At 38.4% G+C, this 57,322-nt stretch overlaps 6 protein-coding genes, 1 non-coding gene and 2 pseudogenes across 9 annotated transcripts; 4 read left to right on the forward strand and 5 right to left on the reverse strand.

Annotated features, from left to right (window-relative positions):
- Positions 1 to 3,221: 3,221 nt before the first annotated feature.
- Positions 3,222 to 7,039, reverse strand: LOC148293345 (UPF0481 protein At3g47200-like; annotated as a pseudogene).
- A 4,490-nt stretch (positions 7,040 to 11,529) lies between these two features.
- Positions 11,530 to 13,499, reverse strand: LOC110765352 (UPF0481 protein At3g47200-like; annotated as a pseudogene). The gene is made up of 2 exons (XR_015837019.1): positions 11,917 to 13,499; positions 11,530 to 11,806 (listed from the first exon to the last, which is right to left on the reverse strand). The product of XR_015837019.1 is annotated as a UPF0481 protein At3g47200-like (transcript).
- A 1,589-nt stretch (positions 13,500 to 15,088) lies between these two features.
- LOC110765359 (uncharacterized) lies at positions 15,089 to 17,670 on the forward strand. Its single transcript, XR_015825847.1, has 2 exons — positions 15,089 to 15,450; positions 15,555 to 17,670. It is a non-coding gene; the product is annotated as an uncharacterized LOC110765359 (transcript).
- Positions 17,671 to 21,041: 3,371 nt separating this feature from the next.
- LOC110765357 (serine/threonine-protein kinase STY17-like) lies at positions 21,042 to 26,922 on the forward strand. The gene is made up of 6 exons (XM_021968467.2): positions 21,042 to 21,322; positions 23,684 to 23,807; positions 24,693 to 24,888; positions 25,213 to 25,334; positions 25,424 to 25,579; positions 25,939 to 26,922. The coding sequence occupies exons 1-6, from the start codon at positions 21,105 to 21,107 to the stop codon at positions 26,272 to 26,274; spliced, it is 1,152 nt and encodes a 383-aa protein (XP_021824159.1). The 5' UTR covers positions 21,042 to 21,104; the 3' UTR covers positions 26,275 to 26,922.
- A 640-nt stretch (positions 26,923 to 27,562) lies between these two features.
- GBF1 (G-box binding factor 1) lies at positions 27,563 to 31,495 on the forward strand. The gene is made up of 12 exons (XM_088244127.1): positions 27,563 to 27,829; positions 28,325 to 28,464; positions 28,542 to 28,589; positions 28,702 to 28,791; positions 28,885 to 28,974; positions 29,152 to 29,327; positions 29,466 to 29,523; positions 29,759 to 29,807; positions 29,880 to 30,070; positions 30,412 to 30,489; positions 30,829 to 30,954; positions 31,171 to 31,495. The coding sequence occupies exons 2-12, from the start codon at positions 28,405 to 28,407 to the stop codon at positions 31,249 to 31,251; spliced, it is 1,047 nt and encodes a 348-aa protein (XP_088100253.1). The 5' UTR covers positions 27,563 to 27,829; positions 28,325 to 28,404; the 3' UTR covers positions 31,252 to 31,495.
- A 414-nt stretch (positions 31,496 to 31,909) lies between these two features.
- On the reverse strand, positions 31,910 to 35,578 carry HVA22K (HVA22-like protein K). Of its 2 annotated transcripts, none has more exons than XR_015825648.1 (8): positions 35,441 to 35,578; positions 34,787 to 34,845; positions 34,602 to 34,699; positions 34,395 to 34,446; positions 33,711 to 33,774; positions 32,683 to 32,778; positions 32,429 to 32,550; positions 31,910 to 32,237 (listed from the first exon to the last, which is right to left on the reverse strand). XR_015825648.1 is itself a non-coding variant. In XM_021968433.2 (8 exons), the coding sequence occupies exons 1-8, from the start codon at positions 35,471 to 35,473 to the stop codon at positions 32,146 to 32,148; spliced, it is 567 nt and encodes a 188-aa protein (XP_021824125.1). In that variant the 5' UTR covers positions 35,474 to 35,578; the 3' UTR covers positions 31,910 to 32,145. The 2 variants fall into 2 exon arrangements, 1 of the variants encoding a protein (XP_021824125.1); XM_021968433.2 differs by having other exon boundaries at positions 32,429 to 32,501.
- Positions 35,579 to 36,298: 720 nt separating this feature from the next.
- Positions 36,299 to 38,625, reverse strand: HAM4 (GRAS family transcription factor). Its single transcript, XM_021968468.2, has one exon. It carries the CDS (start codon positions 38,302 to 38,304, stop codon positions 36,625 to 36,627), a length of 1,680 nt encoding a protein of 559 aa, XP_021824160.1. The 5' UTR covers positions 38,305 to 38,625; the 3' UTR covers positions 36,299 to 36,624.
- Positions 38,626 to 42,903: 4,278 nt separating this feature from the next.
- LOC110748527 (vicilin-like seed storage protein At4g36700) lies at positions 42,904 to 45,453 on the forward strand. Its single transcript, XM_021948499.2, has 5 exons — positions 42,904 to 43,256; positions 43,332 to 43,510; positions 43,616 to 43,696; positions 43,816 to 44,115; positions 44,206 to 45,453. The coding sequence occupies exons 1-5, from the start codon at positions 42,932 to 42,934 to the stop codon at positions 45,343 to 45,345; spliced, it is 2,025 nt and encodes a 674-aa protein (XP_021804191.2). The 5' UTR covers positions 42,904 to 42,931; the 3' UTR covers positions 45,346 to 45,453.
- A 379-nt stretch (positions 45,454 to 45,832) lies between these two features.
- On the reverse strand, positions 45,833 to 49,285 carry LOC110765350 (putative protein phosphatase 2C 80). The gene is made up of 5 exons (XM_021968456.2): positions 49,038 to 49,285; positions 47,994 to 48,718; positions 47,362 to 47,686; positions 46,639 to 46,788; positions 45,833 to 46,303 (listed from the first exon to the last, which is right to left on the reverse strand). Exons 2-5 carry the CDS (start codon positions 48,536 to 48,538, stop codon positions 46,007 to 46,009), a joined length of 1,317 nt encoding a protein of 438 aa, XP_021824148.1. The 5' UTR covers positions 48,539 to 48,718; positions 49,038 to 49,285; the 3' UTR covers positions 45,833 to 46,006.
- Positions 49,286 to 57,322: the final 8,037 nt, after the last annotated feature.

Here is a 57,322-nt window from a genome sequence, read left to right on the forward strand (position 1 = left end):
CTCTTGAGCGTGAAAGTACCAGATATTATTTCACTTTTATACATGCACACCGGTTATTCATTCGTGTCCAAAGTATGTTTTAATGAAAAAAAAAGTTGATATGTAAATAAAGAAAATGGTTCCTTGTAATTTCAAAGAAGGTTGAAGGCCAAGTTTTCTTTTTATCCTTAGGGTTCTGAATTTTTGCGAGCTTGCAGTCCTTAAACTCTTTATAAATACAATACAAAGTAGTTTATAATTAGGAAAATAGAAGAAAGAAATGAGAAGAGTTAGAATTACCAAGTCAAACTAAATCATCAGGATTAGGTTAAGTGACACAAGACCTAATACCAATATCATCAGGATTAAGTCAAGTCACGCAGGTATGGCTGAATGAATCCATGATATAAGCTTTTCACCTACATTCAGAATGACTTAAAATTATAAAATTAAGCAATGCCTATTGAATCTTAGAGCACTTCCACCCCAAAGGGCAAGGGTAAGGGTAAGGGTAAGGCAAAGGTAAGGCAAGGTTTGTCACTATTCATATGAATAGTGGAAGCCCTTGCCTTCTTTGTTTCCACCCCTAAGAGCAGTTCCAGCAGTTGCCCCTTGCCATGGCAGAGGGGGGGTAAGGCAGCCACTATTCACATGAATAGTGGCTGCCCTTGCAAAAACCAATGTTGGTTTCCAGCAGTTGCCATGGCAAAGGGCAAATACTATTCATTTTTTTGTTTTTTGTTTTTTTTTCACAAATTTGTTTACCTAAATAATTAATTTGGACAATATTTTCGGATAAAATTTTTGGGTTTCTACGTGTCAATACTATTCATATCTAATAATCGGATAAAATTTTTGGTTTCAAATTTCAGATAATTAGTAGGTATTTATAGAAAAAATTTCTAGTGTTTTTTGGTATTTATTTTATTTTTAATTCGGATTTTTTTTTCTTCATATTTTAATTGCAAAAATATTGGCTGCTGTTGGATTGGAGCAAAAAATCACGATTGGAGTGCCCAGACGACGCCACGTGTCCTAGAGTCGTTGGCGCAGCCAGGGCTAACGTTGTGATGCAGTGGAACAAATACAAAAGATAATTGTGAGCACACTTAACTCTGTTGATTCTAAGCGAAAAATCTCAATCTTCATTCAATAACAAAACATCAATTCCCCTTTCTTACAATTTCATGCATTATTTATAGGTGCCTCTCAATCAAGATGAGATAACTCCTCATAACTCCTCATAACTCTCCTAAACCTTTCATATCCCAACTTCCCTCCTAGTGATAACTTCACATTAAATCTCCCTATAACTCACAAAGATGAAAAGACTCTCTATAACTTCATTCATGAACCTAGATAACTCCTACATACGAAGAGACACTTATTTAATATAGGTTATTAAGACTTTCCTCATGCTTGAATGTGATCCCAATGGTCCATGTATGTGTTTACTAAACTCGCTGCATCATCCTCCCCGGGTTGGCAAAAATTCGCCCTCGAATTTATGCCTTCTCGGATTAAAATCATGATCATTGATTGTTGGTCTTCAAACTGAAATCTCCCACTCCAAAGAAATAAATATTTTGAATATTTGAATATTCTCCAATTGTGTGAATTCTCCATGGCCAATCTCTTAACCCAGATATTCTGAATTATGGTATCAACCAAAGTGGCTGCACTACGATGACTGAAATTTTCAACCCTCATGAAATCAATATATTCAACAACTTCGAAAGTATCATGAGAGTTGAATAAAGCAATGGAATCATCGACATTTGCAATATGAAGGTTGACATAATTTTTCACAACTTCTTCAATGCATTCCATTTGTTTCGGTTTCGTGTCAAAAACCTTCTCAACTGTAAAATAATAATCACAACAAATTTCGCAAGAACCATCTGAACATCGATCAAATACTGGAGGGAGATCCAAATCGAATAAATGATCAAATGTATGATCGCCACTAACCATTTCTGATAACAGTTGATGTAGATTTGACTAACTACACAACTGGCGTGTAGTTCCTTCCCAGGATTTCAGTTTTGCAATTGAATCCTGCTCTGATACCAACTGATGCAGCGGAACAAATACAAAAGATAATTGTGAGCACACTTAACTCCGTTGATTCTAAGAATACCCGGAATTAAAACTCTAATATGTTAATTCTGAGAATAACCAGGAAAAGAGTAAAGAGATGAGAGAAAAATCTCAATCTTCATTCAATAACAAAACATCAATTCCCCTTTCTTACAATTTCATTCATTATTTATAGGTGCCTCTCAATCAAGATGAGATAACTCCTCATAACTCTCCTAAACCTTTCATATCCCAACTTCCCTCCTAGTGATAACTTCACATTAAATCTCCCTATAACTCACAAAGATGAAAAGACTCTCTATAACTTCATTCATGAACCTAGATAACTCCTACGTACGAAGAGACACTTATTTAATATAGGTTATTAAGACTTTCCTCATGCTTGAATGTGATTCCAATGGTCCATGTATGTGTTTGCTAAACTCGCTGCATCACGTTGGCGATGATGTCAGCGCGCCCTCGTTTTGGAACTGGGGCTCAACTTGCCCTCGGGCCAGCCCAGGTCGCTGGGTCCCGCCTCCTGCCCGGGCTTCATTTTGTTGCTGGGAAATGAATTTGTATAAAGATTTGGTGTGGAAAGTGAATAATATTTGTATGTATTTATAGAAAAAAAAATTTAGAATTTTTTGATTTTTTTTTCCACATTTTTTCAATTTTTTTAAACCAAAAAATGGACAGTTGTTGGATTGGATAAGATTTTTGGATCGGAGGCTCCAGGAGAAGCCACATGGCTTGTAGCCATTGGTTTCTGGCAGTTGTGTGTTAGCACAAGAAATTCAAATTTTTTTTACCTTTGGCGTGTGCATTCCACGTGCCAATAGTAACATAAAAATTGAATTTCTTGCGCTGATGTCAGCAGCCCGAAGGCAAGAGAACAGGCCATATCTCCCCATGGGATTGCCTGGGCTCCTGGGACCCACCCCTTACCCAGGCTGGACTTGGTGCACTGGAGCTGCTTCCCAGGCCTAGGGCCCCCTCCTGCCTGGGCTGGCCTCTTGCGCTGGAGATGCTCTTATTACAGAGAAACTCCCGCTTTCTAAGGACCTAAAAAAAAAAGAAGTAAATGAAAGATATGCATCCATGATCATCATTAGCTCTAATGAGTGTTTCTAATACATTTTGGTGATCCTAACATCACATTATTGCTAGTACGTACTCTAGTGCTTCTTCCCAGGTTTCGGCCCATAAACAGCAAAGAAGGCCTGAATTGCAGTGAGTAGTAGGAGTATAACAGCAGCTAAAACAGACAGGAAAGACCATGGAGTACCAAAATACTTGAATCTTAAACCTTCCCATCGCACATGCCACATATTTCTATGGTACTCATTCACGTCCTTGAACAACTTCGATAGATTACCCTCACCAATATTTAAAGGCACATCTTTGCCAAGGTTTTTGAAGAAATGAACAACCTCCTCATCAGTTCCAAGATAATTCTCGACAATTTCTTGTCGCAGAGAAATGATACGTCTTCAGGCGTGCGGATCAGACAACTCATGAATGCAGCGTAACTTGTTACATCCTTTGAGCAATGAGAGTAGCATTGTTCAAATGCTACAAAATTCATCAATAAATCAGTCCGTAGATTGTCGATTACTATGTGTGGAATTTCCAGCATTCCATTGCAAAATCTTATCTCTAAGAAGCTCACTGCCTCCCTGGTCTTGAACTTAATTCCAGCTTGACGAAGCTTTTTGGCTGACTGGATAAATTCAATGGAAGGAGAAGTATTTCCCTTCCTTCCTGCTAAACTTTTGCAAAGGTACTCTTCTTGTTTGTTATGAGACGAGGAAAGCAAAAGTTCGCCCTCCCTTTTGGTATTCTCATATCATAATCTCTGATTTATGAATAAATGTCTATTATGTGTGTTTCCTAATTTCCAAAGGGATATGATGTCCTCTATCTTTTTGTCTGCAATCAAAGCTTATAGCTTAGTCACCATGAGTGGCAGTCTAAGGTCGAAATTGGATAGGCTAGCTATTGAAGAAACTTCTGTCCACCAGAACAATTACCTGCAGATTTCATTTGATGATTTTATAAGTGCTTCTAAATGTAGGTGTAGACATACTCTTGTTCCATATATAATGCTATTCCAATACAATCTATTTTAAAGATAATTTTTCATGCTAAATAAAGTCCAATACAATCTTATGTTACTACTTGAAGCTTTCACTTTCTAAAATATGTAATTAGTTTGATGCTGCCACCAGATATATATCCCTTGAACCGTTGATGGAAGCAAGGAGATAACAATAATTTGCATTTTGATTGAGCTCCTGCAGTACATTGAATGACCAACCAGTCCCCACATCCTAAGTTTCTGCCTCAAATCATCAACTTTCTTTGCCTTACTAGCTAGGATGATAGGATCGGGCATCGCTTGATTTTAAAACCCAATTTTAAATCCTTCTGAATATGGCTAGAAGACTTGTTTTCTGAATATGTCTTCTTGTGTCTCTTCTGAATCTTTTTAAAACTTATACTATCTTTTGTAATCACTCGCAACCATCCCACACTCGACTATTGCTATTGGTGAAAACTGTTGTTACCGTTGACTTAATTATCACAGTGGCGTTGGCCCTTGTACGACTGAAATTAACTTAATTTATGCAGCAGTTTCCCCAAGAACAAATAAGAAAAATTAACTGATGTGGAAGCCAAGGATAAGGGCATAAGAAATAAACTAGACTGAGAGCCGCAAAACAAGAGGTCTGCTGAATCAGCCTACCAGCATTAGCAAATCAAATTAAACCATCAACATATGTAAACAGAGAAAATGGTTCCTTGTAATTTCAAAGAAGGTTGAAGGTCAAAATTTATTTTTACCCTTTGTAGGGTTCTGAATTTTTGTGACTCTTATATAGATGAACTACTTAATTGAAAATTTGCATATAGTTTGTTATTGTTGATTAATATTGTACTTCCTCTAGGAACAAGTTACGGCCAGAGCTTTCTTCGATCGAAACCCGAGTTTGTAAGCCATTCTTGATCACATGGATTATTCGTCAAAGCTCGAACTTCCCAAATCAGCACTTGATCAGCCCATCAACAGTTCTAGTACCGATCATGTTGATGATGGTGGTGAATTATTCCTATACCCTTCAATCTTCGAATTCAGCCAACTCTCTGTCACTGATCAAGATGAGAGGACGAAAGAAATCCACAATAGTAGGTGAAGATGTTACAGTGGAGCAACTCCCAGAGGAAACTGAAGACGGTTTCAGACTCAGAACATTTACAGAGCTCTTCAACAAACTCCCCTTCCCTGACCAGGCGCTTTTCCTTTCCACAGTTATATAGAAATTCATGAGCGAAAGGGGATTAGAAGAGCTAATTTTTGTGTTCAAAACTCAACAAGATGTCAATGATCATCAACAACAGATTGGACAAGTACTGGATCATTTTACAGTGGACAATATCCAGCATGCCCCTGGGGAAACAGAGGAGAATTTCATAATCAGAACATTCACAGAGCTGGCTAAGGACCATGATGACCATATTTATACTCATCCAGCCTGGGAAGATATTAAAAGACGCAAAAATACACACAAGGTGCAAACAAAAAAGTGCAAACATCCTAACATTATTGCTACTCTAGTTCGTTCCATAAACAGTAAAGAAAGTCTGAATTGCAGTGAGTAGTAGGAGTATAACAGCAGCTAAAGCAGACAAGAAAGACCATGGAGTACCAAAATACTTGAATCTAAAACCTTCCCATCGCACATGCCACATACTTCTATGGTACTCATTCACGTCCTTGAACAACTTCCATAGATAACCCTCGCCAATATCTAAAGGCACATCTTTGCCAAGGTTTTGGAAGAAATGAACAACCTCTCCATCAGTTCCAAGATAATTCTCGATAATGTTTTTTTCGCAGAGAAACGATACGTCTGCTGGAGTGCGGATCAGGCAACTCATGAATGCAGCATAAGTTGTCACATGCTTTGAGCAATAAGAGTAGCATTGTTCAAATGCTACAAAATTCATCAACAGATCAGTACGAAGATCGTCGATTACTATGTGTGGAATTTCCAGCACTCCATTGCAAAATCTTACGTCTAAGAAGCTCACTGCCTCCCTTGTCTTGAACTTAATTCCAGCTAGACGAAGCTTTTTGGCTGATTGGATACATTCAATCGGTGGAACAGGCTTCTCTTGAGGTGAATGATTAGGGATAAAACTCCAGCGGAGTAAATGGAGTAAATGTTTTGCTTCACCAGCAGCACTGAAATCCTGATCTAACACTTGACCAGGTCTTTGTAATGCATGGTTAAAGAATGTCAAGGCAAGTTCGGCAAGGGATTTGTCACTATCTTCTCTTGAAGCTTTTGATTCATCAAATAAGTCTTGAAGAACGAAGAAAGGAATTTGGTTCTCAAAACGAAAAAGATCTCGTATGATATTAGCGAATATGAATTTCAATTTAAAGATGGGGTCGTACTCGTATTCATGACCTAGTGACAATCCTCCAAGTCTGCAAAAGAGCTCAATAGTGAAGAGACCATCCAACACCATCATCTGAACTAGATCATAACTGCTTAAGCTGAGGGTCTCCGAATAGCACCCTCTTATATCTGCTTCCTTTGCTGCCACCACTTGCCGATAGTAATCAAATGTTGGGCCGTTTGGAGGTGTTCGAGCAAGCAGTTCTTCAACGATTCGCCATTTGTGTTGCTGTATCATCTCCAAATGTTGATCACCGCAGTGATAAGGACCACTGGAGACAATATGGGGCTGGTAAGTCTTGTTGTTTATTTCCGCAAGGCATTGACGTACCTTGAAGATGCAACAAGATTCTTTTCCTGCTGATGGATGCAGAAGCCATTGTGTCGCTGCTGCAATTGTGAGAACAGGATCTCTTCCTCCATTAGCTGTTGGTGAGGTTGATTGTGAGTTCATTTTTGTAGCTCTAAAGAAGAGAGGATTATTTTAGCTAATGAAGTTGAATGAAAAATAGATGAAGTTAAATGAAATCTGCCACTAAAGAATTTACTTTCGAGACGAAGAGACAGGACAAACCCTGGTGGACCATTCCATCTTCTTTTCCATCATACACGTACTCCGTCCGTACATTGACGTGACCTGAGCCATCCAATAACAGTTTCCGTCACTACTACAATATCTGGCTATGGGTACTAATATTATTTTTTATAGAGAAGCGATTTCAATTGAAGAGAAAAAACAAGCCACAAAAGGTCCTCGATTAACACATCCTGAATGAGTCCAGGAGCATCCCAAACCCAAGAGGAAGTATTAGCTTCTCTAGTGACAAAACAAATAGAAACGACAGACAACTCCTTAATCAACGACAATCATCAATCAGCATACCCACATGGGCGTGATCATCCCTGCGTACTAATATTATTTGTACTCTTTAGTGCAGAGAGCACAATTATATTAACAGTCACATGGCAATCATAATAAATTGACCGCTTTTCTCTACAGGAATTTCCGTTGTTTACTTCCGCAAGGCATTGACGTACCTTGAAGATGCAACAAGATTCTTTTCCTGCTGATGGACGCAGAAGCCATTGTGTCGCCGCTGCTGTAGGTGAGCTTGATTGTGAGTTCATAGATCAGCTTCACGTGACTCTGCCTGAGCCATCCAATAACAGTTCCCGTCACTACTACAATATCTAGCTATGGGTACTAATATGATTTGTGCTCTTTAGTGCCAAGGGCGCAATTATTTGTGCTCTTTCTTTAGAGCAAGCCCACCCTTGAAGGCTAAGGTAAGGCAAGGGCTGCCACTATTCACGTGAATAGTGGCAGCCTTGCCTTTTTTGGTTCCATTCCAAAAGGCTAGGGCTAGGGCAAGGGCAAGAAAGAAAAAAAAAGATTATGCAACAAAATATAAACAATTTATAAAGTGAATAAAATTGTTATGTATTTATAGGAAAAACATCTATAATTTTTTGGTATTTTTTATAAAAAAAAATTGAATTTTTTCGATCTTTTTTTTTTTTTTTGTGCTCACTGACGTTAGCGCCTTCGGGCTTGAGCCCAGGCAGGATTTGCCCGTGGGCTTTCCCAGGTTAGTGGGTCCCATGCCTTGCCCAGGCTTGAGGCTGCGCGCTGGAGGGCCTAACCTTGGCTTGGGAGGCCTGTTGCCCGAGTTTGTGTAGAGCGCTGGACTTGCTCTTAGTGCAAAAGACGCAATTATTTGTGCTTTATATTAATAGTCACATGGAATCACAATAAATTGGTCGGTTTCCTCTTATAGGAATTTCAATTGCTCATCAAGCACAATTTTACTTTTTCGTGTCCTTTGCTTAATACTCTTGAGCATGAAAGTATCAGATATGATTTCACTTTTATACATGCACACGGATTATTCATTTGTGTCCAAAGTATGTTTTAATGAAAAAAAAAAAATTGATATGTAAATAAAGAAAATGGTTCCTTGTAATTTCAAAGAAGGTTGAAGGCCAAGTTTTCTTTTTATCCTTAGGGTTCTGAATTTTTGCGAGCTTGCAGTCCTTAAACTCTTTATAAATACAATACAAAGTAGTTTATAATTAGGAAAACAGAAGAAAGAAACGAGAAGAGTTAGAATTACCCAGTCAAACTAAATAATCAGGATTAAGTTAAGTGACACGAGACCTAATACCAATATCATCAGGATTAAGTCAAGTCACGCAGGCATGGTTGAATGAATCCATGATATAAGCTTTTCACCTACATTCAGAACGACTTAAAATTATAAAATTAAGCAATGCCTATTGAATTTAGAGCACTTCCACCCCAAAGGGCAAGGGTAAGGCAAAGGTAAGGTTTGTCACTATTCACACGAGTATGAAAGCCCTTGCCTTTTTTGTTTCCACCCCTAAGGGCAAGGGCAAGAGCAATTACTATTCAATTTAATTTATTTTCTATTTTTTATAATTACCATTAATTTTGAAAAGATTTTTGGTTGCCACATGTCACTATTTATTATAAAATTCTCATCTCAAATTACAAATAAAATTTTGGGACAAAATTTTCGGATAAGATTTTCGGTTGCCACGTGTCCATATTTATCATAAAATTCACATCTCAAATTTCAGATAAAATTTTTAGGTAAGATTTTCAGTTGCCATGTGTCCATATTTATTATAAAATTCACATCTCACTCATCATACAACTGAAATACCTACTCACTCATCATACAACTGAAATACTCCCGGTCCTCATAGTCCGACACAATCGAGTACAAGGACGACTCAATCATTGGCGGAGGCAGTTCCACCGGATCACGACTTGGGGGAGTATTTTCCTTCCGAGGATGTAATAGTGCCATTATTTCCAACACAGAACGCACCACTGGAACTGACTACGGGCATTGTTCACTTGACGAGCCATGTGTAATGGTTTTCCTTTTTTTTTGTTTTGCCTTGAATAATCTATTAAATAAATGAAATTGGAAATGCAAGAAATATAAATAAATAAAAATATATTAAATCGAATACAATGGCTTTTTTTTTTTACCTCATCGCCAAGATTTTGAGCGCTTTGAATGTTTGTCCACGACCCTCCGGCTTCGATGGAAGAGGAATAGAATTTTGTAGTAGAAAATTTGGTGTGGAAAGTGAAAAATATTGGAAGAAGATTTGGTGTGGAAAGTGAATAATATTGGTAGGTATTTATAGAAAAAAAAATTTAGAATTTCTTGATCTTTTTTACAAATTTTTTCGAATTTTTTAAACCAAAAAATGGATAGTTGTTGGTGTTGCGTCCATTCAGCTGCACCAAAATGGATTCAGCTGCATCCTTAACTTGTGATACTCGCAAGTGCACGAGCCGTTCGGTAGTATAGCATATGTAAGTGCGAGGTCGATTCCACAGGGATTGGTGATTGAATAATTCAATTCAGTTTTCCTACACAAAACATAAAAACAAGAAAGAAAATAAATAAAACAAGAAAGAAAGAAAATAAAATAACTCAAGCAGATAAGTTCCCAAGTTCAATTAGATTAACGGATTGATTCTAGCTAAAGTATGATTAAGCCATGGTGTATGGTCCTAACCTTGTATTCCTAATTCCCTAATTTGATCATCTGTTGTCTAACCTAAACTAAGCATTAGGAATCCATTAAGCATAGAAGAACATTTTAAACAACCAAGTATGTATCTAATCCCTGTTGTCGAATGTCCATACATACCCTTCCTATTCATTGTTCAATTCGAATTAAAGCATGGTGTCTACTCTTAATTCAAACCAAGATAGCTAACATGCAAGCCTAAATGGTGATCAATCATTCAAACTAGCATATTAACTTATAAGCATAATGAATAAGAACAAAAACCATAATTGAAACTTGGAAACTAATTAAACTTGAACACTTAAGAAAGAATGTACATTACAAATAAAATTAAAGTAGAACTTGAAAACTTGAAGGAAAATTTAGTAAAATCATTTTGTTACAACAATTGACAACTTGAAAGGAAACTAAGAGAATTTGAGGGAGAGAAAGGAAGGGAGCTCTAGAGAAGTGTTTGAGAGCTCCCCCCCTTGGGGTGTGTTTTGAAGCTTGAAGACTTCTCTATTTATAGGGCTAAGAGGGAGAAACATCATGATGAATTCCCACACCATCCTTCATCTTTTGCTGCTGCACCTCAAGCTTTCTTCACATGGGTTCAAAGGTGATCAGTTGTGGCTGCCTTTTGCTGCCAACCCATGTGGTCTTCTTTTGGTTGCTAAACAAAAACGAGTTTTCTGAACCAGGCTTGGTGTAGGAAGGCCAGAGGTTTCAACACGTATCCAATGGGGCTCAAATTTGGATATGTTATACTAGACACCCATTGGAACAACTTCTATGAAGAAAGTATTCCCATCTGAGTAGCAAAAGTGTACGTTTCGGGTCTTGCAAGTTGACTGTTCGCAGTAGACTGGAACTGACTTCATTTCATTTCTTTCCTTTCTTTTTGCTTCACATGCATGCACATGCTTTTGCCAAAGCCTTTTGCCTTGTCAAGCTCTCTCTCCAACTCAAAACCTGATCTCCAGCTCCAAAGTGATCTGCCAATTCAATTCCCATGTTCAAAGGCTGAAGCAAAATGCCTCTCATCATTCCTCATTCTTCTCTCTCCTTTCCACCATGGCACTTTAACCTTTGTCTCTTCCTTGTCCCCTTTGCCATGATGTATTTTTGTCTTCACAAATATGCTCTTTGTCTCAGAAAATCCCACTTAACTAAAGTAATTTATTGTTACCAAATGGCATGGTAACAAGTAGAAATAAGATGGCATCAAGTGGAGGTGAAAGCTGGCCCAAGACAGATTTCAGAGCTGTGGTAACATGATGGATCAGATGGATAGGCTATACTTGTCCAATGGAGCTCATATTTGGATATGTTGTAGTCAACATCCATTGGAACAAGTTTCATGAAGATCTTCACCTCATCCGAGCACCAGAGTATGCTGATTTAAGGCCAAGAAGTTGACCTACGAAAATGAACAAAAACAGAATTTATAACCAATAAAACACTTTTATTTCATTTTCATTCTAACCAAGGTAAAATCTATGAAAACAATTGAATTTCTTGCGCTGACGTCAGCAGCCCGAAGGCAAGAGAACGGGCCATATCTGCCCATGGGATTGCCTGAGCTTGTGGGACCCACCCCTTAGACGGGCTGGACTTGGCGCGCTGGAGCTGCTTCCCGGGCCTAGGGCCCCCTCCTGCTTGGGCTGGCCTCTTGTGTTGGAGATGCTCTTATTACAAAGAAACTCCCGCTTTCTAAGGACCTAAAAAAAAAAAGTAAATGAAAGATATGCATCCATGATCATCATTAGCTCTAATGAGTGTTTCTAATACATTTTGGTGATCCTAATATCACATTATTGCTAGTACGTACTCTAGTGATTCTTCCCAGGTTTCGGCCCATAAACAACAAAGAAGGCCTGAATTGCAGAGAGTAGTAGGAGTATAACAGCAGCTAAAACAGACAAGAAAGACCATGGAGTACCAAAATACTTGAATCTTAAACCTTCCCATCGCACATGCCACATATTTCTATGGCACTCATTCACGTCCTTGAACAACTTCGATAGATTACCCTCACCAATATTTAAAGGCACATCTTTGCCAAGGTTTTTGAAGAAATGAACAACCTCCTCATCAGTTCCAAGATAATTCTCGACAATTTTTTTGTCGCAGAGAAATGATACGTCTTCAGGCGTGCAGATCAGACAGCTCATGAATGCAGCTTGTTACATCCTTTGAGCAATGAGAGTAGCATTGTTCAAATGCTACAAAATTCATCAATAAATCAGTCCGTAGATTGTCGATTACTATGTGTGGAATATCCAGCACTCCATTGCAAAATCTTATCTCTAAGAAGCTCACTGCCTCCCTTGTCTTGAACTTAATTCCAGCTTAACGAAGCTTTTTGGCTGACTGGATAAATTCAATGGACGGAGAAGTATTTCCCTTCCTTCCTGCTACGAACTTTTGCATTGCCTTCCTTGTTCCTTCTAGAGGCTTTTTGGCATACTTAATCAACTGAACTAATGGACGAACATTTCGAGACTCTTCTTGAGGTGAATGATCATAGGGTTTAGCGATAAAACTCCAGCGGAGTAAATCCAGTAAATGTTTTCGTTCAACAGTAGTAAAGTCCTGATTTAACACTTGCTCTGGGGTTTCTACTGCATAACGAAAGAAGTCTAAAGCAAGTTTGGCTAAGGATGAGTCACTATCTTTTCTTGAAGGTTTTGATTCATCAAATAGTTTTTGAAGAAGGAAGAAAGGAATTTGATTCTCGAAACGAAAAAGATCTCGTAAGATATTAGCGAATACCCATGCCATGTTAAAGATGGGATCGTCTGGATCACTTGGCGACAATTTTCCTACTTTGCAAAAGAGTTCAATAGCGAAGAGACCATCCAACACCATCACCTCAACTAGATCATGACTGCTTAAGCTGATGGTCTCCGAATAGCACCCTCTTATTTCTTCTTCCATTGCTGCAACCACCTGCTGATAGTGATCAAGTGTTGGGCCGTTTGAAGGTGTTCGAGCAAGTAGATCGCGAAGAAATTTCCATTTGTGTTGCTGCATCATCTCCAAACGTTGATCTCCATAGTGATATGGACCACTGGAGACAATATGGGGCTGGTAAGTCTTGTTGTTTATTTCCACAAGGCATTGACGTACCTTGAAAATGCAACAAGACTCGTTTCCTGCTGATGGATGCAGAAGCCATCTTGTTTCCTGGATTCTTTGGTCCAATGGTGTCGTCTGGATATTGGTTGTCGCTGCAATTGTGATGACAGCATGATCTCTTCCTCCAATAGCTGTTGGCGAGTTTGATTGTGAGTTCATTATTGTAGCTCTAAAGAAGCGAGGGTTATTTTAGCTAATGAAGTTGAATGAAAAATAGATGAAGTTAAATGAAATCTGCCACTGAAGAATTAACTTTCGAGACGAAGAGACAGGACAAACCTTGGTGGACAATGCCAGCTTCTTTTCCATCATAAATAACAGCTTCATGTTTCTTTTTTTTTAAAAGATAAACAATTTCAATTGAAGAGAAAAAACGAGTTACAAAAGGTCCTCGATTAACACATCCTGAATGAGTCCGGGAGCATCCCAAACCCAAGAGGAAGTATTAGCTTCTCTTCTAGGAACAAAACAAATAGAAACGACGGACAACCCCTTAATCAAGAAACGACAATCATCAATCAGCATACCCACATGGGAGTGATCATCCCTCGTACTAATATTATTTGTACTCTTTTGTGCAAAGGTTGCACAATTATTGGTGCTTTATATTAACTGTCACAGGGCAATCATAATAAATTGGTGGGTTTTCCACCACTCATGAAGCATAATTTTACTTTTTTTCGTGTCCTTTGCTTAATACTTTTTAGCACGAAAGTATTAGATCTGATTTGACTTCTATACATGTACACCGATTATTCATTCCTGTCCAAGGTATGTTTTAATGAAGAAAAAAAAATTATTTAAAAAAGAAAACCTAAACCAACTTTTTTTTTTCTCTCTCTCACCACCGCCAGCTTTTCTTTTTAAAATTAATTTTAAATGATTTTCTTTATATTTAACAGAATTTGGATGGAATGAATCATATTGCCTAACAAATACAAACACAATGATCAAATTGACCAAATTGATAACACATGGATTAAATTTACCGATTGAATTAAACACAATGAACATTTTAACATTTAAGCCATAATTATATATATGAAAATCCATCATCATGAGTCTTTTTCAAAGACTTTAACAGAGGATGTAAGACGCACAATTTGGGAACAGCAAATCTTAACCTGTGCAAGATATTGCAAAGATTTTGATGGGAATATCACAACGCAATTATGCGATGGATGTACTGATTTTCGACACGTGTCATGAGTCCAATGGTGCTAATGGCCAAAGAATCTTTAGGTGGGCCACACGCCTAGTCTCCTGAGGCCCGAATAATTAGAAAACGACATTTTCTCTATCATTTCTTCCACATGTGACTTTTTTCATTATGTTTGTTTACCCGAAAAAACAAGAGGAGAAATGCTAGCAATCTTCTCTCTTACCTTCTCTTTTTTTTGCTTGACATGTGTCATTCTCCTTACACTTAAAATAATGTCATTAATACATTAAACAACGTCATTCTATTGCATAATGAAAAAAGTCTAAGCCTGACGTTAAAAAAAAGGGACATTTCCTCTTTTTTTTTTAAACAGACATTTAAAAAAAAATTAATTGACGTTAAAAAAAAAAAATTTAATGAGGTGGTATGAAAGTTGTGAAATTTTTTTGGATAAATTGAATACGGTAAACTTGGAAAGCAAAAGTTAGCTTGTATAATATATTAATGATATTGTTTTAAGTGTAAGGAGAATGACACATATCAAGCAAAAAAGGGAGAAAGTCCGAAAAAGAAGATTAGAAAGAAGGTTGCTAGCATTGCCCCATAGGCTTGCGGCTTTTACACGGCGGGCTAATACTTCCTCTTGGGCTTGGGATCCTCCAGGGCTCATTCGGATATGTTAATCGAGGACCTTTTGTAACTTGTTTTTATCCCTTCAATTCAAATCGTTGCTCTCAAAAAAAAAAAAAAAACTCAACGACATATCTGAAAATTGTTATTTAATCTTCTATAAAATACAATACAATACTAGTCTTACTCTGCACACAGTACATGAGAACAATTGGGATGGCATAATCTCATGCACAAGAATCAATTGAGGGCTGCCTGATCACTTTTCAGAATCAAATTGAAGGCTGAATGATCAAGAAAGCTGTGGTACTTCTTATATAAACCTCTTGCACTTGTTAATTTCTTCTTCTTTTAAATATATATATATCAGTTAATGTGTCTGCATTAGAAATCTTAGAGAAACCAGCTATTGCGAAAGCTCAAAATTTTCAGGTAAGGTTCGGATTAAATTGAGTTTATTTGTATCTGTCTTACACGAAAAGACACTTAAAATAATGCTTGACTTACCACGTTTGTAATTTCTGTACTTGTTTTAGGACTAACGACTAAGAATTTCTACGAAACCAGAGTTTGCAAGTCTTTCTCCGCGTCGATTATCAATGTTTGTGTTCCCAAAACCAGCCCATGAGCCCAATACCAGTTCTGCTGATGCTGCGGATGCTACTGAACTACTCTTGAATCTTTCAATCTTTGGGTTCAGCCAACTCTCTGCCTCTGATCAACATGAGAAGACGAAAGAAATCTATAAAAAAAGTAGTTGAAGATGTTGTAGTGGAGCAACTCTCGGACGAAAGTAAAGGGGATTTCAGACCCAGAACATTCACCGAGCTATTCAAGAAACTTCCCTTCCCTGACCAGAACCATTTCCTGTCCACAGTTATAAAGAAATTCAAGCGCCAGAGGCAAATTGGCGAGTTGATTTCTTGGTTTACTACCGAACTTGAGCCCAATGATCAACAACAACTGATTGGAAAAATGATTCATGTCAAAGCTGATGATGAAACCAATGACGGTTTCAGGCTGAGAAGATTTACTCAGCTTTGTAAGGATTATACTGACTATGTTTATATGCATTTTGTCGCCTGCAGGGAAGAATATAGCACGAAACCAAAACATACACAACAGACATCCGGTACTCATGAAGGTGGTTTGGATTGGCAGTCCCGTTTTAATGAGTTTTTCTTAGGTTTCTCAATTATATGGTTCAAGGGACAAAGCTCCCATGGTCAATGGCAGCTGATTGACCAACTCTGTGATGGAGTTAAAGGTGTTATGGCTGAGAAGCTCGCAGACGAAAGCGACGCAGATTTCAAACTCAGAAGATTCACAGAGCTATGTAAGAAAGTGGTTGACTTTGGTGTCCAAGTCCACTTCCTTGACAAAGCTGAAGAGCAGCTGCTGCACAAACGAAGAGATCTTCCTCATGGGGTGCTCGTTCAGCCCCAAGATTCTGCCAGTGCTGCCGAATTACTCTCGCAGCTTTCGAGTTTTGGGTTCAGCCTACTATCCCCCAACGACCAACAAGACAAGATTGAACACATCTCTAACGAACTTGCTGCCCAAGGTGTTAATAATAATATTGTCGAAAGACTTGCAGGGGAAACAGAGGAAGATTTGAGAAGGAAAACATTCGCAAAGCTGTTTAATAAAGCTCCGGTGGCTACACAAGTTCATTTATTCGAGGAGTTTACTCAAAAATTCTTTGTTGAAAGACGCTTATGCGAGTCCATTCTTTTCTTCAGGCAATTGGATTCCAAGGAGCAACAAGAAAAGATTGAAAATATGCTTGATCAGTTCATGAGGTGGGAAGGCGAAGATGTCAAAGATGTCATACTCGAGAGACTGTCCGAGGAATGCGATGAGAATTTTGGGCTCAGAAGATTTATTAAGCTGGGTAGCACATATACATTCCTTTTGGATCACTTCTTATGGGATGAAGCAAAGAAGTGGGATCTAAAAGATTTACATATGCAGACGTCAGGTAAAGAAGAGATAGAAGAAATCAAGCAGTCCCGCTATGCTGAATTTTACTTGGGATTTTCAATTATTTGGTTCAAAGCAGTATGTGCCAGTGATCCAAGAAACATCATTCAAGTATTTTTTGGTAAAGTTGGAGGAGGAGGTGATCATACAATTGAGAAACTCGTCAACGAGACTGAGGAGGATTTCCGGTTCAGAAGATTTACAGAGTCGTTTAAACAACTTCAATTCAGTTCCCAGGAGGATATTGTGAAATGTATTCAAACGACACTATTGCATGATCTAGGTGTTGGTGTTAAATTCATTATGATGGGAACTCCAAATCTAAGAGGATCAGGAGGAGTAACAGCCGCTCAAGGAGGAGGACGGGGACAAGCCAACGGTAGATGATTTGCAGCCACATGCACTTATGAAAGAAGCCTTCAAATGATAATTCAAAAGATGTGGTCAATTCCATGCATATAGCAGCACTACTCTTCTTTATTAGTTTGCCATGTCACGCCAGCATGCGTGTTTTATTTTCGTACGCAATTTTGCGTTACTCTTTCTTGTTTCTTCTTGATGAGACGAGAAATGCAAAATATCTATTATGTGTGTTTCCTAATTTCAATGGGATATTTTTACCCAAAAAAAATTTCGATGGGATATGATAAGCTCTATCTTTTTGTAATTTATGCACTGAAAGCCTATATTGGTATACTAGTCAATGTGGTTCACCACCAAAGCGGCTCCAAACATCCAGCAGGGTAGACGCGGTCCGATTTTAATTAGCTATAATGAAGGGAGAAATCAAACCAAACCATAAGGTATCTCTATGACTATGTCGTAAATATGGAATTGTACTTCGTAACATACCAACTTGCCTTCTTCCTCATTATATATCTGATGAGTTTAGTTAAAATTAATCAAAGCACTAAACTCTAACAAATGCAATTATATTTAATCAAAGACCAATCATGCATCATAATGTCATATTATTGTTTGGACTATTAATCAGATCCAAATTGGAGAGGCCTGCAATCTATTGAAAAAAAATTATGTCCACAGTCCACACCATGTAGAACAATTACCTGCGCATTTAATTTGATCAAATTTTATCCTTGTTCTTTCTTCTAAATGTAGGTGGAGACATATTCTTCTTCCATAATGCTATTCCAGTTCAATCTATTTTAAAGATGGTCATCTGCATACTTTTCATGCTAAATAAAAGTCCTAGAGCATTGTGGGTTGGTTGGGTCCGTAGTTGACAACTAGTGATTGGAACTCTCTTCTTTTACCAAACACATACTCTGTCTAATCCCCAGTTGACAACTCCTGATCTGAATTACTTTGTTATGGTTTGTAACCTTAATGCTCTGCCAACATCAGTGTTTGGTATGATTTTTATAAGCTAGACACTTTTTCTAGTTTATCTAAGATCAAATTCGTATATGCAAGCCCTTCTGAGCATTGCAAATATTGTTGGCACTTTTATCGGACTCATTGTAATGTCTCAAGTAGATTACAGTGGTGTTTGAGGAGCTCTGTTTATGTCCAACAACCATTCCTCCTTTTTGTTCTTAGGTTGTTTATTGTTTTAAATCAAATGTATTTAGTTTGAATAGATTCGCATTTGCTTTCTTATAACCAAGGACTAAAATATCGATGCTATCGAAAATATCGGTAGTCCAAAAACTCATAAATTTCGATGGAAATATCAGGATATTATCGATATCGATAAAAATTGAATAAAAACCACGGAAATTGTAAGAAAAACTTGAAAAAATTTATTGAAACTTTGGAGGATGTTTATTTAGTCAATTATCTATTAGTTTACCACAAAAAATTGGAAGGAAATGCATTGCATGATGGGTTTAACTGATTTAAGTTGATTATATAGCGAGCTGACAAATACTGTGAGTATAGAAAATATGTAGTATTAATGAATGAAAGAAGAATAAACACACCATAATCATTTATATATAATGATTTACTACAATATTTTACACTTTATACATTGCATGGTAAGATACATGAGTGACTTTACCACATAGAGTTCCTATGAGGTTCAAATTTTTCACTATCTTCATCATCTCTATGTGTAGAGTAAGTGTATTGTGAAGAGTAGTGTAGAGTAAGTGTATTGTGAAGAGTAGTCATCAAATGATAAATCCCCAAAATAGTTTTGCATGTAATTATTAATATGCCACCCATATGGATCCGAGATTGGTTGACATTGTTTATAAGCAAAATTATTTGAAGATTGAGTCACAGATTCTTTCCACGAGACGCTCGATTTCATCCCAAAAGGAAATGTCAAAGACTCACATTCTCATGTGAAAATCTGATTCTTGCAAAAACAGTTCAAAACAAAACAATATAAATGTACATATTTTAGCATATTATCACAAAAACATAAGCAACATGGTGGTTAAGGCGTTGGAAAAGTGAAATGACAAAGTTTTGAATCCCCTTTGCGTGTGTGCTTTGTGTTTTTTTTTCCCATTACATCGATATTTTCGATATTATAGCGATATTTTGACAAAATATTGCTTAAGTGTGAGCGAAATTATCGACATCGATATTTTCCGAAATTATCATCGATATTTATACGATATGTGTATGGATACATTCTGAAATATCCGTGACCCGAAAAAACGATAATATCCTCGATATTTCATCAATATTATCGATATTTTAGACTATGCTTGTAACAATATTATGCCTTTCAGACATAATCAACTTTGAACTTTTGTTGTACCTTATGTCCGATGTTAGTTTAAAGTTGGTGTTTCTTTTCAAGTTTTATTCCATAGCAAGTGAAATATTGAAGTCCTCTTAACTGAGGCATAGAAAAGAACTTATCCGAGCCAGATTCCCCACTTGAACCACAATGGCTTTTATTAGAGGTTAAGATCAATGAGCGCAGCACTATTTTCACATCACTTGATCACTTGTTTTCTCTTTCTAATAGAAGAGTAAAACACTAATAGTGACACGCCTAACGCATTCAAAGAGGAGGGCAGCGCCAAAACCCAAACTAAGAGCCCAAACGAACCTTTCTTGATCAACAAGTAACACATCGTAGCTAAGCATCAGCCTGCAAAAAGACTGGGGCATCGCCCAATGTTCTCCAAAAACCCACAAACACTTATGGCACATATTGGACATATATACATCTTTGTCACCACATTCAATCATCAACCACATTGTAGGGTTTTGTGAGAACATAATTAGTATAATAATTTGCACCTACTAAAAATGAATGCCCTATCTTAGCAAATTGATTGATTGAAACAACTAATTATTGTATGAATTGGACATATACCCTCCTCCTTACAACATTCCGTCATCACATACAACGTGCTTGTGAAACAATAAAAATCAATTATATTATATATGATCATCCAATATGGTATAGCTTAGTTGATTGAGCTCTTCTACCTCCATCCATATAGACACCTGAAATATTTGTGTAAACCTCTTTTCCTAATTCCTTGTACTAAACAAAAACCCTATTGTATGAATTAAACATATACAACCTCGTACTCACAATATCGAGTCATCACATACGACGTACTAGTGAGACAAAATTGGTATAACAATTGGTACATACAAAAAATTTATTTGTGACAGCAACTTATGAGGGCTGAAATTAAATCAGGAGGCGTTGCATACCCCAAAACGTCCATTATCCATCCAAGATTTCCATAACAAGTCAGCACCTGCTCCGAAGTTTATCCAACTAAGAAACAAACAAAAGAGTAATACAACTCCGCTGGACCAATGGAACATCACCTCGTATGTCCACGTGGCAACCTGAAACCCGACTCCCGTGAACCCCACCGCACCGGATCCATACTCCAATAAATAAAGGATTAAGGAATAAATTAGATTTTTCCAAAAATGCACCAAAGTTTCCTAGTTTTCCCTCGCATTTCTCGCACAGGTCCATCTTGCTTTTAAATGCCTCCTAAAAACACACCATAATTTCCCATTTACGATTTTTGGGTATTAATATTTTTTTTTCTGTGTAATTGGTTTTAATTCTCACTCACTTCTCACTTCCGCTGAAAACCCATTTTCTTGGACTCTCTGTCTCTCCTTCTCTTCTTCTCTGTGTGAAAATGCAAACAGAAGCTCCAGCAATGGCGGGACATGAGGTCCTCCCAGTCTCACAAGGCGAGGCCTGCAACTCGTGCCCAACCTCCTCCCTCGAGAACATCGAGAAAGGTTACTGTGGAAGCGCGCCGTCATTTGACCCCAGCTGGCTCATTGACCCGAGCTGCGTCGAGATTGGTCCAAAAATCACAGAAGGGCCTCGCTCTACGGTCTTCCAAGGCTTGTGGGTCCCATTTCTTGAACTGGAACACTGTCTCTGTATCTGTTTGCTCTTTTTTTCTTGGTTATGCTTCTTGATTAGGTTGCTCACATTGTTTGCATGTTCTTGAATTGTCTTGCTTTTGGTGCTGGTTTGTTTGGTCGAGTTGGTGTCTTTGTTTTGGTTTGGTCTTTGAGTTGCTTTAGTCTTGGAATTCTGGGTCTTTCTGATAAACCCTTTTGAGGGTTTTTGATGATTTATGTGTTTTAACGAGTGTTGGTGTTTTTGGGTGTCAATTGTTAATTTCAGAGCCACATTTAGATTTTCTTTGATCTTAAAGTCCTGGCTCTCATTATTGGTAAACCCTTTATGAGTGAAAAGTGAGTTAAGGTCTCCTTGTGGTACATTTGTCATATAACTCTAATTCATTTCCAAGATTAGATTGTACATTCTTTCAAGTAAGGAAGCAGAGAGAATTTTGTGCTATTATGCTGCATATACAGAGTTTTTGTACAAATTCATAGCCTTAAATCCACAGTAAATTATAATTAGAGGGTCCTTAGTGTAACCCTTTTTAAGTTTTGCATGTTTTTCTTTCGGGTGGTCTTATATCAATGTGTTATAGTGGTTGGATCACCATTTATACTAGGAGAAGACATACACAGAACGGCATTGATGAGAATCATTATTGAGAGAGATCATGTGGTTTTTAACTGCTTTTGGCGAATACTCCAAATTGGACGTGATCATTCTGGATTTTGCAGTCCACTCATTTGTTAGCATAGGAGGGATCAAAAACTTCATTAATGTAGGTTCGATTGATTGCGGTTGTGGATGCTCCAAAATGGGATGCAAACATTCTGCATTTGGAATCTATTCATTTATTAGCATAGGTAGGGATCAAAAATTAATTTTATTATAGGTTTTGTTGAATTGTGATCAAGGCCTCCCTTATTTCTCTGCAAGTCATCACTCTGACATGAGGCATTGAGGCGTGTAGCGTTTCTATGCTCTCAGTAGTTGCATAAATGCAATCATGACGATTATTAGCAGTACATAATGCAAGTGAGAAAATCTGTTGGCAATCTTTTAAATATTATATAGGACCGAAATATGGTTTTTAAACTATGGTTTGTTCTAGCCATCCTACATTAATCACCTAGCAAAATAGTTCAAGGAAGGAGGTATGTATTAATGTGTGGTAGATTAGAAATTTAAAATCATTGGTTACATATAGTAGGTGATATCGCTTGTTTTAATTTAGAAGCCCTGGCCATTATTTATGGTGTCTTTTATGTTTCAGTATCCTGGGGGACGAGGAGACGGGTAAGGGTAGTGAGACAGCAGGCAGGTGGGTTCAACCAACAGCATTTGCATATCATAATGAGATTATTAACGTATGGTTCGTTGGTCTTTGAGGACGTAATATCAGTTGATGAGGCCAGATTAATATTAGACTTTGAAGTTTTAATATAAAGATTAATGAAGAATAAACAGTTTTAGACTTTTAGGCATATACAGGACAGAGAGAATTATCATCTGATAATTGGTTTTTGGCAACATAATATCAGTTGATGAGACCAGATTATATTTAAAGAAGTTCTGCTATAAAGATATGTTACCAAGTCCATAGGTTTAGGCACATGCAGGACCAAGAAAATTGCATGATACAGCACAGTTTGCCAAGAATTGGTAACAAGGAGTTTTAATTATTTGGCTGCTTGGGCCAATTTGAACAGATGGAAAATAGGAGAAGACACTCTGCGATTGAGTAGAGTTGAAAAGTGTAGTGTTTGTAAAGGTCAGTATAATTTATGTGTCATCCTTCAATGCGAGGAAAAAAATTTAAAACACAGCTGTCATGATAATTATTTGGATCATAGAAGTTGCCCTACCTAGAGCGGAATGGCAACTACGTAGTGAGGAATAGCAAGTAAGGATATCTTTAGATCTTTTTAACTTGGCGAGGCCTTTTTTAGATTCATTAACTTAGTTTATTTATAGTTATCATATCTTTTATACCCGAAGGTTGAATTCCTGGAAAGCAAGCATATTCCAACGTAGATGTCACTGAGGACACAAATCTAATCTCTTTGTTGCAGTTAGTATGAAAAGCATTAATGATAAATGTCAGTAGAAAAGGTTTGTAGCAGGGTCTTGCTTCTTACGCTAAATGATTTTCTGAAACCTACTATATGAGATGGGATTTTACTCGTATTGTATGCAAAACTTAAATGGTATCATATGCTTCTTCTTTTTTTTTTTTTTTTAAATAATTTGTGTGTGTATAACTCATAAATCTGAGTGTTGTTCCATGCTGCAATGGAGGAATGTTTAGTTCTGGATGATGATAGGGTGCTGACTCTTTCAAGGCTATGTTTCTAGGTACAAATCCAAGCCTGTCGCTGTAAAAATTATAGAACCAACCAAAGAATCAACTGAATCAAAGGAAAAATTTCAGAGAGAGGTTATACTTCTTGCAAAGGTGAAACATGACAATATTGTGAAGGTATGCTACTTATTTCCTCTTATTTGTTCTTATGCCTGCATTTTTTATAAATATATACTGTTTGTTCATCATTTCTTGGAATTGGAAAACCTTTTCTCTCTTTTGTAAAGGACTTTAACAACTTATACCTGCCTGGTATGAGTTCTATACTATTCTGGTTCCTCAGTTCCTCGGTTTGGTTATTAGAAGAAAACATTTATGTAAATTGACCTTTTGTTTCAAGAAACATCTTTCTTCGATTTATATCAAGGTGATGAGATGAAATCGTGACCTGAGGAAATGAACACCTCTGAGATCGCTGTACTTTTGTTCCTAAATTGGTATTCAATGCCCTTTTAGCTTCTGCAAACTGGTTGCCTAAGTATTAAAGTAATGATGGTTTGGGATAATCTTTGCTTGGAGTAATACTTGTTCCCTCACGATTCCTTAAAATACTCATAATGTAACCATATATGGAACTTTTGTTACTATACTGACTGTAAGAATAAAGTATCTTTGACAAACAACTCCAGCTATACATCACTGTATGAGATTACAGTTCCTGTTTTGAGAATTTGCTAGCACTCTAAGAACTGATAGAGTATTATCTGCACGAAACCTACATATTAAGGAATGGAATCTACATATTAATACTGATGATAGTATTATCTGGAACTTTTAGTATAAATTATGGAAAGATATAGTGATGATAGTAATTTGGAAATCTACATATTAAGGAATAAAATCTCTTTTCCTTTTTGGTTTCTGTATCTTTCGGTTTCACCATGCTTCACCTCTAAATGTATCTAGATTCATATCAGTGTCACTTATTCAAGCTTGAACATCTTATGTTCATGATCAATGCCCTTAGCCCATGTGCTCATATAAGTCATTGCTCTGAAACAGTTTATTGGTGCGTGTTTTGAACCATCTCTGATGATACTTACTGAGCTTATGAGAGGTGGTACAGTTCAGAAGCATCTGCGGAACATCAGGCCGCAGACCCTAGATCTGAAGCTTTCCATAAGTTTTGCATTGGATATAAGTCGAGCTATGGAATACTTGCATGCAAATGGTATTATCCATCGTGATTTGAAGCCAGGTAATTTTTCTTTTTCCTTTTCTTTTTCTGGTTGTTCTAGTTATTTTAGTTTATTTTGATGACAGGCAACTGATCGGGCGTTTGGGTTGGCAACATATCCCGCTTGTAATTGTAAATGAGGTCCTTAGTAGATCCACAAAAATATTTAGTCATTTCTAGTTTTGAAATTTTGCCAGAATGCTATTGTTAGAATCATCCTGTTTTCTTTTAGTTTTGCGTGCTCGTCTAAGTTCTTATTCTAGATTATTAGACAATATGGTTGAAACATTGTTTATCGCAGAAATTGAGTTCTAATCTAACAAATAACCTTCTTTTCTTTCCCAGCCAATCTACTTCTTACAGAAGACATGAAGCAAATTAAGCTGGCTGACTTCGGGCATGCTAGGGAGGAGATAGCCGGTGCAATGACTAGTGAGGCTGGTACATACCGGTGGATGGCTCCTGAGGTGCAGTTTTTTGTGTTACTTTGTTCAAATTTTTATACTGCAAAAAATTTCATAATATGGCTTAATTTTTTTCTTTTTATCTGAATTAGTTATTCCACACAGAGCCACTTCCAAGAGGAGTGAAGAAGCAATATGATCACAAGGCAGATGTGTACAGCTTCTCCATAGTTCTGTGGGAGTTGCTGATGAACGAAACTCCATTCAGGGGAAGGGCTAGTATAATGGCAGCATATGCTACAGCGAAAGTAAGTCCTGTGACTGACATTTAATCATAAAATAATATTCCAGAAACCCGAAAACTGATAGCTACTGCAAGCTCTTTAACACTCCTATCTCTATTCTCTTTTAAAACTCAGCCCAATTCATTCCATGGTGCTTGATCTTTTCGAATTGCCTTAGATTTACTAAGAAACTTGTATGATTGTTTAAATTTTGGAAAGTTTGATTTTGCTGCTGATCCGATGAACTGAGTGTAACATGAAAACAATTTTTCGAAAGTTTAATGACTGTTGGTGGATTTTTCTTTTGCCATAGAAACAGATGTTCTATGATTTGCTACATTCTGTGGAAACATTTGGATGAATTTTTCGCTCTTGCTTTGCAGGCAGTACGGCCGAGCCTGGATGACATTCCTGAGAAGATCATCCCACTCTTGGAGTCCTGTTGGGCACATGACCCAAAGACCCGGCCTGAGTTCATGGAAATCACAGATTTTCTTTCCAACTTGTTCAAGGAACTGTGTTCAACTGAGGCCGAACCTCCCAAAGTCGTTGAGACTGAAGTTGAACATCCTGAGAAGTGCAATGTGAAGAAAGAAGAATCGGCAATTACCAACCATGTGATTGACAGGCCTGAAGAGAAGAAGAAGGGTAAAAGGCGAAAGAAGAGCAGATCATTAAGCTTCTTGTGGTGCTTTGTATGTAAGTGCTGGTGTGGTTGACAAGTGGCATTGTGGGTTCTGTTTTGGGTTCTTTAGGGCTGAGGGGCTCACTACACAGGCTAGGAATTGTTTTGGTTATTCTCTCACCTTTTGTAGGATACACAGAAGAACTACAGATATAGATAGGTACACACAGCCAGGGTTTCTGAGCTGAACTGTTGTTATGTAACTTGTGTTACAGACAACTGTACAGAAATTACATTGGTAGGAACCTTAGAATTAAAAAAACAAAAAAACAGACAGAGAGCTAGAGAGGGAGTTGGATACAAAGTGTTTTCCCAGTTGGATTGCTTTACAAATCAAGAGCTTAATCTTTTGTGAATTTTGATCTTTAGCAATTTATTTTTCTTCAAATTCTTCTCAAACCATTGGATTTTGTATTTCATTTTCATAGGTATGCTGGCTTGTCCCTTTAAGACTCTTAGATTTTGGAATATTTTGTTTCGTACAAGTTAATGTGATTAGTCATAATAATGACTCCCTTTCTGATGCCTGAATTGTTGGTTATGGTTAAGAACAGTAGGCTTTCAGATAAGGATCTTGTTTCCCTTTCTGTGCTGGTTGCTTAGTAGTGCTTATCTTGTGTGTTGACTAAGCGACGTCATCATTGCTAGTGGTAACTATATCCAAGTTATGTGAATTTGTAAAAACGCTTTCCGGTTCTAAAAACGCTTTGATTAGATTTTGTAGATGATTGCACGTATATGGAGTTTGCATAGGACAATATGATATGTAAGTGTTTGTATTGATTTGGGGTTTTTGCATGTTACAAAAATTGTAATAAATGTTGGACCCACATAATTAGTGTATATCGAAGATCGAGATACGTGCCATAATTTGAGTGGGATAAATATGTAACAGCAGCGGGTACTTTTTTTTTTTTTTTGGTCATAGCAGCGGGTACTTTGATACAAGGAACAAATTTTCAAGAGGAGAAAGTGGGTCATGAATTTTTTCCGTATTCAACTAAAAACTATAGCCTTTTTTTATTAGGGTGACGTGGCCGTAAATCAAGGAGAGTTAGTAGAAGAAACCGGACAGGAGGGAGGGAGAGAGTAGAGATAAACAATAAAGAAATAAAATAAAGTAATAATGTTAAATTAAATTAATATGAAAAGGTAGCTGTCAGGATGAGTCATCGTGGTTCCTGCATCGTCACGATCTAATCCAGTGAAACGTGGACAGCTGGACACATCTACCTCGCACGTGTCTCCCCCGCCAAACCCTAACTCTTTTTGTTCCGGTAGACTACCGCCACACTGGATCACTCCGTACAGCCCCCAACCCACATATCTACTCAGCCCCCCCAAACTCAAACCCAAAGCCCCGTCCCCAAACAACGACAAAACTAAAACTAAAACTACTTAGAGAGAAAAAGCTGAAGCGTTCATCTCTCTCTCTCTCTCGCTCTCGCTCTCGCTCTCGCCCACGTAGTTTTGAATTGAAGGTTCTAAATTCGAAAACCCTAGATTCCTAATTTGTTAGCCGTTGATCTTAAATAAAGTGTTGTTCCACCTGGACTTCCACCTCACTCTCCTAAACGCCATGAAAGCAGGTCTCTCTCTCTGTCTCTCTCTCTCTTTCCTTATATAATGCAAATCACGCGTCTCATGGCCTGATTTCCCGTAAATTGCCTTTCCGTTCGTTTTGTGTTTGTATTATTCCACGGATTGTGTCAAAATCTGAGCTTTGTTGAATTCTTTGTTGTGTACGCAAGTTAATCTGTTGCGCTTATTGGCTGCTATTCATTTACTATCAGCTTTTGCTTCAGCTCTGTGATAATGGTTTGATTGAATTTTGAGCTTGCTGTAGGAAAATTAGTTAAATTGAGATAAGGGTAGGTGTAATTTAATCCCCAGTTGATAAATTTCATGGCTTTGAGTGTCAAATCGGTGCCTGAATAGTAAATACTTGACAATTTGAAGGGGATTTTTTAGTCTTTCCCTCTCAACCCTTCTTTGGTTGACCACATTTTTTTGTTTTGGTTAATCTTGATTAATTGAACCATCTAATTACTTATCTTAGGGCTGTTAATTTTGTTGTTTTGCAGGTGCTTCATAGATATATATATAAGAATAAACGTGATCTGTTAAATTGTGAATTTAAGGGGTGTTTTCTGGGCCAACAAAAATGGGGACAGGGGAAGAGGGCACGCCTTCTAAGCCTTCCAAACAAGCTTCTACAGCTCAGGTAGTCCCTCCCTCCCTCCTCCTAAGTCCTCAATTCTTTCCCCTCAAGTTTTTAATCAGTCTCCCATGAATTTACAGGAAATACCAACAACACCTTCATATCCTGATTGGTCCAGCTCTATGCAGGTTCATGATGAAAACACATTCTGGGTCAATATGTGATTTTTTTTAAAGTAAGCAGATAGATAAATTTGATATCTTGATAAATAATTTTAATAGCTCATAGCTTCTTGTTTAGGCTTATTATGGTCCTGGAGCTACTCCACCTCCCTTTTTCGCCTCTACTGTTGCTTCCCCAACTCCACATCCCTATATGTGGGGAGCCCAAGTAAATGTCTTTTCCTTTGTTACATAGGAAAGAAGATTGCTTTTTTTTTTTGGGTTGAAAAAAGGGGGTGTTTATTCTCTTTTTGTGTTTCAGCATCCTATGATGCCGCCATATGGAACTCCAGTTCCATACCCAGCCATGTATCCTCCAGGTGGAGTTTATGCTCATCCTAGTATGGTCGCGGTATGATGCTATCCCTCTCATATGATTATATCCCTCGCAAACCAACTCTGACACAAGTCGCTTCTTGCTATTTGCTTTATACACGTCTTTCCATCTTCATTGATAAAAATGGCCTCTATGATGTTATCTAAGATTTCAACCTCATCAGCTGTTTTCTTGCATTCATTTACTCTTTAGACTCCAGCCTCAGCACAGACAAATCCAGAGTTGGAAGGGAAGGGCCCAGATGGGAAAGAGCGGGTTTCAACCAAAAAACCCAAGGGAACTGCAGGAAATACAGGTTTGGTTGGTGGCAAGGCTGGGGAGAGTGGAAAAGCAACTTCAGGTTCAGGAAATGATGGCGCTTCACAAAGGTGTGCTAATCTTTGCTTTGGATTCCTCCTTTCGACAATGTTTTAGATTTCTCTTTTCTCTTTTTACATTGGGTCCGTGCAAGATTTTTGTATCAGTGTGGTGCCTTGTTGTCTGACTGTAAATTTTTTGGATAATAGTGGTGAAAGTGGTAGCGAGGGTTCATCAGATGGCAGTGAAGATAATGCTAACCAACAGGTGTGTATAAGCATTTTAGCTAATTGCTCCTAGGTGTTGGTTGTTACTTTGCTTGACTAACAAAGTTGCAGGCCCATCTGGAAAATTGTTGTTGCCCATTTTTCGCTTGCCCACATCAACACTTAGATATTCTGTGTTGGACTTTATACTTCCATATTAACCTGTTCGAACAAAATTTCTTCTGGTATGATGTATTCTTCTTCTTCTAATGAAAACATGGTTGATTTCTCTCTAGGAGTATGGTGCAAACAAGAGGGGAAGCTTTGACAAGATGCTTGCAGATGGTATATTAATCGTGTTCAACTTCCTGCTTGTGTTATATTTGTAAAATGGTTTGCTCATAATTAATTTTCCAGGAGCAAATGCACAGAATACTGGGGCAAATGTTCAAGCTTCAGTGCCTGGGAAGCCTGTCTCTATGCCTGCTACTAATCTGAATATTGGAATGGACTTATGGAATGCAACCCCTGCAGGTGCTGGAGGAGCAAAAATGAGAGCAAATCCGTCAGGTGCTCCATCGGCTGCGGGTGCTGATCACTGGATTCAAGTACGAATCTTTCTGTTATCTTCTAAATTGTTATTTTGTAATCACTATCCATGCAAAAATTTACACGCACGCATGATCATATATGTGTATATAATATAGATAGATAGATAGATGGAGAGAGAGAGATGTTGTCAATTTATTTTTCGGACCAATCTGGAAGCACATTTAAAGGTTACACTTAATTAATGCTAGATTAACAACCATGTAAATTAACATGCCAGATTGTGTGCCAAGAGGAAATTTGCCTAGTCATGGTGGAGACGTTATGAATATCTTTCTTAAAAGACTGGCATTATAATAGTTTTAGTAAGGTTTTAATTTGTTTGTCATGATTTTGACAGGACGAACGTGAACTGAAAAGACAGAAAAGAAAGCAATCAAATAGGGAGTCAGCTAGGAGGTCAAGATTACGGAAGCAGGTACAGATGTACTTATATACACTATTTGGCAGCAATTTCCCTGTTCTATCTGGCTTTTTATTTGTTTATTTAAATTTCAATAAAAAGGTCAGTACCCAATTTGGTCACAAATGAAGGGCTATGGGAGGAAAATCTGCATTTAAGGAAGAAAAAAAAAAGTAATATTTGTCCCTCTTTAACTAGCTGAAATTTTAATAAGCATCGTGTGCTACAAGATTATCAATTTTAAAGGACCAATCAAACAATAGAGCTATGTGCTAAGACCTGAACAAATATAATATATATTGATATCATACATATATATGCTTAACTCCCTCTTCCGTTTCTTATGTTTACCAGGCAGAGTGTGAAGAGCTACAAGCAAGGGTGGAGACATTGAGCAATGAGAATCATAACCTTAGAGATGAACTGAACAGGCTCTCAGAAGAGTGCGAGAAACTCACATCTGAGAATACTAATATAAAGGTTTACTTCAATACAATTGCATTTTCTTGTTCTTATTTTACTTCTATGCCAAATGTCAAATCCATGTTCACATAAACTCAAATGGAAAGAGGATCCTTGCCAGTTCAAGTTGTAGCTTGATGGGTTAAAAGCAATCAAAGTTGCCTGAATGTTTCACTAATCTGTTCCACTAGTGCCGTCCATTTTTTGATACGTATGATTTTTTCTGCTATACAGGAAGAGTTGACACGAGTGTGCGGACCAGATTTCGTAGCAAACCTTGAGCAGCAGCCTGGTGGTGGTGAGGGCAACAGTTGAGAAGGAATTAATTTCTCTTTGTAGTAACAGAAATTTATTGAGCTCCGGAAGCCATGACCCTCACTCGAATTGAGCGTAGAGCATTTGTTTCCCTTACTAATTTATACACTTAACCCTTCTCTGTAACTGTAACGTTTATTTATCAACTTTCAACTGAGTTGGATCCTCGGAGCCATGCAAATTGTTGTACCATTGGAAAAGAGTATATAATAGATTGCTTCCATTGACTATTTATCTTTTCGAACCGATTTGTACTTCCTCCTTCCTAACCCGTTTTTACTGTTTCTGTGCTCACTCAAAATGATGCTGCGGACGGAGTGGAGGAGTTTGGTTATAGAAACAGCAAACTTTTTGTATCTTTGTTTCGAAGTGGCAGAGGCTGAGAAAGAAATGACGCAATAGAGCCCAATTTTTCTTCGACAGTTTTTGCAACTCACCTTGCTTTTTTACTTTCATAGATTCATTAATTCCACATCAAATGTGAGAGTTGGGAAAATAGGCGGTGTTTCCCTTTCTCTTACAACTAGCAGGGCATCAGTTAGAAAAGGCAGTGCTTGGTTAAAGAACTTCCAACGAAAAAGGGTAGGGAAGGAAAAGAAAAGGACAAAACGTTAAACCGAATGTGGTAAAGATAAACATGAGCAATATTTCCATCTGCTAAAGTACAGTTAAAGTTGATATCATATTTACCAAATTGTGAGATAACATGCCAAGAGTAAAGCTACCCAAAAATGATTTTCTTCATTGCATACTACAGATCTTCACTAATTACAGCACAAATAAGAAATACTTTTCCTCCTTTTTTCTCTATTTGCACCAGGAACAGAAGGATTTCAAAACTACACATATTACCAACAGGAAAAAACACTAATCATTCTCTTTTTAATAATATCACTAATCCTCATGATCAGACTCCGAAACTGGGGCTATTCTTGCCTGGCCTTCTATTGCATTCTGTCGTGGTACGTCTGAATTAGGCCTCGGGTCTGTTAAATAGGAGGGAGGGCAATGAACTGTAGTCAGAAAGACTGGACCAGCAAATATAACAAACAAGCTCTAACTACTAGCCTGTTAAACTAATGATATCCATCACATTATATACGATCCCTTTGTAGGGGAGAAAATGTAGGTGTTTGACTTTGAGTGTATGTGGTGGGGATACCAATGTCATTCTCACCTGAACCCAAAATTTTCATCACCACAGCCCTAGCATACTCAATCTCCGCTTGGTGAGCACTAATGAGTTTGTGCTGCAATATAGAAACCAGATAGCTCTATGACTGTACATTGTAGTATTTCCTACAATGTAAAAACAGAAACAAGCACTTGCACAGACAGTTGATTTTGACCATGACCAACAAATTTCAATGGTACCGCTTACCAAAGTAATATTCACATAAACTCATATTGCTCAAGAGACAGAAGGCATACCAATTCACCATATGTGAGTCCCAGAACTCGATCAACCCGAGTTTGATGCTTCAAAAAGAATGGACGTAGATGGTTCGTGTACAACTGCTTTGCTCCCTGGTAGAATCAGGCAGTTATTTACTAATTTTTATAGAAGAAAGCAGGTAGTTAATTACAACACAATTTTCCCCACATGTCCATATCTCATAAAGTTATGCATATAAACAGAGTGTGCTATGAAATGCAACAAAGCATTATGAACACAGCTCAAAATGCAACCATAGAAAAAAAAACAACCATAAACACCCAAATGAATATGCATTTATTTTCTTCCAAGTGTCTGTTATCATCCTCATTAACAAGTGATGTTCAACTGAATTGGATGACAATCATGATGCTGTCTTTTACTGCCTGACAGCTCGAGACTAGCTGCTTATCACTTGACATCACAACTAGAAGATATAAACTCTAAAGCTAAATCAACTAGTCTAACCTGCATTTTACTCCTCATAATCTCATTGCACCAACCCCCTTCCGTGGCCCCAAAAAAGAACATAAACATGAAGTCCCTTCCAAAATGCCTTTCAAAAAAAAAATTCAACCTAATTCAAAAGAAATATGTTTTAATATTATCTGCAATGAGCTTCATTTTATAATTATATATATGCACAGTAACTATGTAATATGGTTTTGTTAATAAACCCAGGAGAAGAGTCCAAGTGATGAGGTAGGTGGGGACAAGGGTTAAGATTAGAATAGGTCATGGGTCAAATCTCATCCCAATCTGGCAAAGAAAAAATATCATTCAAAACAGAAAGATGAAAAAAATGGTGAAATTACTCGATTTATCCAAACATTCCCTGGATGTTTCCCAAATTACAAATGAGTTTGAATATACGAGGATAATTGAAATGACACACTAGAAGTTAATGCAAGAGAGGGTGAGAGAAAATAGATAATTAGAACCAACTCAACTTTGTGACTGCCTTTGTCATTTTCATTATGTACTGACACAAGCACTCCAAAGAGAAGAATAGCATTGAACTTACATCGACAGATGGAAGTTGGAGCCAAACAAGAAAGGCAAACTTCAAATGATAGTACATTGGGCACCTGGGTACAACAACAATAAAGATGAGGTTGTCTATCAAGCTCAGGTAAACGCATGCTTAAATTAGTAGTGATATCTTTTCTTATAATGTTGTAAGATACAATTTACTCTTTCCTTATGCCAATATAATCTCATTTGTAACTATAGCATGTTATACCCTGAATGCTACTGCACCATAGTCTTGTTGGAGAAATGGTTCATGTCATGATTATAACAAGTACATGAATAGATAAATTTAAAAAATATGAAAGAGTGTAGGATATCTGATTTTATTATTCTTCAAAATGTGGATTTCTTTTAATTATATAGGAAAACTGAATTTTTTGCTATTCAATTCATCAAAACATTGTGGTTGACACATGCAATTCATCAGGGGTTTAATTAAACCATCTGTAATGTACAAACTCGAAAGAGGTCAAGAGTAATCCTGAAACTACACAAAACCGTACGGGATCCTGGGCAAATAATATGCATATGTAAAAAAGTAGTATATGTTAAACGACACAAATAAAACAATTTATCGGATTTTCACGGGGGAAAACTTGACCCATCTAACCTAAAATAGAGAATCTAACTTCATGACAAATGTGATGATTTTGAGAAATAGGATCCAGAGTCTTACCAAGAAATAAGCTTGTCTGAAAATATTTCCACAAGGCTGAAAGATCCATAAGCTGCAACCATTTGAAGTCGACAATTGAAAGAACTAAATTAGTTGCATGATAATGTCCGAAAATCATAAGCCTGTGTTATATACAGTTGAGATGAAAGGTGAACCAAATCCAAGTTCAAATGGAAAATAATACTAATAATAATAATAATTTCTAACCTGCCCAATATAAAAGCCACTTTTCTTGTGCATTACGATCTTTCCTCTCAATTGCCTTGCATGTACAGTATACTGGTATACCAATCCCCACAGAACAACTATACCAGAGAAAAACTCAACGTCGAATCACAAAATAACCATTTTTGAAGCTTATACAGAAGAAAGAAACAGTAGTCATGGCTTACCATGCTGTTCGAAGAACAATGTTTGAACCGAGAGGGCAAAGGAGCAATCGTAAACCTACCTGCATCAGATATTTTCAAACATCAATTTTAAGCATGCAACTATCAAAAATGTAATGCATTCCAGTCTAAATTTGACAGGCAATATTACAGCCAAAGAACAATGATAACACAAATAACAACACATAACACACACAGAGGCAAATTGATGAGGTATTCTGTAACTATCAACACCCACTAGATTGGCGCTTTAAGGACACTAAAATTAATTGCAGAGGCAGACAGGGTCCAAACAAGACAATTGATTTCCTTTACCAAAGGATAAAAAGGAAATTAATGAATTTGACAATCAAAGTTTCTTAATTTCTCACAGGAAATGGTATTAAAATCATTATCTTGCGCCGGATCAGCAAGAATTGAAATTCTAAAAACAAATAATCAGTTTAAAGTGAATCATCGGAAATATTATTGAATAAACAATTTAATTTCATATTATTAGTTATTACGAATCCCTAAATCAAATTGGAATTCGAATTTTGGGATCAGCCTGTTACAACTGTTGATGCGAAATTGAAACGAGAGCAAGCCAAAAGAGAAAAATGTCATTGGGCAAAGAGCAAAGGAAAGCAAAATCGAAGGAGGAAGGTGAAACTTGACCTCGCTGGCTATGTTGGATCCGAGAAGCGCCATCTCCGAGCAGAGCAAAGAGCGCAGGGAAACCGCCTAACCGTTAATTTCGTTTTCGATATATGGCGTTTTTATACTTGTGATTTATTAATCTAAGTTAGTAGAAACGAGATAAATGGAAAAAACTGAGAATTTAAATTAAGGAAAAAAAATAGTAAAAGTAATTTTAAAAAATCATTTTAAATTAAAAACTAATATCACTTAAAATGATTTTTCATTAAATTTAAAACCCATTCCGCAAAACGTGGGTCTATTACCTTGTGCCTAAGTTTGAATTCCTCTCTCCATAGATTATCTCATGTATCCTTTTTAAAAAAACATATTCCGTGTATTTTACTCCTAATCAACTGTAATTATATGAACTAAAGCAACTGTAACTGTTTTTTTTAATTCAATCGAATTCACATGTTGAGATTATTAATCGTGGAAGAGGGTTTAGCCATCTATATATGAACTAAAGCAATTAGTAATGTAAAGACGACCAATCAATATTGGAAAAGGAGGAATCGAACTTAGGATCTTGAGTGCAATGATAAATATAATACTTTTAAATCACTTGAGTTACAAGCCACTTGCATGCTTTGTTATTGGATTTTTACAACCCACCCATGGTGGATTGTTTTTGCCCTACTAATCCAAGGGGTTGGAGTGCGCTTAATACAATCTCACCAACATGTAATTGCAACCAAATTAAGATCATCTTGCTCATTTGGTTTAACTACCAGTATATTGTTGATAATTTAGACGCTCTATTTTAGTTACAAACTCACGCTACAAGATTCAATCTTAAAATTTAATCTATGAAGAAGAAATGTAAGAAATAAGTGATGTGGAATGAAATATGATTCATTGATTCATAATTGAGTGTTGGGACATTGCCAATAATTGCTTAGCTTCCCTGTTATGTTTGTTAAAAAACAAGCCAAAAAAAGAGTAACAAGGACAAAACCAAACGAGAACCACACGTACACCAAAGAAAGAGAAAACTACTCCCAAATCCAACAAAACAAATTGGTCGGGATCATTAACTTAACACTTAAAACATAATTACACCCCAAACCCCCAATAGTTAAAGAGTAAGAGTATAGACTATAATTAAGTAAAATAACTACTTAATTATTAGCTAGCTAGCTGCAAAATGCTAATTAGCTGCCCTAATTACACCTCCATGCCGACGTGGCAACCAGGGCTCTATCGTGCCAGCAAAGCACCAACTCGGCCTGCCGTTTCGCCACATGGAACCCCCTGACCTGGACCTTCCCCAGCAAGCACTGGGCCTGAAAGTCCGCAAACTGGCTCAGCTCCACAGCCCTCATCCCCGCCCCGTGAAACGCTTCCCGCCACGGTGGGACCCGCCTCCCCGCCGCCTCCACCGCCGCCTGAATCTTCGGCCGCAGCAAAAACGTCTCAATCTTCTTCACCACTTCGCTGGCAGCCGCCGCGGCCGCGTCGAGCGACTCCAGCATAACGGAGTAAAACTCGAGGCTGGAGACAAAGTTCCTCCTGAAAGACGTCGTTGCGGAGTCCCCCATCCCGTCGGCGTCGACGAACACCACGACGCTCGGCGACAACCGCCGCATGTCGCCAAGAAAAGCGGAAATGTTGTTCTGAGAGCAGAGGCGGCGCAGGATGTACGGCGAGAGCAGAACCGCCGTTTTCTCTCCGTCCATGAACTTGACGGCCTTAAAGGACATCATCTCGAATGTACGGACGGGGACGAACTCTACCTGGAACCTGATCTTGAGGTCCTGAGCGAACTGGGAGAGGTTCTCCTTGACCAGCCTGGTTTCGCCTGCGTACTCCTCGGGCACGACAGCGGTGATGCGGAGCACCTGTGGGACTGGGCTGGTTCGGCCAGCCACGTCAGCTTTCTCGGCGAGCTCTTTCATCAGGGAAGCGTACTGGCCGCCGAAGCCGATGTCGAAGTCGACGACGTGGATGAAAGCGGAGCCGCTGAGGGCTTCCAGGAGGGCTTGGTTGGTCGTGAAGTGGGAGAACATTGGGACTGGTGAAATTCCACAAAAGCCCTTGTAGGCGCGGATGGTCTGGACGATTTCGGACCAGGACGAGAGCTGATTGTGAGCAGCTGAATCGGAGCCGTTGAGGATGGACTGGAGGGCGTCCCTGAAATAAACCGCCGCACGCTGGAGAGGTTTCCCAACGGGTTTCGACGGGGAGGAAGATCGTAGCCGTTGGTTCAGGCGGTCCAGGATCCCCTGGGCAAGCTGCAACTCGTCCGAGTCGAAACAGTCTGCGGCGCGGATTAATTCCTCTATGAAATCAAACCCGACGTTCCAATTTCCCGGCTGATGGTCGTAAAAATTGTGGGTGGTGTTAGTGAAATTTGGGTTGGAGTATACTTCAGATTCGGAGAGATTGATGTTGAAATCCGAGTGAACCAGCTGGGTCGGGTCGAACGGCTGGGGATGTGGGTAGTCGGAAAGATGAGAAATTTGTGAGTCGGTGGAGTTCAATTGCGGAATTGAAGTCTTCAAGTTGGGAACAGAGTCGTCGTGCAGGCCCAAGTCTCTCATGATCGAGTCCCAGTCCAGATTGTGCAGGGCCTGCTCGTCCCACTCAAGAGGGTCATGGTGATTTGGGTGAGACAGGACGTCTGAAACCGCTGAAATTTTTGCGGGTTTTTGCTCGGCCACCGGGCTGGGGCTGTGGCGCAGGTCAAGAACCGACGTGGGTTCGTAGCACAAGTTTTGGATATTGAGATTGGCAGGAAAATTGAGGCCTCGGTTGGTTTGGTTGGTGTTTGTGTTTGTGTTGTTGTTGTTGCAAGATTCGAGTTTTGGGTTGGTTTGTGGAGAGGAAACGGGTACTCTCATGGCTTAGCAAGAAAGCTCTGTTTGCTCTGTGAGCTGCTGCTCTGTTTTTGGGTGCTGGAAACGAAAGAGGGAGATGAGGTTGAAGAAGAGGTTGAAGAAGAGGTGAGGGGGCTTTTGGATGTGATGATTGCTGGCTTTTTATCTTTGCGTGTGTGCATGGTGGTTGGTGCTTGCTTGCATTAATATGTCATACATGACAGACATGGATGACGAGGGTCAGAGGAGGCTTTTAATCTCTTTGAGGCTTCTTGCTCAAGTCTTCCATGGCCATTTGCTTTTTGAGTTTCTGTGTCTTTGTTTGATTCGCTGCCTAATTCGCTTTTTGTTAACTCTCTCACTCAGCCCATGCAAAGCACTGAACTCAACCCATCTAGTGTTGGTTGATTTTCATAAGGATCGCATAGGCAAAACTTTATTCACTCAAACCAGTGAAGTGAGCTGTTGGCCAACTACTTACATGCACCAATCAACGATTGGCTTGAACGGGGAAAGTTTAGGTTTCCATGCACTATATTTTTCTGATCATATTCCTCACCAAATTTTTATATTTATTTAATTATTTTAATTTAAGGTATCCTTTTTAATATGCGAGTGGATTTCACTTATGAGATAGATGTGATTAACAATGTAATGAGCAGATTCAAACTCTGGATTTGTTTGTTTTGTTATAAATTTGTCATTGGTGATAACTTTTAGAACAAGAAAGTCATACATAGGAACACCATATTACAAAATGCGATGTAATTTTTGATCTATTTCCTCAACATTGTAGTGTATTGACGGTTGGAAGTCACATACGCTCACACTAACTGTGCCTAATATTGCTCCATTTCAGTCCTAATTGTGTTTTGATTAATGTCATGCATCCTTTTCCTTTTTCGTCTTGAATCTGTTAAAATGGGTAAAGGTGAAAAACGGTCACTTGCAATGTGTTCACATCATCTGTACAAAATTCCAAAGCCTTTGCATATAGGAAGACTTCTCAATTTGTTTCAAGTCTTCAACGTAAAACGACAAATAAGTCAAACTATTGGCGTTAAAGCTCCAAAGTTGTGTTCCCCCCAAACTCTTCCGAGGAGAGGACCCACAAAAGCTCTTACTAAAACCAACCCCCCTTGCCTTTACTTATCCCACTTTGAGAAAAGCTTAGAAAAAGAACCATCATTAAATCTTTGAGAGGGCCGCAGATACCGGCTCACTCTCCCACGTCGGAAGTTGGCAAAGTACCAATTAAAACCTAATTAGACTATAATTAACTATATCTTTAGCTTAGGTTTAATACCCTAAACTAGCATTAATTTGTACTCTTCTTAATTTACTTAATTAATCAAAGAACAAACTGTAGACGTACTCTAGAAGAATGAAGCAACGTTCACACTTGTTGACGTTGAGGAGGGACCCAAAGGCCAAAGGGATGGGCCCTACATGCAAACACTCCAGCGTAGATTGATTGGACACAGGCGGGGGGACCCATAGGACCCACAAGTGGGAGCCACTAGGGTTGCTTTTTGTCGGACATGCATGGTTTTGCATGGACATGCACCACAGCAGCGTAGAAACCAGGCCCACGTAGGATTGCTTTGGCCAATTGCCATTGGCGGCAACCAGAAAGAGAGAATATGTTCCTTCCAAGAATTTCCAATATGGTGAGAGAGAGAGAGAGAGAGAGAGACATTGCAATCACCGATTGATTGATGCAAATCCTTCCGTCCATTTACGTACCAAACAGCAAGTTAACACACAAGATCTAGCGATGCACATTTTCTACACCTTTTGTTTTGGTAATGGGTGTGATGGGTGGGAGGAACTTTACTATTGGAAAAGTTTTTGCCCACCACCAGAAAGATGGGTCGAGTCTTTTTGCTAGAGACCTATAAACAAAAGTATTTTAGTACTAATTTTATAATAAGCTGAAGCACTTAAGTCCTAATCAAGCTGATTATCATGTGTGTTTCATTCCAAAGCCAAAAAGGAGGAGAGGAAAAGAAAGGGTTTGTGTTAAATTGCCGATTCTTTGAGTTTTTCTGTGCTCTTTTTTAGTCGTTTAATAATGTAAACACTATGCAAGGATGATATAGGATCCTATGCAACTACATTCAGAAAAAAGATTTAATTGCATTTTGATGTGTGAATTTAAAATGAGGGATTTGAATTTTATTTTTTATTGTATTATGTTGCATGATAATTTTTTTTTCTCTCGAAGTTAGGAAGATGAGGAGATTTCTCACACACACATTACCAATAAGGTACCGTGAAATTTGAACCTAAGACCACTAGTCTGCAAATTTTTATCAAGTATCAAAAGTAGGCTCTTTTTGTATAGTTTCTTTTAACATTCCATTAAAAACTTTAAATTGTATAGTCAAATATAAGTTTCTCATTTTAAATCCAGTAAAAAAAAAAGAGCTTTATTTATTTATTCCTTTTCCTTTCTTTTAATTTCAGAACGGAGAAGATGACAAAACTAATAAGAAAAGATAAATAGATAGTAAAGGACAGAATACGTTGCAGTAGAAAAAACAGAAAGAATACGACAAATCCTAATGTCATTGTAGTTTGTATTAATTAACCCTTTTTTTTTAATGGACGTTTCTTTTTGTAAATTGACTAGTATAGATGTTGCAGATTGATTTGAGCTTTGACGATTTTATATACCATTAACTATTAAGGCATCCTCGTCCATTCTTTTAGAATATAATAAAATAATGCAACTGACGGCATCGATGAAGAGTTACAAAATAATTCAATTGTATATCTACAGAGACTTTCGACAATAATGATAAGCATATTTTTCCTAATAATGCAAAGGAAAACATCAGCAAATGATTCCATTATGGGTAGGATATGGAAGATCCAAGCTTTGCTTAACATGATCTCTTAACTCCTTATAGTCAAAATTCTTCTATTAATAAACTATTAATATTGTTATGGACGTTGGGGTTAAATTTCTCACTACCCTAAACTCGCTTCGTGTATATATGCTAGGATTCACGAGTCCTTTATATGTATTCAGGATTTACTTAATGTCTTTAAAAGTAGACGAAAGAATTTTTCCTGTGACTCAAAAATAGTTTAATATTGCAAAGTAGTATGAAAATGGAGTTTTCTGTAGCCAATACTTATCAATGGATGTAGAAAAGTACTTACTTAAGAATTAAGGTTTCTTATAATTAAGTACACGGGGCACACACGGAGGGAGAGGGAAGCTTGAAGCACACAAAAGAGAGAGAGAGAAAGAGAGAGAGAGAGAGGAGGTGATGGGAATTGTGAGGGGGGTTGAGATTCTGATTTAAATCATTCATATAAAGATGGTCTCACTAGTCCATTCACCCACTCTCCAAAAGAAAATAAAAGGCAAAGGGTGATGGGGAGAGAGAGAGCACTGGCGCATGCAGCTGTGGTAGGGAGATTTTTTAGGCACCATAGTGGCCTGAGGATCTTCTATCTATCTCTCATGCAAGCACATTCACCTTACACTTAGAGCCAGCAAGCCCTCCTCTTTTTGTGATATGGGATTGGGATCCCCACTGGATATGTTGATTTTGCTTTGAAAAATACCCCTTGATTCATTTTAGTTTTTATATATATATGTATGACCACCATTCTTCATTTTCTTCTTTGATTCCTCCACATTTTATACATGCTCTCTCTCTCTCTCTCTCTCTCTCTCTTTGATTCCTCCAAATAGTATGTGGTGTATGGTGAAAGGTGTTTGGTACTTTTCTGCAACTTGAATTGATGATGGCATGACCAACTCTCAGATATGCAGTTGGATTGATGATACAACCAAGACATGAACGGGAAGCTATGCCCTTAGCCTTAGGCCCCTTTCAATGCCAATTTGCCAACAAAAAATAAAAATAATAAGGTTTAAATCCAAGAAGGTTAATATTTTGTGTATCAAATCCAAAACTGATTGAGTAGTTTTTGTCTTCAATTAGTTGTATATAACTAACCATATTAATGTCCGTAATTTTTTATTTTGTAGTAGCCAAAAGCTATGGCCTAGCCAGATCTTCTATAAATAAATAAATAAAATACCATTAGTGAGTGGGGATAAAATAAAATAAAATAAATTGAGAAATACCCTAAAAATTGTGCATCTTCTTCTCTTTTGTCCAAAAATAGGCTTGTTAGGTGAAGAGCACAATTCCAATATGATTTTATTTGAATAAAATAAATTACATTTGTTTAATTCACTTTTAATTCCCCCTGTCTATTTTAAATAAATAAATAAAAATTCAACACAAATAACTTCAAAGTGACATAATTGACAAAAAAAAACCCAAAAAACAAGGACAAAGCAATACAATACAACGTTTGAAGACGTCTTGAGCCCAAAATGTCCGAGCCCAACTCAGATTTTCTAACAAAAACCCGTTTGATTCCCGCGAAAAATTATCAACTGCATGGTCTCCCTCCACGGGAAGATACGGACCCTGATCACCTGCCACGTGCCTGAATCACCATCCACGTGTCCATGAACAAAGCCACCTGGCTCTAACTTTTTTTTTTCGGGGATTGAAACGCATGAGCTTTATTGTTTATCTGATCCGCATACCATCACATACTTCTATATAGATCCTCAACCTCCTCACTTCATTGCAATCCATTCACTTTTCTTACAATGTTGAACAAATCTTCAAACCAACAACCATTTCCGTTTACCTTCTTCATCTTGCTTTTCATTGGTCTGTCTTTGCCTGCTGCAAAGGCAATATTGAGCAATGAGGAGCAATTTGGCTCAGGTGCTTCTGCTGCTGCTGCAGGGTCTCTGGTGAAGAAAGATCAACGGAGAGCATTGGTTGTGACAGAGTATGGAGAGATCTCATCCATTGATATCAGTGATGGGCACGGAGGGCCCTACCATATTCAGTTCATCACCTTGGAACCCAACTCTCTCTTCCTTCCAGTACTTCTCCATGCAGACATGGTCTTCTATGTTCATACAGGTGCTCTAATTATACTTTTTATTTGTTTATTATGTGATTTGGGTTTTTGTGTAATCTTTGTTTTGGTGGGTTTAGGCAGTGGGAGGTTGAGTTGGGGTGATGAGGATGACATTAAAAGGGTGGCTATAAAGAGAGGTGATCTCTTTAGGCTCAGGCCAGGCTCTGTTTTCTTTGTACAGAGTGACTTACAGGCTGAGCGCCAGAAGCTTAGAATCTATGCAATCTTTGCAACCAACACTGATGATGACTTATATGTAAGACCACCTGTTTCTCTGCTTCTTTTTCTTTTCCTGATTCAATGGATATTTTCATTCACTGGTGTCCAAATTTTCTTTTTTCTGATACCAAAACTTGTGCAGGACCCAGCAATAGGAGCATACTCTAGTGTTAGGGACCTGGTCCGAGGCTTTGATCCGAAAGTGCTTCGATCAGCTTTTAAGGTATGAACTACTTCGACTACTTTGCTGTAAATTGTAATCATCCTGTTATCTGTCAGAAATAATTGTGAAGATTTTGGTTTTTGCTGGTTTTCTGACTACTAAACAATGTGGTTGATTAGGTCTCTGATGAAGTGATAGAATCATTAATAAATGGAACAGACCAATCAGGCATTGTACACGCAGTGCCAACAAAGAAAGAAACTTTCTGGGATTTGGAGGCTCGGTTCTTGAAAACCTTCCTGACAGGCAAAGATGGCATTGCATTCAACAAGAACAAGAAGAAAACAAAGACCTATAATATTTTTGATGAGGACCCAGATTTCAAGAACTGCAATGGTTGGAGCTTAACTGTGAACAGGAAAAACTCCCAGTTGTTGAAAGGATCAAACATTGGTCTTTTCATGGTGAATTTGACAAAGGTCTGGTTCTGTGGTATTTAGCTTGATCTTATGTTAATTAGAGTCTAATTAATTTGATGCCTAATTCTAAAACTTGCTTTGTTATTGAAGGGGTCAATGATGGGGCCTCATTGGAACCCAAGGGCAACTGAGATAGCAATAGTGCTAAATGGGCAAGGGATGGTTAGGGCGGTTTGTTCTAGCACTGCAGCAAAGAAATCAGAGTGCAAAAGCATGAGGCTTAGGGTTCATGAAGGAGATGTATTTGCCGTGCCGAGGTTCCATCCAATGGCTCAGATGTCGTTTAACAATGACTCCCTTGTGTTCATGGGTTTCAGCACAACAACGAGGAGAAACTATCCTCAGTTTCTGGCTGGAAAATACTCTGTTCTGCAGAGTTTGGACAAACAGGTCTTGGCGGCGTCGTTTAATGTTAGCAACACAACGGTTGATCAACTTTTGGCTGCACAGGCTGACTCAGTGATTACAGATTGTACTTCTTGTGCTGAAGAAGAGGAGAAAGTGATGTTGGAAGAAATTGAGAAGGAGAGGGAGGAAGAGAAAGCTAAGAAGTGGGAGGAAGAGGAGGCTAGAAAGAGAGCAGAGGAGAAAGAACAGAGGAAGAGAGAAGAAGAAGAGGCAGCAAGGAAGAGAGAGGAAGAAGAGGCCGCGAGGAAGAGAGAAGAAGAAGAAGCCGCAAGGAAGAGAGAGGAGGAAGAAGCAGCAGCAAGAAAGAGAGAGGAAGAAGAAGCAGCAAGGAAGAGAGAGGAAGAAGCATCAGCAGCAAGACAGAGAGAGGAAGAAAAAGCAGCAGCAAGACAGAGAGAAAAAGAACAAGAAGCAGAACGACAGAGAGAAGAAGAACAAGCAGCAAAACAGAGAGAAGAAGAACAAGAAGCAGAACGACAGAGAGAAGAAGAACAAGAAGCAAAACAGAGAGAAGAAGAACAAGCAGCAAAACAGAGAGAAGAAGAAGAAGCGAAAAAAAGGGAAAAGGAGGGGAGGCAAAGAGAAGAAGAAAGAAGACAGAAGGAAGAAACAGAGAGGGAGAGGCAGCAACAAAAGGAATGGGAAAGAAGAGAGCAGGAAGCACAGACGGAGCAAGAAGAGGCTAGGAGACAACAGGAAGAAAGGGAAGGCAAAGAAAGACCAGAAGGGTCAGCAGGAAGCCAGCCAGAGGAACAAGAGGGAGGTCGCAGAGGCATTGATGTTGAAGAGGGAAGGAGATATTTGAGGGTCTTGAAGGTTTAATTGATCTATCTTCTCCAGTTGGCTCGGCTGTTCTGTCTTTTGAATTTGGATTGCTGCATGTTTTGTTAATAAAAAATAATATATGTTATGCTGCGCGTTTTATTTTAATGTAATGAACTTCTATGACCCAAGTCAAAAACAAATTTTGCTGCAAATTAGAGGGGAAAAAAGGATGAATATTATTTATTTGTTGATAAGAAAAATTTGAGCCTACAGAACAGACATCTGCAACTGAGATAAAATATTGAATCTTATTTCTATCCTTTGCAAGGAAAAACAGAATTAAGGGCTGAAGAAAACACAATTCTATGCATTTCAAGCACACTTTCCTTAACGAAGTGAAAATGCAACTTGTTTTAAAGTTGATTGGATCACACCTTTGGATTTCCAAAGGGTGGCGTTTTAAAGTGAAATACAGCTCAAACTTTTCAGATTCAAGTAAATAACTAGAAGAGAAGAAATTGCACCTATTGTTTGACACTAATGATGAAAATCAATGTAAATACAGCTCAGATAGCACTAGAAAAAAAAAACCAATGTAAATACAGCTCCCTCTGGGTTTCATGGCAAAACAGAGTGATGAGCTTCTAAGCTCCGCCAGCGACCTTACAAAAAGGAAAGAGATGGTTTGTCTACACCCGGATTTGAGAGACTCACTCACTCACACATTACTGGAGCCAGTTATATAGGACACAACAACAGTAATATCATCAAGCTTGCCTCCATAATAACGGAACCCGGCTTCTTGAGCAGCTGTAGAAAATGGTGTCTGCCTGCTCTTATCTAGTGCTCGCTGCCGTGCCAGAGCTGCTATCTTCTGAGCAGTTACCCGTGGTTCCAAGCCAGCCCTTACCGCATGAACAACAACAGCAGTAACCTCGTTGTTATACAAGTTGTCAAACAACCCATCGGTTCCAGCTATAATGACATCTCCAGGGACAACAGGAATCAAAAACACCTGGTCCACATCGAATCCCAATTAGACGCTAGTTGGTCAGGGGATTTATTAAAGTTTTCTCCCCTCAATGTACATACAATGACAGGGAAAGTGACACACATCTATTGGAAGCAGAGTGATTTGGATAAGAAACCTTAAGCTCTCAAGATTTCAAAATTGTGTATTTAAGAAAATGAAAACATAATATCAGATCTTACGGCCAGTTCTCCACTACAACTAATCGAAGCAGTGTTTTTAGAACATATACAGTCAAAACAAGTTCATTTGGGGGAATCTATGTATTACTTTGATGATATGCGAGTGACAACTAGTATAACACTCAATAATTTACTGACCTGACCGGAGCTAGGTAGATCAGCCCCTCTGCCACTTTCCAGCTGATACGTAAAATTGAAGCCATGCTGCTGCACGGGGGATTGGAAGATGGTGCTTCCATCTCTGACAACTACAAATCCACTGTCCCCAAGATTGATAGCTTGTAGTCCCTGTTAGAAGAAGAAAACACACTCATACTTACTATATATAAACCTTTCCTGGCTTTCTACTCTCAAGAAAACAAGCATCCAAATTCCACACAACAATCAAACTCAAGTGATCTTACAGACAAGGAAAAGTTGTTCTAATTTATGTACTAGAAACTTCGATCATGCATCCTATCCAGGTTTGACTCACAAGGGCTGGGCATCTGCAGTCTATTTTTTAATCTCTATTAATCACTTATTTCAAGATTATTCAATGCATTTAATAGACTTCCAATTATATATAAGTAAGTCTTGCAACTCAACATACTAAATGCAAAAGTCAGCAATTACCATGTATGTGGAAGAGTCCATTTAAAGGTCCTTTCTTGAAATAAATCCAACCCTGGTTTGCATATAGTAATGGATAGATACTAGACACTAAGATCATTTCTGTCAATTTATTACAGCAGTATAATGCAGCCACACATGATTGCCTCCACAAATCAGATCACATCTTTCCTTACAGGGTCAAAATGATAAAGTATCCCAAACAGTAAATTATAGCACCAATGGTTAGTCAAAATGAAAACAACAAACCTTTTCCGTAAGGCCAATGATGCAAGCTGTTGAGGAACCCTTTGCTTTGGTGCATGAGTGGGCCTTCTCTAACACCCTGGCCGGGTCGAAGCAACCCTCAGGCTCCTCTTGAATTGCCCTTACAGAATGGGACATAAGTTCGCGAGAAAAGTGTCCTGCATTGACGCCAACATCTGCCCATCCACCCACACCATCTGCTACACCAATTGCTTGTGCATCTTCACAAATAAAATGGGCATCCTCTCCTCCTGTCTCCTCCTTATCAGGATGTGGCAGATAACATGATCCTGAAAGTAGTTTCAGAGCTTTTTCTCCCAAAATAGGTCTGAAAATGAAACCAAGCAATATATATAAGCACTGAGGAGACCAATGCCTATATTGGTATTAGAGAGTGCTATAATCTGTAAACACTAATCAATCCCATTTGTTCTACACGAGATAACAAGTTCATACTGTTTTATATAAATAAATTAACATTTGAGCATCCACGTGCACAGAAGATAACCCTTAATTCCGTTCCAAACAAAAAAGACTTAATTTATGAGTGCTGAGTAAATGAAAACACAATGGAGACCCTAAGATAATGAAAATGACAAGCAAACAACGAAAGAGGCAAAGTAAACAGCACATACGGGTCGGACAAAATGGTAGAATTTGCAAGCTGTTCATCACTAGAGTTGCCATCAAATGATACATTATGCGCAGCACCAGCAGCACAGCACACGGAAGATGAGTTATGGAAATTCCTCAACCAAGGTCCAACATGCACAGAAATCAGATGACTGTTGTACGATTCTTTTTTTCTGAAACTCAAGCTAGCTTTCAGGAAACTGCTATGGCGTCTATCATTAAAATAAACAGCCGTAGGTTTTGTGAAGTCTAATGAGTTCCCGCAACTTGAAATTAAGTCATCAACATAAACGTCCCCAAAAACAGGCGTCGAACTTGAAGCAGCCATGGATTTTCCCTTATGCAAAGGACTAAAATTATACCTAGCAGTGTCGGGTATCAAAAGGGTTGAATATGGTAACGAACGAGACAACCTTGAATTCCGAGACAACAATTTTCCCTGACAAGGTAGTAAAGTTTTCGAATTCCGTAGCCCGCTCCCACTTAATACTCTCCAAATACTAGAACATATACTAGTGTTCACCTTGGGGAGTATCCCGGACTGCATTTTTATCCCCTTATGTAAAAAAACCTTGATTCAACTACCCTCTCAAGGAAAACCCAAGCTGAAATATGATATAGAAGATAAAAGCTCATCACTCTCAGCACATCTATTTAACAGCTTAACCTAAAACCTACTGCTGCTGAGTCTGTTCAACTTCCAGGGCGATATGTATGCCTCTTCAACCTGAAATGTGAACAAAATTTTGAATTTCATCACAAATATGTGAGCTTTTTGCTACATGCACAACAATATTGCTTGTATATCCCCCAAATTTTGATTTTTATCGAAATTACGAAATTATATTATCTTCAAGCTTCAATACCTAATCATCTCAAAAAGTTTATGTTCCCTGCAAATATTATTAAACACCCCCCCTTCCCCAACCCCAAACCATAACACAACGTACCCATATGAAAATGAATCGAAAAAATTGGACTTGAAGCATGAAAGCACTGTTGCTATGAAATGTAAAAGCAGTTGAATGGATAAACAGGAAACGCACCGTTTTGGAGTTGAAAAAGGAGAGATGGGCAATCAGTGCTGGAGCTCAATCTGACCCAAGAGATAGCATTAGCTAAACGAAGCTCCGAAGATATTATCTTCACCTATTCAATCTTCGGAGCTTCTTTTATCCCCAAATATGTCTCTTTGGGTTATGGCGATATGCTTTATGAGAATTGAGGTGAGAGAGTTGGCTTAGGCGCTTAGGCGCATAAGGTTCACAAAAACGCCAGAGAGAGCACGTGGAAGAGGAAAGCCAAAATAAGCAACAAAATAAAAGATCTCAGCTACTGTTTTGCTCCACAGCTAAAAAATAAAGAAAAAATCAGGGAGTCTCAATATAAGAGTTTAAATTTTAAAAAAAATCTCACATGAAATGAACTTTTTTTTTTTTGGTCAGAACATGAAATGAACTTTAAAAACACACACAAAGCTCATTTAAAACATAATAAAGAAGTTTCAAACTTTCATTTAATTTACAAAACTATCATTGATTTCTTAAAACAAGCTCAACCTCAAAACCTCAAAAAAAACCCAAAACACTAAATATGGTACCAAAGTAATTTAATAATCAAAATTAAATTAAATTAAATAGGGCCATCTATCCTTTTTTGGGTTTTTGTTTTTGTTTTTTTATTTATAGAAATTAAATGGTGTAGGGTTTATCTATATCACTAATGCTAAGAATGAGTATATAACTAAATATCTCAAAAAATAAAACTACTAATATAGCTTAATTGTGTCAATGAACCGCAAAAATATTACAATTAATCAATTAAAATGAACAGCCTTTAATAAAAAAATATTACAATTAATCAATTATTCGCTCAGTAAACAAAAACCCTTAATCAACTGAACTGCAAAGATATTACAATTAATCAATTGTAAAGATAGCTTTTAATGTATGGACCGAAATGCCCTTCAATTAGTAAGGGAAGTTAGAAGAATTCTAAGGTCTGATCATATCTTTAGTAGGATTTTGGATGTCAACTCATCAAAGACAATGGAAGCCAAATTAGGAAAGCGGCATTATATAAGTAAAATGAGAACTTGTTCCTTATTTAAAGAAGACCAGAAAATAAGGTTCTCTTAGGCTGGAGTTGTAGGAGAGTCAAAGAGTCGCTTTCATCATCTGAAGTTCTCGTGCATCATCACAATCCATAAGTTTTAATTTATGTTTTCTAGATTTTCGATTATGTTTTCTTTGAACTTAAATAACTAAATAATTATCCAGGGCGAGGATGACATCCAAGCATGGATAGTTAGGATTTTTAATGTTGTTTAATGGATTCATAGTTTCTTTTAGATGAATATCTAATCACTATTTTAATTGTTGCTATTTGTTTAAGTTCTTTGACTGATCACCTTAGGGCTTTACATCTAGTAAATGTGAAGATGAATTTGAGGTAGAACTCGCAATATAATTCAATTAGCTTATTTTGATTAAGTGTGGTGAATTACATTATTGCTTGATGAAGAATAATGATTTGCTTGGTTTCCTTGTTTTCTAGAATGTAATGAATCCTACTTGTTAAATTTATGTCTTAACCATGATAGATTGCAAGATATGGTATATGATCTTTGTTTGGACTAGAAAAGAATCTCACACTTAAGTTAAACTATGGTCTAAGTGCCTGAAAATGACTTAGATATGGGAATTATCGTTCTAAAGAATTGAAAGAATCTGTTGAATATATTGAAATCTAACTTGAATTGTTTGTGGTTGATTCCGAGACCCTATAATTCAACATTTTTATTCTCAATTGCTTTGATTAATTTCTTGTTTGTTTCATAAACTTTCACTACAACAATCTCTACAAATTCACTTGCGTATTAGTCAAATTTAATTTTAGGTCTTCGAATATTAGATTAATTTGGAACCCTCGTGGGAATGATAGTTGGACTTGTCAAACGTTATACTACATCATTCTTATGCACTTGCAAGGGCATACCAGCTTGTTCAATTTTAGAGGCGCTCGACCATTTTGTCTTTGTGCCTTCTTATTTGTTCTTATATGGTAAAACACCTTCCTTTAACTCAGTTAAAAATATGTTAAATCTAATGACTTAGCAAGGACACACCATATAAGAAATAGCTTAGAAACATCTTGTAAAAATCCATATACATAAAAGGGCTCCATAAGCCAAGGAGACACCACTTTTACTCTTTAAGTCATTATACTTGTAACCTCTCTCTATCAATCTTCAATCAAAGAATATCCTCATATTCCTTTTTGTCTCCAATCTATTTCTCTACTTTTAAAGTTTCTTAATCTTCCCAACCCTAACACTATAAGGTGGTCAGGTTCTTATGTCGACTACTAGAATTTTGGGATTCAACATTTTGCATAGTTTGCGGGAAACCACACCTTCATGCTAAGCAGAAAGATGAGAGGGGCTTATACACCTACCACCCCAGACCAAAGGGTCCTCAAGAGTAGAAAGGCCGAGAAGCGTCGACTAGCGTCCCTTGAGCATAAAATGGATCAACTCCTTGGAGGAGTCGGCACCATGCAAGATCTCAATGAGGACCTTCTAGCTAAGAATAAAGCCTTGTATGAGCAGCACTCTGATCTCCTCGAACATGTGAGACTGACCCATGAAAAAGCTAAAACTAGCTCCCATCGCACACAACGAGTGGAGAGACGCCACTTTAGAGGAGAAGCTGATTTGACTTCACCGAGGAACTCACTTTGGACTACTCATATGAGGACCTATATTACATGTACAACGAGATAGATGAAGACTCCAGTGCAAGAGATTTCCCCGAGGGTGAAGAGGCAAGAAAGGATCGTGCCTCAAGGCATCCCAAGAAGAACTAGCCAAGAAATCCACCAAGGACGCCGCGAGCACTGTTGATCTCCAAGCTATGCTAAAGGAACTTATCAACGTGGAATTGGATAGTGTATGGTATCCCCTCAGTACAGTCGAGAAGACCAACACACCCATTATGTCACCATTTACTGAGGATGAAATACCTCTACCCTACACAAAGGGACCTCCTTATCGCCAGTGTGGTTGGCGACAGTTTCCATTATGCGATGAAAAAGTGAGGTGCAAAAAATGTGACCAAATGCTGGCTCTTCCCTACCACCCTCAAAAAAGCAACCCTAGACTGGTTCAAGTGGCTGACCTCGTAATTAATAGCATCCTTATTGGAATCATGACGAGCATTCCTGGATCAATATATGATCATCTTCAACCAACTATACACTGCCAATGACCTTTCCGCTATCATACAAAAGGTCGATGAATCACTTCCTGATTATATCACCTTATTCAATAACGAGTATGTTCGGTATAAGGGGTATGACGAGGCTATGGCCCACACCGCCTTGGTGGAAGGCCTCCGATGCTGGGACTTCTTCCACCTAGCCAAAAATCTACCGGAGACTTATAAATATCTCATTCGAGAAGCCATAAGACTTCCAATGTCATGCCAAAAGTCACTACTCACCAAGCAAAATCATCTCAGCTGAGCAACTAGAACCAGAGGTGGGACTCCCATAAGAGAAAAACGGAAGCTCCCTTAGCCATATATACAGAGTGTCACTTCAGTGCGCCCGAGCGCCACACAAATTATAACATACTCAATGCCAAAAAAACTCTTGGTTCCTAGGTGTACTCAAAACACCTACTAAGGCTGACAAGACGAGGCAAGGTACTGTAAATAACACTTAACGTACGACCACTCTACCAAGTATTACTATCAATTGATAGAGGAGATCGAGGCATTGGTTAGGCGAGGCAAGTTAAAGGATTTCTTATTCGAAGCAAAGTCCACCTCAGCTGCTCCTCTAAGGAGTCTGCTCAAGAGTTGGCCAGATATTTGATTATCACCATTGGGGGAGGTCCATCCCTATGAGGAGACTCTAACCGCTCCAATAAAGGTTATGCTCGGTCACTCACCCAAATTACAAAACACCCTCTCTACATCGACAGCTCAAATCGATCGGACAAGCGGGCTTGGATCAATCAGCTAGAGCCCATCATGTTCGACCAATTAATTCAAAGAGGGTTGCCCTTCCCCATAATGACTCATTTTTCATCTCGATTGGCATCATAATTACCATGTGAACCCGATTTTGTTGGATGGTGTTTGTGCTTGATAAATCACGGCCATAAGCTGGCCGAAGGAACCTCTTCTCTCGGCCCTGGCACTTGTTTGTAAAACTAAAACGCGGCGTTTCGCCAGGGTACTTTGCCTTTCTAAAGACAAAAGAATAAATGCTAAGGCATGATCATCTCGGCCTTAAGTGCAGGCCGAGGCTGAGGCCGAACAAAATTGCGGCCAAGGCATTAAAGGCAAATCATCACGTGACAGCAGGGTCCCAGGCTTCATTTAATGAAGTAGTGCCTGTTTAATGCAGCAAACCCACTGGCCACAAAGGAGCATTTAATGCACGAGGGAAGGTGGGAAGTGATTGAAATCAGGATTTGGTGATGCGGATCAGAGTGATTAGACGTGGACATTCTCACAAGAGTTCTGACAGCCTGAGATGTTGGTTCACCAGCTATCCAGGCCATAAATGCGTCTCCACGGCCAGAGGCTCAGAACCCACGATCAAGAGCGGCGGCCGAGATTCACAAGGATTTCTGGGGTCTCACCACCATACTTCACGATCTCAAATGTCGATTGGACTGCCCACTTGCGCTAATCAGACTCCACTACGCGTAAATTCAGCCTCGATTACTCATCCAGGGACTCTTCCTATAAATACAATACTCGAGCTACATTCAAAAGGTTCAACACCAAAACAAAGCCTCCCACGGAGCAACTTATTTTTTCCTGTAATGCACTTTCAATATCTTTACTTGCTTTCCTAGGAGTAGTGTTAGATTGTAAGGAAAATCCATTCATCAATATATCATACGACCCTTGATTTTCAAGGCGCCGGAGCACCATCCTTGTTGTTCGTTCACTCACCCCATATATCACACGACCGTCGCTCCTTGAGCAGCGCTCCGGAGCACTGCCCAAAACCCACCACCAACACCATCACTCAACGGCCTTGTAGTTCAGGCCGTGAACCTAACAGCCGAGACCAGTTCCTCTCTCGGCTACAATCGTTTGACTAGGAAGACAGATCAAACAGGCGCACCACTTATCCATCCAACACTCATCAACACATCGACGCACGGTAGACCGTGCTGGCACTCCCGCGCACAACCGCACCGCACCCAAAAGCAGGAAACCCCGTGTTAACGCACATCCCCTCGGCCCGGAACTCCAGGCCGTGAGATTTGCGCGGCAGACAGATGGATGAACATCTTCAAACGTAATATTTGCGCCATTTTTTTTATCTACTTGGCATTGATGGATGGCTACTTCTTTTTTTTTTTTCTTTTTTTTTTCTTTTTTTTTTTATAACAAAATTCCAAAACCACTACTGAATTATGTAGTCTCCAAGAACCACCCTTCCTGTCATTAGGTTGTATAATACCGTTAAAATCTAAAATAAGGAGACCTGGCATTTTCCAAACAATTCCACAAAACACAAACTATCAAAATTTATACACCCTTCCTCTCTTTATATCAAACTTATACTGCTAAAGTCTAAAATAAGAAACGCAGAAGTTTAAAGGGTCATAATAAGGCTTTGGAAGTTAGGGTTATGCCTTCACTCCTTCCTCGAGAAAGACATAGCTATGTCGAGCTTACCAATCGCTTGCCAAAGAAACTGGAGCAGCTCCTGATTGCCAATTTCCCTGTCACATGGTGGCTCGTCCGGTGGAGTGGAAAGCAAATTCCTGCCTGTAATAAGCGAGATTAGCTTATCCAGCCTCTTGTCCATTTCAGAAAATGCTTTCAGCAACATTTCAACATCGCTGCCACTTGCCGATGAGGAAGCAGCTGTTGCGGCAGACTTAGTCTGTTTCCGACGGATCCCAAATCGAAGCTCGGGTAAAGCTTGCCGAAACAAATCATGCTTATAAGCCATCTCACCAGGGCTAACGGCACCACCACCAATCTTAGAGAATCCGAACTGTTGAAGCTGACGGGGAACATTACAATACTTGAGGCTAGGATAGTGATCCCTGAAGTATGAACCAGTGTTAAGGCCAAAAATAACATCGGTACCCTCAGGGTTCCATCTTACACCGGATGACGACGGTACTTTCAAGAACTCCCACAAGTTTTTGATAAACAACGGCTGATAAGGCTCCTGGGGCGGAGGAGGCTGCTGGTCGTTCTCCGGGTGCTGGTCGTCCTCCAGCTCCTGGTCGTTCTCCGGATGCTGGTCATTCTCCGGCCCCTGGTCGTCCTCCGACCCCTCAACATCACCACGCTCCATGGATGTAGAGAAGAAGATGGAGGTGATGGCTGCGCTTGGCTTAGTTAGGGTTATGAGAAGGGGAGACGAACAGTGAAGTCCACCTCGATTCACCTTTACCGACAGTGAAGTGCAAACACAATGGCACACCACTTAACACTCATCATGGGAGAGTATCCTCGCCCAACAACTACTATGGTGAATTTTGTGGTCGTCAATTGTCCGACCACCTATGATGTTACACTTGGAAGACCTCCTATTGATGAAATTTCGTACCCTAAATAGTGTGGGTACGATCTGAGGTGACCAGATATCTAGTAAGAACTGTTACATAACTATCATGAAGATGAAGTCTACAACTTACGAAGCCTTCACCATTAACTCAAGTGATGATCCCTCAAAATCAGATTATGCGCCAGTTAAGAATGACTATCGGCCGCATGTGCATGCTCGTCTCTTCACCATTGCTGCCAACATTGCTAGACATCATTTCCCTAGGATATTCTTAAACAGAGGAAGTTCAACCAACATTATGTTCATCTGAACCCTCCCTCAACTTAGCATCGACCTACGGTCTCTCAGCACTCAGACTGCCCCTTTGTATGCCATCAATGGCACCCAAGTCTGTATTCTCAGTATTATTTGTCTGATTGTATCTTTAAGGTTATTTCTAAAGCAGGGAGGAACGTGGACTTACGAGAACAAACAAATAAAACTTCCAAATGATAACAATACAACAGATAACTAGACTTAACCTAACAATGACTTACATAAGACTACCAAAGCACATAAAAAAAGCACAAACAAATCTAAATTTTCAATAGTAACAATACAAACAGAGAACTAGAGTTGATCCAACAAATAGTCCATTAAATATAAACTTTCAATCGTAACAATACAAAGAGAAACAATCATCATGATCAAAATAGGAAAATTAGAAGGTGGGGTTGAGTTTGTGTGTTTATGATTTTAAGGAAGATAACTCAGAGTTTCATCAAGGCTATCAATTATAGTGAAAAAGCAAATGGAAGAGGCTATTAAAATGCTTCAACTTGGCTCAGAACATCATTTACACTAGGCCTCAAGTCTGGTGTCTCCTACACAGGCTACAACATTAGATGCCGTTGTGGATAATGATTCTACTCCTCTGACAGCTACTCATCATTCTTTAACACCACAATTAATGTTGCCTTTTCCAATCCGGTGATGGGTATTGTTTGTAAGAGCATCACGAACAGCAGAATATATGCATTGTAGATATGTACAACACAATCCACCCTTTCATTATGTGTTTTGTATCTCATTTCTCTATATGCTTCAAATAATATTACCATTATCATTCACGTTGCGGCCTGCAAGGAAAAAAATAAAAATCAAACATTGTTTAGTTAATTTAATTATTGTTCCTAATCATGCCACAACACTAAATGAACTACGCACTTTAAGATAGGATGAACATACCTAGTCCGAAGTCTCATAAACATATCACTATACTTAAAAATATTAGGAGGAGAGAGATATCCATACATAATTCATTGGGTATGTATGTATGTATGTTAAACCAATCAAAATGTGTGCAAAAGTGCTCCAACACATATCATCTATCATAATATTGTTTTTCTCCAATATATCATTTAACCCCATCATCACGCAACATGTCAACATACCTAAGCACGTCCATATGAACATGAACATAAAATTTTTTGTGTTGCCTTGGCTTTTGACCCTCTTGAATCCAATCACCTCATAATTGTATGAATTAATTATTCCCAACTGACTCATCATCCAAACATCATCACCAATATCGATATTGATACCAACCAAAATTGGCTCAAGCAAAGTCTACTAAGTTAAAAAATGAACAAAAAAAAACTAACCCAAGTTAACAATTACATATAATAAGTTTTTACTCTTATTATTACAAAAAGAACAAACAAAAATTAACTCAATTTAACAATTACATATAAAAAGTTTTTACTCTTATTATTACAAAAATGAACAAACAAAAATT

This window comes from Prunus avium, chromosome 7 (assembly GCF_965620075.1).
Source record: "Prunus avium chromosome 7, drPruAviu1.hap1.1, whole genome shotgun sequence".
NCBI lineage: Eukaryota > Viridiplantae > Streptophyta > Magnoliopsida > Rosales > Rosaceae > Prunus > Prunus avium.

What these genes read in the sequence shown, in the direction of transcription:
- HAM4 (XM_021968468.2), bottom strand. Translation starts at nt 38,304, where the DNA reads ATGAGAGTACCCGTTTCCTCTCCACAAACCAACCCAAAACTCGAATCT.
- LOC110765350 (XM_021968456.2), bottom strand. Translation starts at nt 48,538, where the DNA reads ATGCAGTCCGGGATACTCCCCAAGGTGAACACTAGTATATGTTCTAGT. An exon ending in TCTACCATTTTGTCCGACCC is followed by an intron (nt 47,687 to 47,993) that starts GTATGTGCTGTT and finishes TTTCATTTTCAG; the next exon opens with ACCTATTTTGGGAGAAAAAG. An exon ending in TCATTGGCCTTACGGAAAAG is followed by an intron (nt 46,789 to 47,361) that starts GTTTGTTGTTTT and finishes TTCTTCTAACAG; the next exon opens with GGACTACAAGCTATCAATCT.
- LOC110765357 (XM_021968467.2), top strand. Translation starts at nt 21,105, where the DNA reads ATGCAAACAGAAGCTCCAGCAATGGCGGGACATGAGGTCCTCCCAGTC. An exon ending in TCTACGGTCTTCCAAGGCTT is followed by an intron (nt 21,323 to 23,683) that starts GTGGGTCCCATT and finishes CTATGTTTCTAG; the next exon opens with GTACAAATCCAAGCCTGTCG. An exon ending in CCATCGTGATTTGAAGCCAG is followed by an intron (nt 24,889 to 25,212) that starts GTAATTTTTCTT and finishes TTTCTTTCCCAG; the next exon opens with CCAATCTACTTCTTACAGAA.
- GBF1 (XM_088244127.1), top strand. Translation starts at nt 28,405, where the DNA reads ATGGGGACAGGGGAAGAGGGCACGCCTTCTAAGCCTTCCAAACAAGCT. An exon ending in CCTATATGTGGGGAGCCCAA is followed by an intron (nt 28,792 to 28,884) that starts GTAAATGTCTTT and finishes TTTGTGTTTCAG; the next exon opens with CATCCTATGATGCCGCCATA. An exon ending in AATGATGGCGCTTCACAAAG is followed by an intron (nt 29,328 to 29,465) that starts GTGTGCTAATCT and finishes TTTGGATAATAG; the next exon opens with TGGTGAAAGTGGTAGCGAGG.
- HVA22K (XM_021968433.2), bottom strand. Translation starts at nt 35,473, where the DNA reads ATGGCGCTTCTCGGATCCAACATAGCCAGCGAG. An exon ending in GACTCACATATGGTGAATTG is followed by an intron (nt 32,502 to 32,682) that starts GTATGCCTTCTG and finishes TCTATATTGCAG; the next exon opens with CACAAACTCATTAGTGCTCA. An exon ending in GATGAAAATTTTGGGTTCAG is followed by an intron (nt 32,238 to 32,428) that starts GTGAGAATGACA and finishes CCTATTTAACAG; the next exon opens with ACCCGAGGCCTAATTCAGAC.
- LOC110748527 (XM_021948499.2), top strand. Translation starts at nt 42,932, where the DNA reads ATGTTGAACAAATCTTCAAACCAACAACCATTTCCGTTTACCTTCTTC. An exon ending in ACACTGATGATGACTTATAT is followed by an intron (nt 43,511 to 43,615) that starts GTAAGACCACCT and finishes AAACTTGTGCAG; the next exon opens with GACCCAGCAATAGGAGCATA. An exon ending in TCATGGTGAATTTGACAAAG is followed by an intron (nt 44,116 to 44,205) that starts GTCTGGTTCTGT and finishes TTGTTATTGAAG; the next exon opens with GGGTCAATGATGGGGCCTCA.